At 38.7% G+C, this 64,212-nt stretch overlaps 1 protein-coding gene across 1 annotated transcript; it reads left to right on the top strand.

Moving 5' to 3' along the window:
• Window positions 1–5,792: 5,792 nt before the first annotated feature.
• Window positions 5,793–10,522, top strand: LOC104225575 (WRKY transcription factor 72A-like). The gene is made up of 5 exons (XM_009777408.2): window positions 5,793–5,999; window positions 6,652–6,729; window positions 8,114–8,650; window positions 8,782–8,895; window positions 9,441–10,522. The coding sequence occupies exons 1-5, from the start codon at window positions 5,874–5,876 to the stop codon at window positions 10,200–10,202; spliced, it is 1,617 nt and encodes a 538-aa protein (XP_009775710.1). The 5' UTR covers window positions 5,793–5,873; the 3' UTR covers window positions 10,203–10,522.
• Window positions 10,523–64,212: the final 53,690 nt, after the last annotated feature.

The raw sequence follows: 64,212 nt of genomic DNA, 5'->3' as shown, positions 1-64,212 counted from the left end.
CCTCCTTCTCCTGCTCCTCCAATTTTCTCCTCCACCATTGGACACCCTCCTCTATCCTAAATCACCTCTACCTCCATTTTCTCGTGCTTAATTTCCTTTTGTTTCATTCCTTTCCACCGTACCTTCACTTCAGTACATAATTTAACTTATACTAGCTAGTTGAAAAGAATTACAAAAGAAGAGAATTTATGCTGGATTTCTTGTTCAAGATTCAGTTTTTTAAATATCAATTATCAATTTGTTAGTTTCAGTGTATTATCAATTCGTGGGAATTGATTTTTAATTATCAACACAAAGGAATATATAGAGCAGTAAAAAGGACATAAGCAAGGGGGTCGCTGAAAAACGTAGATCCGTCCAAACTCGTGAAAAACAGTCCACGAACGCAAAAGCATATCTTCAGCCAGATCTCGATATATCTAAAGTCTCTACCTAAAGTCGACCGATTTTAATGGGGTCACCGACTTTGTAGATCTCACCAGTGTTTGAAGGCCTACCGGTGAGGGTTCTGTCGCGACAGAACAGTGACAGGGAGGGGGGGGGGTAAAGGGTGGATGTGGTTGAAAGGAAGGTTGCCGCCTATCCGGTCATCACCTCCGGAGGTGGTGATTGGTGGCGATGCAGCGGCAGAAATGGAGGGAGAGAGGAGCCGGCAGCTGCTATGTCAAAATGAGACAAGAGACGGTAAAGAAGGTTTCTTTAAATGTATTTTTTTTAATTACACGTGTTAAATTTTTATGGCAAAATTACATATGTCATTTTTTTTATTGGTCCATTTGACCGGTCATTGGCGAGTGCAACTCACGCATATGGTCTGTTGTACTCGGGTATTTACTTGACCTACTTAATAGCCACTTGAAGTGTTAAAATAAAAAATAGCTTGGTTGGGGTGTTCAGTTGATCGTTGAAGACAACTTAAAAGGGCGCTTCAGGTAAGATTTTAATCTATATATATAAATACAATGAAAAAGAAAAAATAAATTCTAAAACTAGAACATTTAATCAATGCCACAGAAAAAACTGTTTTGGAATATTATAAACATTTATCATTTAATCTATTATCATTCACAAGAAAATCAAAATAAGGTAGATGAGTTTAATAACTTAAACCATAAGAAATGTGAATATTACGAGAGGTAACCAGGAGAAAGGCCCCTGGAATAATTTTAATAAAATTAAAGGAATGACTACGCAAATATAATGGGAACCCAATCTAGGAAAGAAATTATGCTTAAACATTAATATAGCTTGGTAGTCAACTGTTTAATTTAAGCCACGAAAAATTGTTATAAACATAGATAGACATTGAAATCTAAAATAAAGAAAAACAACACGATGTAGTCACGCCGATTTTTATTTGAACGTGAAATTCAACTGCAAAGCAAAGTCGTGTCCAACTATTATTATTTAAATATGTTGAGGATATATAATAATTTTGACCTAGTACCACTCAAGTCCAAATTGTAAATATTTTACTACATAAAGCTCATTGACTTTTTGAGAGCTTGTATCTTGAATTGCTCGTATCTTCACATTTTTGGCTGGCACGAGGAATAAATAACTTGGAGTTTGAGAATTTGGTGATGATCATTGACTCTTTCTCACGACTCAATAATAGTATGACCTATTAAAGAAATGACAATTAGTTGTATTCATGTGCAAGATCTAAGGTGCTCTCTATTTTCCTTTTCATTAATTTTCTTTAAAAAATAGTTCCTCTTTTCAAAAAATATAATCGAAGTCCTTGGTCATTTTATGGGAGAAATTCAAAAATAGTCAAATTTACAAGTGGCCATTTAAAAATAGTTACAGTTTCAAAAGTAATCGAAATTTTGCCACTTTTCATGTAAATATAAATCTGAACGAAAACACTGTTTCAAAATCCGAAAAATACTTCAACATAATATACTGAAATTCCAGTATAATAGACTGGAACTCCAGTATAATATACTGGAACTCCAGTATAATATACTGGAGTTCCAACATAAGTATACCGTACTCCAGTATATTATACTGGAGAGTTCCAGTATAATACAGCGGTCCAGCATAATATGCTGGAAGTTCATACACGGGTGCTCCAATCTCCAGTATATTATGCTGGAACTTTCCGCGTGTTGGAGTTCCAGCATAATATGCTGGAAGTTCATACATAGGTGCACCGACGATCTTCAGTATATTATGCTGGAACTTTCCGTGATACAACAAAATAGTGGTTATTTTTCAATGACTTTGCAAACGCTGACTATTTTTCAATGACCAGTCCGAAAACTGGCTAGCCCGAGCTATTTTTACCATTTTATGTAATCTTTGAAAGCACAACTTTTAATATTTAATAACAGATATATTTACGAATGCTCGAAAGTAAAAAAAAAAAAAAAAAGATATTCTAATCTCCTGTGGCGTAAGAATTTAACTAATGACATTAGTGTGTGTGAGTATTTTAATGATAAATTACATGAATCCATCAGCTGGTAATTGTTTACCATTATCCGTTCCATTTGTTTTTCCCTATCGTTCGTCAAGGGGCTTCTATTCAAGCTATATCTTGTGTTAAGTGCGAACCCAGAAAAAGAAGTTTGTAAAAATATATTGGAAGCACAAAGTTAAGTTTAGAAAAAATAAGAAACGAAAAAATTGGTAAAAGTCAAATCCCATATGTTATGCTTGGAAAAAACAACAATAACAACATTGCCCAGTGTATTGACACATGTGAAATCTGAGGAGGGTAGTGTGTATGCAGATTTTATCCTTACCTTGTGCAGATAGAGAAACTGTTTCCAAGAGACCTCGCCTCAAGCAAGCATAGTCACAGCAAATTAAAATATAGACATAGCCATAAGTTATGCTTGGATAGAAGAAAATAATGTATGATTGGCCTAAAGGCATATTTTGACATTAAACGAAAAAAAAGCAATAGTAGAATGAGATAAGGTACCGTCTATACCACATATTTATTATTTATGATGACTTGCAATCAGTTAAAATAAAAGCAAAAGTTAAAGATAATATTTCAGAGCAAGATAAGAAAATGAAATCCCAGTTATTTAAGCAAGCGCTTAAACTAATTAGATGCTAACAGAAACCATTGACCTTTTTCTATTGATATATAATATAGCACACCTTAGCTAACATAACAAAGACGTTAGCAAAAGAGGTCGTAGGTCTGTTTTGATTTTGTTTTGTTTATGGTCTAAATCCATCATAATATAATGTCCTATGGCACGGTACAAGTAATTGAACAATTTGTTTCTCTATTATTTCGCTCGTATTTTAAGTTGCTTGTATATATGACTGGTTGGAAACCAAGTCTTAAATTTCATTAATATTTAAGAAAAGGGAACTGATATAATATCTGCATGACAAAACGGCTGATATATATATCGTCTTTACAATAATAAAATATTGTCATTGACCTTATGGTAATTAATTAATGCTACTTGTTGCTTACATGTTTGGCATAACCAACTCTTCCCATATTTTCTCCGGGCCCCACAATTCCCCCACATATCTAAATAATTTTCAGATTTCAGGTAATTCTATCCATAATTTTCGATTTCAGGTGATTCTATCCACGAAGGCATTAGGATTTGGATAAATGAGAAGAAATCACTTAGTGTATTTTTTGCCTCCATTGAAATTTAAACTTGAGACTTCATGGTTCTCATCCACTCCGATCCATTAACCGAGGCCACACCTTGGATGCTTTTGTGTATTATATAGATTTTACTTTAGATTAAAGTTCACTTATAATAATAGGAATATTTTCATAGCAAGTAGGATATATACAATGTTGGTGTATAGTAAATGCTACTAAAAATGCATAAATTGGTAGTAAATGACAAGAGTAAAGATCGCAGCAGCATACTCGTGCCTTTCTTCCTCATATCTTTTGAAATTTCACTCATTGACATTTATAAAATTCACACACCTCAGTAGACATTTGAAACGCTAAGATTGCATATTGACCTTCTCGTAGTAGATCCATAATAAAACAATACTTTACGTCTGTTTATGAGACTATATTATGAAAATATGATCATGCTTAATCGATTGTAGTAAAACATAAAAATGACTCAAATTATGCATAGAGAAAAATTTAGTAAGAAAATGGCTTCCATGCTTTAGCTGGACAAATATGTAAGGGGTATTAAGACCAAATATAAAATTCAATAGTCTTTCCTGCCGTTATACTGGGCATTTAAAATTTGATTAATTCTACTCCTTTTTCGCATATTATAATGCTTTTGAGAAGTATTAATAAAATCATGATCATGCACTAACAGAATTATAATATTAAAGTTGGATTGTTAACCTGCACGTCTGAAGCAAGCAAGTAAATAAATTACCTCAACTCAAGTCAGACTTGATGATCAATATATAATTAAGTACACACGCTACATCATATCTCTCTCTTCTATGTTTAAAAAGTTTTAGGGATATCATCTTGATTGCTTGAGAATATTTTGTGTTCGTCCATTCTTAATTCAAGAAGCTTAATTAACTTGTAAATTGTCGTGTGGTGGAATAGATAGGATTCCTGTGCCATTAATTATATATCTCAAATTCGAGTCTAGCGAATGGAGAAACCCCTCGTAAGGATGCTTATCTCCTTAATGGGTCCCATGCAACACAAATCTAGATTAATCGGCCAATTATTTTCGGACCAGATGATTGTAAAAAATGAAATGGTTAGCTGGTGCAATAGGTTTTAGATTTCCCAGTTCAAAGATATATCCAAAAGTGGACTCATCATTAATTACTGGCAATTGATCTAAAAAGGGCTACAATTAAACTTGTAAATTAAAAGAGAAATCCTAATAGCTAGCTAATTAGCTGTTTCACTAGCAAGCAACGTGACCATGTTACTTCCCTTAACGTAGGAAGCTTCAACAACAGTTGTTGCAACTAGGGGTGTTCAAACCGAACCGGAAAACCGCACCAAACCGAAAATCAAATCAAATCGATTAAAAAATCCGATTAGGTTTGGTTTGACTTGGTTTGGTATTGAGTAAAAAAAATCCAAACCAAACCGACTTATAAATATATAAATTTTATTTATATTTTTAAGACTTTATAGTGAATTTTCTTTAGAAAATGTAGAAATATTTGGTATCCTCTCATGTATTAACCTTGAAAGCGTAAATTAACGGAAAATTATTGTTAGACGACTAAGAAAATAACTATCATGTGTTACTAAAAAAATTCTCCCATTAGAATATTTAAATAGATTATATGTTTGTCAATTTTTTTTTCATATTTACTAAACATATATTCATTTATCAAAGCTTTATCTATAATTTTAACAAAGTAAGATTGAAATAATATTCATGTAACAAAAAAACCCGAAAAACCCGACAAAACCGAATCAATCCAAACCGATATAGTTGGTTTGGTTTGGTTTTGATAAAAACCGAACCAACCCGGTTCATGTACACCCCTAGTTGCAACTAGTTAGGTCGGAGGAAATTAAAAGACAACAATACTATCTATAAAACTCAGACATGGTGTGGAGTCTGGAGACCGAACCTTGCGGAGTAAAACCCTCTTTTCTGACATTTTACATAACCTATTTAAAAGACTTCAGCGTTGAATTTGATTTCTTCTTCAAGCATTTTTTTAAAATATGGATTTTAAAAATTAATTAAGAAAAAATAGCTAATTAATTAAATATCAGTATATTCCTAAGTTGTGTGCAACTGGGCCATTGACATTTTTGTTTGTGGTGCTATCACTTTGAACTTTTATTAGTTTAGACAAGTCAAATACTGTTGGCTCTTCCTTATAAAACAGACCTTTGCTTTTCAGAAATATATAGCTAAAGGTGAAAATTCACAGAGAAAGAAAGACAGAATAGAGGAGATAAGGTCTATGACATGGAAGCTACTTTCAGAAAATCTATTAATGGAGATTTAGTCAAAGAGGAGAAGAGGTATAACAAATTAGCTGATCAATCCAATTCTGATAAGGAAGGTTTTTTTGAAAACAGTAATGTTCTTAAGGTAAACTTTACCTTGCTCTAGTGCTTCATATATCAACTCTTTTTTCTTTTATTTAAAGCTTTCTGTCGTCCAAATATACACTATACTATGAAATAAATTTTATTAGGTTCCATATGAGAGATGCATGAGATAATGAATATATTTATGCGAAGTTATATTACAGTACTCTCTTTTGAATCCAACTTTTTAAAATGTCTGCATGGTTCTAAAATTGTGTTGAAAAAAAAAAAGAAAATTTCTGGGACATCTATATATAGAATTTTAAATCTATATCCTGTGTGAGAAAAGGAAGTGAGCTCCAAACTGCAGCAGGTACAGTCTTGCTTGTTGATTTTAATACAATTCAATTCCAATCTAGGAGAACCGTCTTTACAATTATGGTTAATATATTAATTTTTCCTCCTCTCCTTCAACTGATAACTTGGCGAGGCCATTTTCTTAAGTCAAAAGATTATCTATAAATAATCAAATACAAAGGATGATTTTTAAAAAACATGAACGATGATGGAAATTATATTATTAACTGAGCTTAACCTATTTCAGCTATTACTCTATTAATTAGATCATTTGTGAGAATATATTGAGTATGTTGTTGTTGTTGTACTCCATTTAGATCTCACGTGATGATATATTGATATGTAATATGCTACAGGTCGGGAAGGAAAGAGAAGTCCATGAGGACAATAATTCGAAGTCTCCTCAGCAAAAGGATATCGACAGTGACAAGGAGGTATAATTGATATATCCTGAATCTTGTCCATTCCTAATTGAGTTTCCGATTCAGTTCATAATATTTGAATTATGCATGTGATTAGTTTCTATATCACTGCACTAACTTGCAATATGTTAATACTTCATAATTATGAATAGTTTGGAGGAAAAAGAGTACATATATAAACAAAATTATGTTATATCCCCAGCGAAATCTCCTTAAACTTTATGCATAATTACTAAGCTCCCGTTTGACCATAGATTTTGGCCTTTTTTCAAAAAAAAAAAAATTTGTTTGTTAATGTAATATAATCAGTTTTTGAAGGAAAAAAAATTGAAATCTTTTTTCAAGTTTCCAAAAACTAGTTTAGGGCATTTTCTGGGTGAAAATTATTTTTCCACTCACAAAATTTCGGCTTTCTTTCAAATAAAATACATATTTAAACGCAACTTCAACTTTCAAAAATTACTTTTCAATACAACTTCAAAAATTCTTATTTCAAGTTTCAAACGCTAGCTAAGCTATCTTCATATAACTTGGAAATATAGCTGAAAAGGTTGATGCCTTCCGCATCAAGATGATAGTATATGAAAATACAGAAAAGAAAAGAGACATGCAAGATAAAAGTCCGTTTGAATTGGCTTAAAAAAAAGAAGTTTTTGAGCATAAATAACTTTTAAGCCAAAAAAACAATAAGTTAGGGTTATTCAGTTTCTTGCTTTTAGCTTGTTTTAAGTATTTTTATACTTATTTTAAATATTTTTTACTTTGTCAAACACTAAAAAAACTAAAAAGGCTTAAATACTAATTTGATTAGCTTAAAAGCGAATCCAAACACCCTCAAACCAATCAACTTGTTTCTGAAATGTTTTGGCAGGAAAAAGTCATATAGTAACTGGCAGAGTTGTTCAAACATTAATTTTTCAGTCTTTAATTTCCAAACCTTTGACCACAGCAATTAAAGTAGGGTATAGTCATCCTTACTGGTCAGAACCGACCTGGTTGACTTATGGATAACCAATTTTTGGCTATATATATTTTTCTAAGAATAAACCACACATGATAAAATTTAAGGAGTTTATTTTATCATTATATATATTCTAGGTCTTCTTCTTGCCGGTGTTCTTGGGCAAGACTAAAGATCACAAAAAGATAATCATCTGTACCTCATGGGTAGCTCTGGTCATTCCAACTATATATCCATTATAATTTAGTGATTCATCTGATTCTTTTTTTATTTTTTATTTTTTATTTTTGGTGCGTGTCTGATTTTGTATAGTACCTCAAGGGTATAGTTGCAATCGAGTAAAGTACGTAGTTCTGGTCCTTCCAACTATATATCCATTTTTAATTTAGTGATTCAACTGATTTCTTTTTTTTGGATGTGTGTCTGATTTTGTAGGACGATCAGCTACAATCAGTGAAAGCTGATATGAAAGAGGTAATGGAAGAAAATCAGAGGCTGAAGATGCACTTGGATCGAATTATGAAGGATTATCGTAACCTTCAGCTGCAATTTCACGACATTGTTCAAAGAGATGCTGAAAAAACCAATATTAATATTATTAATACTCGGCATAATGAATGTAACGAAGCTAAATTTGTCTCCCTTAGCTTAGGAAGAACTTCAACCGACATTAAAAAGGAAGAGTTATCCAAAATCTTGAGCAAAGATAATGCAAAGGAAGAAGACAATAAAGGAGGCCTAACCCTAGGATTGGATTGCAGGATTGATTTGTCTGTAAAAACAACACCGACAGAATTTTCAACTGCAAATATCAGTGAAGAGAATAGCTCAGAGGAAGTTAAGGACGAAAAAGGAGAAACATGGCCACCCCATAAAATTCTCAAGACAATGAGAAATGGAGAAGATGATACACAACTAAACCCTTCTAAAAGAGCAAAGGTTTCTGTTAGAGTCAGATGTGATGCCCCGACGGTAAGAATGAAATATTAGTATTTAATTTCATGAAGCTAGTTTGTGGAATAGTTTTTTAGTGACAAATTATTATAACGAAGTGAACACTGCAACGAATTAATTTTTTCATATTCATTAATCATAAATATTAGATGAATGATGGATGCCAATGGAGGAAATATGGACAAAAAATTGCAAAAGGAAACCCATGTCCTCGAGCTTACTACCGTTGCACAGTAGCACCCTCCTGCCCAGTGAGAAAGCAGGTAATATTAATGTTTATCACGTTAAATCTCAAAAATATGATATCCTTGTATACTTCGGATCGTTTGGTACACGGACTAAATTGTTTCGGAGTTATTATCATGGGATTATAATCCTTAAACTAGTTTATCTCACATGAAAAATGGGATAAAATGTACCAAGTTTATGTTTGGTTGACAGTATAAATTTATCCCGGGATAAATTTATACCGTCAACCAAATATAGTAGTAATAAATTTAGTACCACCCTTTATTCCACCTTATTCAGGTACCAAAGGATCCTTTCTGGTTGTGTATTACTTCCTCGTCCCATTTTACGTGAAGATATACAATTTAGGGAGTTAAACAATTTTTTCTTTGATTACAATTTTCTCAAACTTTTTTTTAAAAAATTTGGAACAATTAGCTATGTTGACTTGTAATACTTAATTATAATGTAGTTTTAAATATATAAATTTTATTTTTAGAAAATTTATAGGATTCTATACTTGAATACCAATCAAAAATATAATGTTTTCACCCTTGTACTCTATGCAATTGGATTACAGGTTCAAAGATGCATTGAGGATATGTCAATCTTGATCACTACATATGAAGGAACACACAATCATCCACTTTCTCTTTCAGCAACATCTATGGCTTTCACAACTTCAGCAGCTGCTTCCATGCTATTATCTGCTTCATCGTCCACCTCTGAATCAGGCCCCAATCTACCAGCAACTGACACCACCAATATCAATGGACTCAACTTGTATCTCTCCAATAGCTCAAACCCAAAACCATTTTACCTTCAAAATACATCCATCTCTTCTTCATCCTCGCCCCCTACAATCACTCTTGATTTAACCTCAAGCTCGTCCACTTCCTTATTGCCCAACCATAACAGAATGAGTAGTAATTATCTCCCCAGATATAATTCTTCTACAAATATTCTCAACTTTGGTTCCTTGGACTCTAATCCTCTTCTTCCCGTGTCTTGGAGTAATGGGGCCTATCCCAAGAACCAAGAAATTAGTTCTCTCAGCTTTGCAAAACAGCCACAAGAAAATATTTTCCAATCTTATCTACAAAATAATATTAGTGCAAAACCTACACAAACTTTATTAACACAAGGTACAATTGCAGCTGCAACAAAAGCAATAACATCCGATCCAAATTTTCAATCTGCATTGGCTGTAGCTCTTACATCTATCATTGGCTCAAGCGGCGGAAATCATGCAGGTGGTATTGAAGAAAAATCTGGCCAAATTTTGAAGGTTACCGAACCATTTCCAGTTCTTTTCAGCTTCCCATCTACCTCAAAGAAATAATATATCCAATTAATTGCTCTTCAAATTGTTCCGAATAAATCAACTTCGACGGCAAATAGACAGCCTGATAGTAACTTTCGCTTGCTGAAGTAAGAAACTAGTTGCGGCATTAATTAATCAGGTGTAATAGTATTTCTCTATGATTTGGAGGTACGATGTCCAAAGTGTAGATATAAATTTTAGTTTCATAATTGACAATTCGCTTACTGAAGTCATTACTTTAGCCTTTACATTTTTGTTGTTAAGTGTTAGTTAAAAGTGATTTATCATTTCTTGTACGAATTCAGATTCCTGTTGATATATAGATTGATTGACTTGTACCTATGTGTCATATTTATTTTATAATTGGAAATTTTTGTCAATAAGAAATGAGAACTGCACATCTCTTTCTCCTTTTTTAAACTAGTGGCTTTCAATAAGGTATTAAAAGAATACTAATGAAAGCGTGTACGCTAAAATTAATAACTTAAGATGAAGTAAGAAAAATCTCTGGGACACTACAAATTAAAGCAAGAGAAGACCGTTAGGTGACAATAGGAGGCTGGATTTTAAAAGGGTTTCGCGTTAATAAAATAATGCTTTGGCAACTTAATGGGTAGTATAACCCAGGGCCGCAAATTGATCATCAGAACTAGTATAAGACATTGAAATGTTACTCTATTCGTTTAATTGTAATAGTTGGAATTTCAAGTGCGTCGTAACTGCAGTCCGAAGTCGGGGCATTTGTATCTATACCCATTTTTTGGGTCACGTTTTAACTTGTGTCCGCTTTGTAAAAAAATTTGCAAGTGTACCCACTTTTTCGCGTAACTTCAGCATACAAGGCTGAAGAAGCAAATGCAATCACGCAAAACTTCAGCATTCTAGTCGACGGGCCTGAAGTAGCAAGTATGCTGAACCAAGTGTGCTGAAGTTTTTGTTTGTAATAGCTGAAGTTTTGTTCTCTATTTGCTGAAGTTTTTTTGTAATTGCTGAACTTAAGTATAGTAGCTGAAGTTTTGTTCTCTATTTGCTGAAGTTTTTATTTGTAATTGCACTAAATAAGCTGAAGTTTTTTTGTTCCGGATTCATTAGTTTTGTCATTAAACTTTTTCATAAACTTCAACAGAAGATGCTGAAGTTATTTAGTAATTTTAGCACTAAATAAGCTGAAGTTTTTTTGTTCTGGATAAGCTTTTTCAAAAACTTCAGCAGAAGATGCTGAAGTTATTTAGTTCATTTGTAAAAACTTCAGCACTAAAAGCTGAAGTTTTTTTGTCCTGGATTCATTAGTTTTGTCATAAAACTTTTTCAAAAACTTCAGCAGAAGATGCTGAAGTTATCTAGTTTATTTGTAAAAACTTCAGCACTATATAAGCTGAAGTTTTAGAAAAAGCTTTCTAACATACTAGATAAATAATCAGATTGTCAACAATATCTAAATCATAATTTTTGAATTATCATTGTATACTAACTTATGTACGTGGAAATATTCACAAATTATTGTCTACTAACTTACGTAATTATTTATAATTTATTTTTAAATAATCTAATAAACATATTTATGGCAATCATCCCATGAACTGAACTTTCATAGCAGCACCAACATCAGCAGAATAAAGAAGAAGAAGAAGAAGAAGAAGAAGAAGAAGAAAGGGGGCTGAAATTATTTAAAAAGTGAGTATAATTTAAAACTTTTTTAAAAAATGAGTATAGGTTAAATGGGGGGACCAAATAGGGCACCACGTACAATTTTTACTCTGAAGCCTCAATCTTTATTTAAATCAAACAAATATATCAGGCGTAAAAATCGGAATCTTTACACAAATAGTCGTTCATATTTATTGTTTACTTTTTCTAGTCATATACATAGCTTATACATTGATTATATATATATATATATATATATATATATATATATATATATATATTATACTTTTACCGACAATTTTAAGTTGGGTGAACGGCTATTTGAATTAATTACGCTTTTCTTATTTTTTGCTTCCAATTTTTGTCCATATGAGGAAGGTTATTAGCTAATTGGTCGAAATGGCCTTGCGATAGCTACTTGTTATGGTATTGTCGGACTATGAGCCTACATCCATCTTATTTAAATGGTTTAGAGCTACTTGATTACAAATAGTTTTAGGATAAGCTAATCATGTGCTAATCATGTGCTACTCATACAAGTCCTTTATAACGATGTGACTAAATGACTTCATTTCTTGTTCATTAACCGTCCTTTATTATTATTAGTTGGTTTTTCTAAATGTATATTAGACAACAATATTCCCTTTAGTTCGACAATTCAGTCTTGATGTGATCTTTAGCGGTCCCCATTTCTTAGTGTACAATTTGTGGTGATCTGATATGGCTTTTAGACAATTCTAGTGGCAAACTTGCAGAACCAATGAAAATATATTATGATTAAATTTTCTAGCAAAAGACAGTGGTGAAGCTAAGAATTTATTTAGGGGTATTTAAATTTGAAAAAAGTAAAAAATTTCCGATAAAGAGTATTCAATATGTGTTATATACCTCTAAAATGTCGAAACTAGGTTCGTCCATTGTTTGACCAATCGAGGTTGAAACATGGCAGGTCAAGGCTTGAGCTCAGATTATATTGAACCAAGGCCCAAAATTAGATTATTGAGCTCGTGACCCAAAGACCGAACAAGATCGAGACCGAGCAAGATCGAGACCGAGTAAGATCGAGACCGAGCAAGATCGAGGGAAACTTACTGAGCCAAACAACGAAAAGCCGAAATATCCGCAATCGGTCTAGGATCACGGCGAAAATCTCGGCGCATATCAAGAAGAAGCCAGTTAATTAGCACATTATGAGATTTTTACCTTGTATAGAATTATACCAAAAGTAGAATACCCCAACTATATAAAAGAGGGTTCTGATCATTTGTAGAACATTTTGTAACACGTAAAAAGAAGCAATATACTGATCATTTCTAGTTCTTATCATCTTGTTGTTCAGTTCTAATACTAGTTGAGACATTTCGTGGCTCAAGGATGATCAAACTCAGAGGCTAAGGCTGTTCAATTTTGTGGTTTGCATTTATTTTATTATCGTTAATTTTAATATTAATATGTCTTCTTAATATGTATCAAGTTATATCACGTATCCTTAAAACTGCGTACAAATTCAATTATCCAATTTTAAGGGTAAACACTTTGGCGCCCACCGTAGGATTGAGCCTGAGTCGTCACAGGAAGTTGTTCACAGGGTCGAATCGGTTTCAAGGAAATCGAATGAGAAAGAATCGGAGACCAATCCTGTAATCATGAAGATGCTCGAAGAGCTAACAAAACGAATTGAGTCGGGGGAAAAGAAGATCGAGGCAAACGACAAGAAGGTGGAAACTTACAACTCTAGGGTCGATCAAATCCCAGAGGTACCGCCAATATTGAAGGGACTGGACTCCAAAAAGTTCGTGCAAAAACCTTTCCCCTGAGCGCTGCTCCAAAGCCGATCCCAAAAAAGTTTCGCATGCCCGAGATTCCTAAGTACAATGGGACAACCGATCCAAACGAGCATGTCACCTCTTACTCTTACACATGTGATATCAAAGGGAATGATCTAGAGGATGGCGAGCTCGAATCTGTCCTGCTAAAGAAATTCGGAGAGACCTTGTTAAAGGGAGATATATATGGTACCATATTTTACTACCTAATTCTATTGGCTTATTTGCTATGCTTGCAGATTCTTTCGTAAAGGCACACGTCAGGGCCATCAAGTCGAAACTAGGAAATCGGACTTTTCAATGTAAGACAGAAGGACAATAAAATGCTTAGAGAATTTGTGTCTTGATTCCAAATGGAACGGATGGACCTACCACCGGTCGCTGATGATTGGGTTGTTCAAGCTTTCACCGAAGGACTCAATGTTCGAAGCTCGGTGGCTTCGCAGTAGTTAAAGCGGAATCTGATAGAGTACCCTGATGTTACTTGGGCCGATGTGCATTAGGGCTGTTCATTCGGATCGGATATCCGAAATTCGAACCGATCAATTCAATTTCGAATTTCGGATTATGTTTATTAAAATTTTGAGTTTCAGATCGGAATGGTTTATTTTAATCCGATCCGAAATCCAAAATTATTAGGCAATGTATAAATACTACACTTTAATTTCGGATAGTCAGTACTTCCTTTACATCTTCCTCCAGGTTATTGCCTTTACAATTGCTAGATTTAGCTATATTGGCACCATAGTACTCTCATAATTGCATAAACATGAATTTTTCTTAATATTTTACCTCTTTTACAAAGAAAATATACATTTTAGTTTGCAACTTTGAGGCATAATAATATGATCGAAAATCCGATCCAATCCAAACTTTAAAATCCGATCCGATATGATTCGGATCGGATTCGGATCGGATTCGGATTGCATTTTCTAGAATTCGAAATACGAAATCCGAATTCAAAATGTACTAAATCCGATCCGATCCGTGCACAACCCTAATGTGCATAACCGGTACCAATTGAAGATCAGGGTCGAAGAAGATCAACTTGGGTCTCCTTCCGGATCCGTTTATCCTATTAGACCCATCAATATAATCAAGAACGATATTGACCGAGAACCGAGGTCGAACAGAGAAAGATACCAGCGTATAATGGAGATCGTAGGAACAACGGATCTGGGAAAAATTCTACACGAAATGAAAGGAGAAGTGATCGGAGCCAGAGCTCTCGAGGGCTCATGAGCAAGAACGATTTCGATAGACCTATTAGACCTAAAGAAGCACCACGATTATCAAACTACAACTTTAATGTTGATGCAGCTGCCATCAGATCGACTATCGGACGCATCAAAGATACTAAGTGGCCTCGGCCTTTACAAAACGATCCAGCCCAAATGGATCCCAGCAGATATGCAAATGCCATGGCACACTTGGCCACAGAACGGAGGATTATCGACAATTGAGAGAAGAAGTAGCATGGTTATTCAACAACGGACATCTTTGGGAATTTTTGAGCGACCGAGCCAAGAATCATTTCAGAAATAGGGATTCCAATAAACAACGAGCAAGATGAACCCCAACACATCATTCATATGATCATTAGAGAGGTCGATGTTCCTCAAGGTCCGATGTTAAAATGCCAAAGTATCAATCATAAGGGAAAAACATACCCGAGATTACATACCAAAAGGAACTTTATCTTTCAATGACGAGGATGTAGAAGGTATCATGCAGCCCCATAAAATTGCACTGGTAATTTTTGTACTCATGAATAAAACTCGAGTTAAGCGTGTGTTAATTGATCCAGGTAGCTCGGCCAACATCATTCGATCGAGGGTCATAAAATAACTCGGCCTACAGGACCAAATTGTGCATGCGGCCCGAGTGCTAAACGGATTTAACATGGCTTGTGAAACTACTAAGGGAAAAATAACGTTACCGGTAAACGTAGCTGGTACCACCCAGGAGACCAAGTTTTATGTGATTGAAGGGGACATGCGGTACCATGCTCTATTTGGGAGTCCATGGATCCACAACATGAGAGTTGTGCCCTCGACCCTTCACCAGGTATTAAAATTTCTAACACCAGAAGGGGTAGAAACGGTTTATGGGGAGCAACCCACCGCAAAAGAGATATTTGTCGTCGATAAAGTAATTTCGATATGAACACTCTCATCGACAAAGGACTCAGGTTCGAAAGCAAAACAAGAAGCCAAATAGCAATCACTGATGCCAGCCTCGACGCAACCGGACAAGCAAGGGATAACGAAGACAACGATTACAGGGTTCCTCGATCCTTTATAGCTCCCGATGATTCGGACGATACCAAAGCAATGGTCGAAGAGCTGGAGCAGGTCATGCTGATCGAACATATTCCCGATTAAAAGGTATACCTAGGCACAGAGTTAACTCCTGACCTCAGGAAAAATCTCATTCAATTTATTATAGCTAACATGGATTGTTTTGCTTGGTCCCATCTCGATATGACAAGGATCCTACTGGATCGCAGATCACTATTCACGAGCTGAGCCTGGACCCAAAATTCCACCCGGTGAAGTAGAAAAGGAGACCTCAATCCGAGATCAAACATGCCTTCATCAAGGATGAGGAAACTAAACTCCTTAAAATAGGGTCCATCCGGGAGGTCAAATACCCGGAATGGTTAGCAAATGTAGTAGTTCCTAAAAAAGAGAACAAACTAAGAATGTGTGTGGATTATAAAGATTTAAATAAGGCATGCTCAAATACTCTTTCCCTTTGCCTAACATCATCACATGATCAATGCCACTGCCGGCCATGAGGTCCTCAGTTTTCTCAGTGTTTACTCCAGGTACAACCAAATACGGATAAACCTGGATGATCAAGAAAAGACCTCTTTCATCACTAAGTATGGCACATACTGCTTTAACATAATACCATTTGGATTAAAAAAATGTCGGTGCCACTTATCAACGCCTAGTAAACCGAATGTTCGAAGAACAAATAGGAAAATCGATGAAAGTTTACATTGACGATATGTTAGTTAAGTCCCTGCGAGCAAAGGACCATTTAAAGCATTTCCAGAAAACCTTCAGTATATTAAAGAAGTACAACATGAAGCTGAATCCAGAAAAGTGCGCGTTTGGAGTCGGATCAGGTAAATTTCTCGAGTTCATGGTGTCTAACCGAGGAATCGAGATCAACCCCAACAAGATCAAAGCTATCGAGGATATCACGGTAGTGGATAATGTCAAGGTCGTACAAAGGCTAACTAGGCGCATTACCGCCTTGGGGCAATTCATCTTGAGGTCTTCTGCTAAAAGCCATCGATTTTTCTAGTTACTGAAGAAGAAAAACAACTTCACATGGACCCCGGAATGCCAACGGGCCTTAGAAGAACTTAAGCGATATTTATCGAGCCCGCCACTGCTTCACACGTCGAGGGAAGACGAATGACTATACTTCTATTTAGCGGTATTGAAAATAGAGCTAATGGAGTCCTATTCCAGGAAGAACAAGGTACGTAGTTTCCAATTTATTATGTTAGCAGGACCTTAGGTGAAGCCGAAACTAGATATCCTCACTTAGAAAGATTGACACTCGCTTTGCTAAGCGCCTTTAAAAAACTAAAACCATATTTTCAGTACCATCCTATATATGTTGTCACAACCTACCCATTAAAAAATATAATGTATAAACCCTAACTCTCTGAACGATTGGCCAAATGGTAGAATTAGCGGGTACAATATCAAATATCAGCCCCGAACAACCATTAAATCTCAAATTTTGGCAGATTTCGTGGCCGACTTTACGCCGGCCCTAATACCTGAAGTCAAAAGAGAGTTGTTGGTAAACTCGGGAACATCTTCGAGATTTTGGACCCTCTTTACAGACGGTGCCTCGAACGTAAAGGGGTCCGAACTCGGCATCGTACCGAAGCCACCCACAGGCAATATAGTTAGACAATCTATTAGAACTGTAAAATTGACTAACAATGAGGCCAAATATGAGGCCACGATTTCAGGTCTCGAAATATCCAAAAGCTTGGGGACGAGGTGATCGAAGCTAAGTGTGACTCCCTCCTTGTAGTGAATCAAGTTAAGGAACGTTCGAAGTCAGAGAAGAATGAATGCAAAGGTACCTAGACAAGTTACAAGTAACATTGCATCGGTTCAAAGAACGGACCTTGCAACACGTACCTCGAGATCAAAATAGTAAGATAGATATCCTTGCAATCTTAGGGTCGTCGGTCGAAGATGACGAGCTCAACTCGAGGGGCAGTCGTATACCTCATGAGGTCAGTAATAGAAGAAGGTCACGCCAAAATAAACTCCACAAGCTTAACTTGGGATTGGAGAAATAAATACATAGAGTATTTGAAGACCGAAAAACTTCCCTCAGATCTAAAGGAATCGAGGGCCCTACGCACAAAGGCTGCCCAATTCAGCTTGTCCGAGGACAGAACTTTGTTCAGAATAATGTTCGATGGCCCACTAGCAATATTCTTGGGACCGGAGATACCGAATATGTTTTAAGGGAAGTTCATGAAGGCACCTGCGGAAATCATTCAGGCGCTAAATCATTGGGTCAAAAGGTGAAAGAGCTGGCTATTACTAAATCGACATGGAAAAGGATGCGAAAGAGTTCGTACAATAATGTGACAAATGCCAAAGATATGCTCCGATGATTTACCAACCCAGGGAACAATTACATTCAGTCTTATCGCCATGGCCATTGATATTGTCCAAGTCACACCTCTATTCGAAGTTATGAAACAGTCAATGCAATAGTAATACCCAATTGAGAGTCGGGGTCAAATTCCACAGGGAGCTATATGAACGCGATTTAGGAGTATATATTGTAGTGAATGAGCTTAAACTATCTTAGATTGAACTTCCACAAAATTGGTTGTGTCTAGGTCTAATTTAAACTAAGATTGCAAGATAAACAATTGAAACTAAGAAATTGTATTTTTGTTGTTGTTTTCAAATAATGTAAAAGGCTTAGGGCTATGACCTTCACCTAGGTGTTTGCCTAACGGGTTGTAAAGTTTAAAGCTTGTTTTGTTGGTTGGGATGTATTATATCTATCAAATCAAGCACTCACTCAAAACCTCTCGATAAGAGGGTGATTTTGCCCAATTTGGCTTTCTCAAGTCCAAATGGGTATTGAACCAAACAATTGATAAAATGCTCAAGTTGGATTTTACTATCTCTAGGTTCAACCCTTTAATTGGGACTATCAATCTCTTGATTTCATCCCAAATTCTTGTTAGCTAAGTTTTCCTGGACTAAATCTCTCTTTCTCAAGTAGATACCAAGTCAAAGGCATGAACTAATATTGCAACTATTAATTCTACAATTAAAAGCCAGAACAAGGCTAAATAATAAACACAAAATCATAAACAAGCCATAAATTAAATACCCATTAGGTTTACACACTAAGATTGGGTCACAACCCTAGTTAAAAATCTAGCTACTCATAATGGGTATAAAAGAAAACAAGGAAGAAAAGATGATAAAACTCATATTGAAAGATTAAAAGATAAAAATACAATGTTAAATCACCAAAGTAAACTAAAGTTGCCTAAAGCGGTAAGAAAAAGTGGCTACAAGAGTTTCAATATTCAAAACTTGACCTAATTTCGTCAAACTAGTCCATGTGTTGTTCGCACTTTGCCTCAGACTTGACAGGAGTGGAATCTGTGGCTGCACAATTCTAGAATGCGACCGCATGTCTCATGTTCTGCGGTTCGCACAAATCTTGGTACCGCTGCACAGGGCTCTTACGCGGACCGCACATTTCTGAGTGCGACTGCATAGCTGACTTCTGCGGCCGCACAATAATTGTGCGGTCCGCATTCTCCTTTGAACTTGAAATGAGACTTCTCTGAAGTTTAGCTCTGGCATAGCTTGTGCGGTCTCCACATTGCACTGGTCTTCTGATAGACTTCCCTTCACATTCTGCGGCCGCAAATGGAAAATCTGCGGTCCGCACTTTAAGTCTTTGTGCCTGATTGTTGTCCTTGAGTTCATATCACTCCTTTTTGAGTTGGATTTTTATCTTTATGGCTTATTTTCTAATACTCATGCAATTAAATATATTTCATCAGTTTTCGGGAATACAACTAAACACTTTGGACTAAAACGAAAGCTAAAAGGCGCTAATAAGTAGTCAAAGTCCCCACTTATCAACTCCCCCAAACTTAAGCTTTTGCTTTTCCTCAAGCAAATAAAGTAATTTTCACCTCCACAAGTTAAGATCTATTCTAGCTAATCTAAGGTGCATCAATCACACATCAATTGGGACCAACAATTATCCACAATACTTATGAATTATCAACAAGACAATGATTTGAGTTATTAAGCACAAATAATTCTAATGTGACACTGGAGCATCAAGAGTTGACTTTATTCATCAAGGAAGCTCGCTCTTTCATGCAGGTCATTGTGGATCCCAAACTCCTCCTCCTCTACTCTCTGTTAGCATATCTCACTTTAGAACGAAGCACTCAATTCAAAGATTTGTGAAAAGTTTGCTCATCTCTCTCAAAAGAATGTCACAAGTACGACTCTAAGTACCATATGCTTGTCTCTCATGTAAATCACCACTAATGTAAGTTCACTCAGCTTGAAATCACGTAGGGCTTTTTTGGAATGTAATGAAGCCATTTGGACTAAGGTAGAAAATATTGAAATAGAACGGGTTCATCTTTCCTTAAACACTCCATTTTCTCTTTTTTTGGCTCATGTTTTGCCGACTCTTTGAGGCATTTTCTTTTTCCTTAGGGGAACTAGAGAGACTTAACATAATTCTTTCTTGGTCATGATATTCATTTTCTCTTTCTTTTTTTTTTCTCCGTGCTTTGCATCATTGCCTTTTTTTGAATCCCTTCAACCCTTCAACTTATTCACTTTCTTTTTGCATTTTTCTTTTGTTCTTTCTTTCTTTTTCTTTGCCTTCCCTTTTTTCATTTCTTTTCTCTTTTCACTACAAGAAATCTGTCCTTTAGTGGCGATATTTAGTAGCGACTATATTTATTACTACAAATGGTATATTTATTGTGGCGACTTAATATGTCGCTACAATATATAAACTTTTAGCGGTGACTTTTGTAGGTCGCCTCTAATATGTGCCACTAAATCCTAAATTATTAGTTCCCACTATGACCATAAATTTGGCTCCAAATGTTTAGTAGCGACTAATAGAGAGTCGCCTCTGAAGGTGTTTTGTGGCGACTGGGTCGCCTCTAATTGTATAAATATCTGAGATATAAAAATAAAAAACTAAATTAAAGGACCTAAAAATACTTAAGTCCTAAAAAAGCTCTATACAAAAGAAGACCAAAGCTCCATTTTCTTCTTCCCTCTTCTCGAACTCTCTCTGCAAAAGCTCCATTACTTCTTCAAGTTTCTCAAATTTTAATCTTTCACTTTTGTTTAATCACAAGATGTGAACCTAATTTATGAAACCCAAAAGCCCTAACACCATTTTTATTCTAAGATTGTATTCAAATCAGGTAATGTTCTCAAACCCTAAATCCTTTTGGGTGTTAAATACAGTTAGCGAGAATGACTATTTCATCAATTTTACCTCTAATTTCTTTAACCCATTTGAAATCTACGGGAGTAGAAAGTAATTTTTCCAACAATATCATTGTGTAAAGCCCTTCTCGGTGTTGACGATCTCTTTAAATGGGTAAGTTTTTTTTTTGAAATTATGAACTTTTTGGTGATTGCATGTTTGGTATTCCTTTCAAAATGCTGAAATGAGATGTTTTGTAGTATGGGTCTGTTATTTTTCCTGATTGTTTCCGAAAAAATCTAATATGTATCATACATATTCACTCAGAGGCGGACCCAGGATTTGAAGATGACGGGGGCACTATTCGTGGAGAACTTTACCAATAGTTGTTAGGTCCTGCCGAATGCCGACAAACTTTCGGTAATAATTGACATATATAAGTGAGTTAGGAGGTGAAGTTGGGTATGGAGTTTGGGAAAAGGGAAGAGAGAAGTGATTTAGAGCTTTTAAGGCTGGGGTTTAATCAAAACACAAAACATTTGAAAAAATAATTAAAAAAAAAATGGCTTGGGGGGAGAGGGGTTGAATCCTAAGTTAAAAAGGCAAGATTCTACCTAAATAAAAAGTCTAGGATACAATTAATATTTAAGCTGAAAAAGAAAATTATTTGAGGAAGGTGAGGGAGTCCAGATTCGAACCTAGGACATCCTGCACGGAAGCAAAGGTAAGTAGCACTTTTGACCAATGCCCCCAACATGCTTTTTGTGTTTTAGGGTGCCTCATTAAATATAAAGCCATTTCTCAAGGTATATATCTACATATAATACATATATATACAGAATTTATTCCGATGTTTACGGGGTCCCGTGATCCTTCTACCATATATGTAGGTACTCCTCTGTCTTCACCCAATAATATTTTAGGTAGTGAAATCAGTGAATATTCTTTTGAGCTATACATTAAGAAATATATCATAAGCGGAAAGCATTAGGATTTATTTTTAAGATGTTACTTCATTTATTTTGTTCATCATCCCTTCTCTATTTGTACATCATCTTTGTGATATACATCTGTTTTCATTTTTTGAGCTTCTTTATATCTCTACCAAGTGCTAAATTAGTTCTTGATATTTTCTGCTAATTGATTTAATAGATAATATAATTGGTCAATTTATAGTGTTAAATTGAAAATAACTTAGACAAACTAAATAGATAAATGGAGTCAATTAAGTTCTAGTTCATCTATTTATCGCAGCCAATGTATTTTGATGATATCCCCTTAGATAACTTAATTTTGCATTTGAAAGTTATATTTTCTTAACTTTTTGGTCGGCTGAAATTTTCATAATCTTGAAATGAATTGTTTCTTAGTCTAATTAGTTCATAAATGTATCTAGGTTCTAGCCTTGTCATTCCTTATGTAAAATATTTCATGACTTTATCATTCCTTTATCTTTAGAGATATACTGGAAAAGAACTCTTGTTTGTGTTATATAATTTTATTTGTTGACAGATGCAACTATTGGTTTAAAGTTAATTGCGACACTCTTTGTACCATGTTTTTGATATTATATTTTGCTATGACATATATCATCGGTAAGTGTTGACTTTGACCCATGGAGAACTCTTTGTAAAGAGAAATTTTTTCTTACTTTAGGGAAGCAAGATGAGTTATAGTAACATCTGGTCATGTTCTTGTAGCTGTATTGGTTTTTGTGGTTCTTGAGATTTATTAACTAATTGATTGATTGATTGTTATTCTAAAATTAGGAATGGATAAAAGTTGGTTGAATATTAGGAATAGAATCGACCAAAGATATAGAGATAGAGTAGACAACTTACTTAATTGGGTTCAGTCAACCAACATTGAGCACTATGATTCGGTGTCCTTGTAAAGGGTGTATGAATACCGTGTTCAAGCTAAGGGTTGGTGTAAGAGGAGATTTATTGAAGAAGGGTTTCTGTAATTCTTATAAAGTATGGGACTTGCATGGAGAAGTGTTAGTTAGAGTTTAAACTTCTAATACTGCAGTTAGTGATGAGCGGAAGATGATAGCATTGAAGAGGATAATATTACTGAAATGATTCACGATGCTTGTGGATATACAAATGTGGAGGATAATAATAATAATTCATAGGACAATGAAGAGCCAAATGTACATGCAACAAAGTTCTACAAACTGTTAGAAGATGCTGAGACAGAACTTTATCCTGGTTGTAAAAAAGTCTCAAAGTTGTCTTTTGTTGTTAAACTACTTCACTTGAAGTGTCTTAACCATTGGAGCAACAAATCGATGGATGCATTATTGAGCTTCTTTAAATAAGTTATTCCCGAGGGGTCATTTGTGCCTAATTCTTTCTATGAAGCAAAGAAAGTTCTTTGTGACCTCGGCTTGGAGTACATCAAAATAGATGCATGTCGGAATGATTGTATTTTATATTGGCGTGATTATGCCAATGTCCAAGTATGTCCTAAGTGTGGTAAGTCTAGATGGAAGTCCGAAGAACACGAAGGCAAGAAAGTAGCTCATAAAATCTTGCGGCATTTTCTAATCAAACCAAGGCTTCAAAGATTGTACATGGCAAGAAAAATAGCTAAAAAGATGAGGTGGCACAAGGAGGGAAATGTTGATGATGGTGTCTTGCGACATCCATCTGACTCAATAACATGGAAATCCTTTGATGCACGACATCCCAACTTTTCAGCTGAATTAAGAAATGTTCGATTAGGTTTGGCGAGTGACGGGTTCCAACCTTTTGGGAACATGAGTTCTAATCATAGCATTTGGCCAGTCGTACTAGCTACGTATAACTTGCTACCATGGGATTGCATGAAAAATCCATATTTCATGATGAAGCTTCTTATTCCAGGTCCCAAGTGTCCAGACAATGATATCGATGTATATTTACAACCAATGATTGAAGAGTTGAAAGAATTATGGGACGGGGTGGAGACTTATGATGCACACTCAAAATCTAATTTTCTGATGCGTGTGGCTATCATGTGGACGATCAATGACTTTCTTGCTTATGGAAATCTTTCAGGATGGTCAACCAAAAGCAAGCTTGCATGCCCTTGTTGCCATAAAGATACGCAATCGACTTCTTTGCGTAGTAAGTTGTATTATATGGGTCATCGTCGCTTCCTTCCCATGGACCATCCATGGCGGAGAAGTAGGACGTTATTTGATGGTCATGTAAAATCTTGAACAATAAAGCAATAAATCTTTGATATTTTTTTGAGTATATTCAATTAAAAAGAAAAAGTAGCCACACTCACAAGGAATCCTGACTCATATTCTTGGCCTTTGGAGTAAGTTGAAGAACCCAAAAAGGCCTAGCTTCTAAATTTAAAGCATAGTAGTAGAAAATTAAGTTGGTACTATACAAGGTTGACTTAAAGAGAAACAAATGAGGCAAGAAGTTGTTGTTATAGTCAAGACAAAGAAAACAAGAAAATACCTAGAAATAGAAGGAAACAAGGACAAACTTGTTTGTCATTTGCCACTTATATATCATGACAGTAAAGAAAGAGAAAAAGGAAAGAAGTCTCAACTTTCAATTTTTGAGTTATTCCCTGTTATTAAGTTACACTACTTAATATATATTTAGAAAACTATGTGAGAGCCCAAATAACATTTTGTTGGAGGTTTAGGCTTTGGAAGAGGCTTCTGTCGAGGCAATCTCGTATTTGGTTGAGGCAACTTGAATAGAGGACCATCATGACTTTCTGTTGAAGGTAAGTTGAATAGCGCATCTGCAATAGCTTGAACTAACTTGGTTCCCTCCTGTAAATACTCTTTCACAAGTTCCTCCCTGGAAATAGGTGGAGAATAAAAGTTGTGACGTGGGTATGAAGCCATGAGATTTCCTAAGTCCATATCGTATGATTCTTGAACAGCCGCCTCTATTTTTTTTTTGTGTGTTTGTCTTATGAAAGGCATTATACATTATTCAATATGATCATTATAATTGTGAAGATGATTCATTTGACATACATGGCATAGACTTCTTGTTGAGGTTAATATTTTTAGGAAATCTGGATAGCTGACTCTATTATGAATAAAGTCCTACAAATAAAACCATATTGCAACTTCTAGCTTTCCTTTGACATAGATTGAAAATTCTAATAAATTCTTATAATTTTTATAGTAGTTGGATATAACAAATCTCATTATGTTCTTTATATATGTTACTTTTGTCTATCAGGGACAAGGCACTTAAACAGTGGTATCGTTCAAGGATGGTGTCGGGCAAAGAGTCGTTACAAGGTACTTAATATTTTATCGTTCTTGGGATTTGTATATGCATAAAATTACAATGCACAATGAAGTGTCGGGTAGTATATATGTAATTGACTTTTTAGTAATGATAATATCTATAATATTCGACTTGAGAAATTCTTTTGGTTTTTGTCAAGCATTATTGGTTTCTTTAATATTGATAGTCAATTGATATGAATATCTCTATATGAAATTTTAGAGAATTAGGTTCCTACTGGCATGAAAATGCATATAATTTTGGTCGTTATAATTGCTGAGAAAATAACTTTTAGTGGCGACATAGTTTTGTCAAAAAATTAGTAACTGTTGCCATATATAAATTGCCACAGAAGGTCAATTCTTTTGCAGTGACTAAGGTCGCTACAAAAAATATTGTGTCTTTCATGGTTAAAACTATTGTGACCACTTTAGTCGCTACTAAATGACATTTATAGTGGCGACATAATCTTGCCACTGAACATAAATATTTTTTGTGGCAATTTTAGTTGCTACTAAATAAAATTTATAGTGGCGACATAATCTTGCCACTGAACATAAATATATTTTGTGGCGACCATACTCGCTGCTAAGGGTGAATATATAGTGGCGACCCATCTAATATTTGTTCTTATGGAATAGTTTTTTGTAGCGTTTTTTCCAACCTTTTGTGGCAACTCTGTCGCCACAAAATATATTCTTTTAGTGGCGACTACAAATGTCGCCACAAATAACCTTCAGTTACGGTTTTCCTTGTGGCAATACAAAAATCGCCGCTAATACCTTTTAGCAGCGACTCCTAGGGAGTTTGTGGCGACTTTCGTCGCCACAATAAGGGTGATTTCTTGTAGTGTTTTGTGCCTTGATACCACTTTCAAACTCCTTGCCTCTCCTCCAAACTTATGTTTTAGCCAATTGTTTCTCAAAAGTGTTAAGGAAAGCTCGATGCCAAAAGAGGGTCACTACAAAATTGGTAAAGGCTTGTAACATGGTTATCAAATGAGAAAGGTCTTAGGCTCAAATGGGTTGACTAGGGATAGTAACATTGGTGGGACATGAAAAATTTCAGCAGGTCAAAAAGAGCCTACAATCACTTCTCAAGCCAAGTAAAACTTAAAATTTCTCCTAGAAACACATTCGGGGCAAGTTCTAGACCATTCGCACAGGTACTTGGACTTGCAAAAAAATATCTCACCTCTAACACAACTGGATTGTTAAAGAGGATAGAGTTGAAGGCCCACAACAACCATATTCAAGGTTGAAAATCACTAATGCTTCAACTGAACCACTCGATGATTGCTTAAGTTATCACAAGAGTCAAAAGGTCACCAACTAGAGTTATTTCATTTCAAGAACTTGTTTTTAATCATAAGCATGTATTAAGTGTGTTAGTACTAAATGAAGCATGCTTGACTCTTCTAGTTTTACTCAACTAGGTCCTCTTATTCATTATTACTGTTATTCTTACCTAAACATCAAAAGAGGGACTCAATCTCTTAAGAAGGTTGTCACGCCATCCACCATTGGGAAGAGTCACCTGGTTCATACAAAAACCATCTTTGGAAAGAACCGTGGCAATAAGAAAACCAAAGCCTTATTGATCACTTAAACATGAAGAGAAACTACTAAATTAAAAAGAAGGTATTAAAATAAATAAGAAGCTATTAGACTAAACATTGACTACTAAGAAAATAAAATAAAGAAGCTATAAAGTAAACTACTGAAAGCATAAATGAATATACAAATGAGAGAGGAATAAAGAAAATATATACATCAATAGAGAGAGAGAAAGAAAGAGAGAGAGAGAGAGAGAGAGAGAGAGAGAGAGAAGAATATGTACATAATGAAAAGAAAAAAGAGAATGTTATCAGTTATTACAAGCCAACATCAACTGTCATCAAATCAAATAAACTCCACCCCCCCCCCAAATAAGAATAAACATTGTCCCCAATGCTTAATAAAATAAAAATAAGGAAGGGAAAGAGTATAGAGAACTCCCTATGTGGTCTCCATGTCCATATCAGCATCACCTCCCTCAGGCTCCTCCAACTGGATCTCATCATCCTCTGCTTGGAGAGTAGTTGGGTTGGTGAACATCTGTAGCACCGCCTTAGCAGTGTGGGCAGCAAGGTCTGGCTCCTTAGACTGAGCAGCTGATTCCACTGATATTGATGGTACTGTTGGGTCTGCTGGTGCAATTGGAGCTGTCTCCATCAGCAAGTCAAATGGAAGATCCCCAGCGGCTGCTATCTTGGTCACCTCCCGTCTCAACCTGCCAACTGATTTCTTCGAAGCCTAAGATTTCCTCATCTTCTTCACCTTCTTCCCAAGATCCTCAATTGCTGCTCCATGTGCCAACAAGGTGTCTATGATGGTCTTCTGGTTCTCCAAAATCTTCTTCAAAGTGTCCTCCACTGTCGGAGGAATTCGGGGAGTTGGGGTAGATGTTTGGGCTGCAATAACACTGGATAGGTCGGATAGTTTTGTAGTAGCTATCTGCATCCAGTTTTTGAGACTCGCTAGTGTCTGGGAGACTCATAGCACAGAAAGTGGATGAGCTGGCACAAGCACTGTCTTCAGAGAAGAAGTGGATGGAAATGATGTTGACGGCCTGGAAGAAATGGCAGTTGTACTACTAGAAGGCCCGACTGTAGTGGTAGGAATGTCAGCTGAATCTGTGGCTACCACCGAAGGCTCATCAGACTGGCCCACAGTAGTAGTCGGTTGATCCTTGTTCTTTGGGTCCCTCGGGTCTTTCAAAGAGTACCATGTGAAGGACTTCTTTGCCCGAACCTTTGTGTCAGAGCTCTTGGACTCTACCCCCGCATCCGTAAGATACTCCGTGATAGTATTGGGATATAGGTAGGAGTTGTCACCCTACCTACCAACCAGAGACATGTTGACCGACATGGTGGCACCCACATTGATTGGGTACCCCGCCATAATGAAGCCACTAGAATTGCCTCGGGATTGGTAGATTGTTTTTGTTTTGTCTTGGATCTATTCAACTGCACACAAAGGTCTGCTACCCTTTTACTTCAAAGTTGAGGTGTTCCGCTGAATAGGAACCCCTGATTGATCCATGGTGTGGTGGTCCAAGAGCTGCCAAGATCTCAGCTAGCCATGGGCGAGCTGCATCACCCAGTGCAAATTTCTCCAAATATTGCACCGGTTCCATATCCTCGAGCTCCAAATATGTGTTCAATGAGGTCTGATCAAATCTGACTTTCAAGTTCCATACTTTAGTCACCTTAGTCCCCTTCTTGATATGTGCTACATTGGCGTAGAATTCCTGGACTAAGTGCTACTTGGCATCCACCACACTCTGAGTGAACCATGTCCCACCCTTTTCTCTCCCGGAATTATCTTGCCACATTTTGGTTGTATCTATCCAAATCTTTCAAAACAAACTGACGCTCAAGTGTGAGCGATCTCTAAGGCTACTACTCTCGGAACCTGTTGAATGTAGTCAGGCTCACAAATATGTCTTCCCACACTTCCTTCTTCTTCGACCTCTCCAGGCCGGCAACTCTGGTATCACCCCTCGACCGTCATTCGGAATATCATCACCATGATCAACTATAACTGGTGCATCGGGGGCACGAGTAGATGAGGGCTTTAAACCCTGACTGTCATCTTTCGAACCCTCAAAAGTGCTTGTTAAGGTGGAAGGCTCATCTCATAGCTGAAACCTCCCCGGAAGCTGCCTTAGCTAAGACTGTGCATCATGCTACTCTTGCACTGAATTACCCTCTGATGCTTCCCTAGATGGGACATACAAACTAGACTCAGTAGGTTCTGGGGCTCTCCCGGTTGTCGCCTTCTTGGCTATAACTCTTTGCATGGAGAGTGGTATGGTACTTTTGCCTCGGCCTCGTGAAGATTCACCCCTCCTTTTGGATGTATCACCTTGTTCCCGAGATCTAAACATTGTCCACAAGACATAGCAACAGGAATCAGTTAGAGTTCAAATTTAGAGTATCAGAACTAGCAGATAAAACAGTATGCAGGATGGGGAAGTGCGGCCGCAGATGGGTTTGTGCGGACCGCACAATTTTGAAGTGCGTCCGTAATGGTGATTCTGCGGTCCATACAATTTCAAGTGCAGCCGCACAATTGAAATGTGGACCGCACAATTTTGAGTGCAACCACATTATTTCTAGTTCAAAATACAACTCTCTGATAACAGAGAAAGCCATGATCTGCGACCGCACACATTTTTCTGCAGCCGCAGTTCAATTTTTGTGGATCACACAATCTCAACTGTGTTTTGTATAATCAATTCACACCAAATGCCCGAAACTAGCAATTTGCAGACCGCACAATTTCTTGTACGGCAGCACAATTCATAATCAATCGGCAGTAAACTTAGGGTTTCTAACTTTAAGCATAAATTGGACATGGTAATACCAATTAAACATGATAAAAAGTGTACCCATCCCCCATATAACAAATAGGAAGTTACCCAACACCAATTACATCTCATCTTATGATGAATTTGACATTAGGTCTAAAAATAACTAAACTAATTATAAATAAAATTCAGAAAATTGAAAAATTTCAAAGATGAATTGAACATACTAGTATGTAGTGATGCTAATAAAGAATCAAAGATGAAGAATTGAGTTCCAGATGCTTGAATTATTTAAGTGCACTATTTTTGCCTTTGTGTTTAATCTCAGAGTTTGTAAAGTTTCAACAGTAGTGAGGAGGCCACTATTTATACTTAACGGGTTAGGCAAGGGTTTAAGAGTTGAGTGCGGCCGCACAATTTCATGTGCGGTCCACACTCCTTTACCTGGTACACATTTTCATTTTGATGATCTGCGGTTCGCATATTTTTTAGTGTGGTCGCAGATTTTGGTGCGGATCGCACATTTCCTTGTGCATCCACACTTTGGCTATTTTTCTGACACGCAAATTTCAGAGAGTGTGCACTTTTTGACATCCAACTGTGCGGCCTCAGATCTCTTTCTGTTGTGGCACTCAAAATTGTGCGGTTTGCACAATAAATGTATGGTTTGCACTTTTTCCATACTTAGCTAGTTTTTCTGAGCACAGTCCCTGCAAAGCACACTCATTCCTGCAACACACTTCAAAACCAGTTAGCACAAGAAGTGCCTGATTAACATCATCACTTGAAATGAAGAACCGCCACGACGTGGCCATCATCAACTTTTCCCAGATAGTGCTTCACCCGATGACCATTGACTCTATACACCTCATCATTTTTATTTTTCAATTCCAATACACCAAAGGGTGTCACGCTCACAACCTCAAACGGTTCACTCCATTTAGACTTCAACTTTTCCGGAAACATCCGTAACCGAGAATTGAACAACAACACAAGATCACCTTCTTTAAAATCCTTGTTTCCAATGTACTTGTCATGGAGGTACTTCATCTTCTCCTTGTATAAGGACAAACTTGTATATGCATGGTACCAGAACTCATCTAGCTCATTTAATTATGCCATCCTTAAGTTGGCGACGACATCCCACTCAAGATTCAACTTCTTTAATGCCCACATGGCTTTGTGCTCAAGTTCCACCGGAAGATAACAAGCTTTCCCGAATACCAACCGGTATGGAGACATTCCAAATCGGTGTTTTGTAAGCCGTCCTATAACCCCATAAAGCATCATCAAGTTTCTTTGACCAACCCGTCCGGTTGACATTCACTATTTTGGATAAAATACTCTTTATCTCCTAGTTGGAGACTTCCACTTGACCACTTTCTTGAGGATGACAGTGGGTTGTGACTTTATGAGTGACACCATACTTAGATAGTAAGGTATCGAAAGGTTTGTTTCAAAAATGCGATCCCCCATCACTTATGATAGCCCTTGGAGTACCAAATCTTGTAAAGATGTTCTTCTTAAAAAATGCCACAACACTTCTCGCTTTATTGTTGGCAAAGAAACAGCCTCAACCCATTTGGATACATAATCAACCGTGACCAAAATGTAGGTATTTCCACAGGAACTCACAAAAGGACCCATGAAGTCAATACCCCACACATCGAAAATGTCAATCTCCTATATAGCGGTGAGGGGAATTTCATTTTTCTTTGAGGTTACAGCAGCCCTTTGACATTCATCACAACGCTTGACAAGATTTTGCATCCTTGTAGAGAGTGGGCCAATAGAAACTGCAACGTAACACTTTGGCTATCGTTCTTGCCCCACCGTGGTGACCACCATAAGGCGAAGAATGACAAGCCCCAAGAATTTCAACTTGTTCCTCCTCCGGTACACATCTTCTAATCACTACATCCTTACAAATCTGGAAAAGGTGTTGCTCATCACAATAGTAGTCTTGACAATCCCGTTTGCGCTTCTTTCTTTGGTTTGAAGAGAACTCAATCGAAATGATACCACTCATAAGATAGTTTGCTAGATTCGCGAACCAAGGCACCTCTTTCATTGAATTAGCCAAGATTTGCTCATTCGGGAAGGAGTCATTGATTTCAAGGTCATTATGCGGCCTCCCCTCCTCCTCCAAACGAAACAAGTGGTCTGCCACTTGGTTTTTACTCACTTTCCGATCTTGGATATCATTATCAAACTCTTTCAACAAAAGTACCCATCTCATCAAACGGGCTTTGGAATCTTTTTTTCTCATGAGATAACAAAGTGCCGCATGATCTGTATGAACAATCACTTTTACACCCATCAAGTACGGGCAAAACTTCTCAATAGCAAACACAATGGAAAGAATCTCTTTCTCTGTAACGGTGTAGTTGACTTGGGCATTATTCATAGCCTTGATTTCATAATATACCGGATGAAAGATCTTGTTGATGTGTTTCCCCAAAATAGCCCCTACAGCTATATCACTTGCATCGCACATAAGCTCAAAAGGAACACTCCAATTTGGAGCGGTGATGATGGGAGTAGTAGTCAACTTGAGCTTTATCAACTCAAAGGCTCTCATGCAATCATCATTGAAATGGAACTTGGCATCTTTCTCCAAAAGCTTGCACGACGGGTTTACCACTTTAGAGAAATACTTGATGAAATGCCGGTAAAATCCTGCGTGGCCTAAGATTAGAAACTCTGCACGCCTTTGATTGAAGTTGGAGGTGGAAGTTTAGAAATCACCTCAATCTTTGCCTTGTCGACTTCAATGCCATTATTTGAGATTTTGTGGCCAAGGATAATACCTTCCTCAACCATGAAATGACACTTCTCTCAATTGAGCACCAAGTTTATTTCTTCACATCTTGCCAACACTTTGTCCATGTTTGCTAGACAATCATCAAAAGAATCCCCGACCACCGAAAAGTCATCCATGAAGATTTCAAGGAAATCTTCCACTATATCTGTGAAGATACCCATCATACATCTTTGAAAAGTCGGCATTGTATTGCATAACCCAAATGGCATCCACGAGAATGCGAAAGTACCATAAGGAAATGTGAAAGTAGTTTTCTTTTGATCCTCCGGAGCAATAAGAATTTGATTGTAGCTGGAATACCCATCAAGGAAACAATAGAAAGCACGACCGGTCAATCTATCAAGCATTTGATATAGGAAAGGAAGTGGGAAATGATCCTTCCTTGTGACTTTATTGAGCTTGAGATAGTTCATACATACTCTCTACCCGGTCACCGTTCTTGTATGAATCAACTCATTCTTGTCATTGGTGACCACTGTCATGACCCCTTTCTTTGGGACACATTGAACCAGAGAAATCCATGAACTATCGAAAATGGGGTACACAACCCCAGCATCCAACCACTTGATGACCTCCTTTTTGAAAACCTCTTGCATGGGTTTATTGAGTCTCCTTTGATGTTCAATAGATGGTTTGGAACCTTCCTCCAAGTTTATCTTATGCATGCAAAATGCGGGGCTTATCACCCGAATATCCGCCAATGTCCATCAATAGCATTCTTCCTCTTTTGTAGCACCGCTAATGTGGAATCTACCTGCATATTAGTCAAACAAGAGGAATGAATAACCGATAAAGTAGAAGAAAGGCCAAGAAATGCATACCGAATATGTGGAGGTATTGGCTTCAACTCCAAGATGGGAGGCTCCTCAATTGAAGGCTTTGTTGGAGGAGTGGTTCTATTCTCAAGATCCAAGGACAATTTATGGGGCTCATAGGTGTACGACCCTATTCCTTGCAAAGCGTTCACACATTCCACGTAACCCCCCATTTCTTCATCATCACAATTAAGCAAGACGTCCTTCAAAGTATCATCAACATTCATCGCGGGACTTGTTTCATCAATAATCACATCGGTCACCAAGTCCACGAAAGAGCACACCTCATTGCTATTGGGTTGCCTCGTAGACTTACACACATGGAAAAACACTTTCTCATCACCAACCCGGAAGGTAAGTTCTTCGGCTTCAACATCAACTATAGCCTTCCCCGTAGCAAGGAAAGGTTTCCCAAGAAAAATCGGCACCTCATAGTCAACCTTACAATCAAGAATAACAAAATCCCCACGGAGAATGAAACACGAACCAATACATCATCAATCATACCCAATGGTCTCTTCATGGTACGATCCACCATTTGTAATCTCATAGATGTGGGTCTTGGTTTCCAATTCCCAAAGTCTTGAAAACCGAATAGGGCATCAAATTGATACTTACCCCAAGATCACAAAGAGTTTTAGCAAAGTCGGCACTTCTAATGGTATAAGGGTTTGTGAAAGCACCGGGATCTTCCAATTTATGAGCCATTGAATGCACAATTGCACTCACTTGATGAGTCATCTTTATAGTTTCACAATTCATCTACCTCTTCTTTGTCACCAAGTCCTTCATGAACTTTGCATAACCGGACATTTGCTCCAAAGCCTCAACCAATGGCACATTGATAGATAGAATCTTCATCATGTCAATAAACTTTTTGAATTGATTCTCACCATTTTTTTTTGGCAAGCCTTTGAGGATATGGAGGAGAAGGCCTAGGAATTGGTGCCTTAGCTTTTGGCACTACCTGTCACACCTCCATTTTACACAACACCCCCGAGAAGGGAGTATATAAGGGAGTTTTTTCCAATTAAAGTGACAATCGAAATGGGATTCATTTATTTAAAAATTCAGAGTCGCCACTTGGGAATATTTTATGGTGTCCCAAGTCACCGGTTCAAATCCCGAATCGAGGAAAAGATTGACTTTGTTTTACAGTCCGCGAACACAGAAATCCGAGTAAGGAATTCCGTTAACCCAGGAGAAGGTGTTAGGCATTCCCGAGTTACGTGGTTCTAGTACGGTCGCTCAACTGTTATAATTAGCTTATTATCTGATTTTAGTACATGTTTAAACCTATGCGCAAATTTTAAACTCTTTACCGCTTTTATTATTATTATTTTTAACAAGAATTGCAACGTCGTAAAAATACATCTCGAACCACGTCACATCAATGCACCCGTGGTTATCGACACATTTCAACTCCGTCGAGATTCGTATTTGGGTCACATAAATGTGCACCCAAGTTTAAGAAAGTAAATTATTAAAAAGCGCGCCTAAAGTGACTAGCGCGTTATTAACTTTGGAAAGGGCCGTAAAACTTACTAAACGACCCATCCCGAATTCTAAATGTTTTTAATATATATGCATTTATGAGGGCCCCACGGCTTGTGAGTTTTATTTAGCGAGGCTCGTCTCATTTATTTTAAAAGGATAATCCTAAAATGACTACGTTTTTTCTATTTTTGTTCGTCTCAAAAATGAAAGAAGAAAAAGTCCTAATTAAATTACATGCTTGGCAAGTTCGGGCCTCTTATTAATTATTAAATTACAAAAGATGCTAACAGAAAATTGCACTTGAACTCATAAAAACGGAAAATTGTTTCGTGCCTTATTCTATAAGCGAATATCGCTACAATTGAAATTATATAAAAAAAAACATACGAGATTGCAAGTTTGGTTCTAGTGACTCGTAACGCCAACTACTGAAGTTACCAATGTCTGCTCTAAAATAATGAACTCAAAGGCATATTAATTTTGACAATTGAAACCTACTCTACTGATATTTAACTATTGCATTTACTAAGGAGGCATGGACTTACTGATTTCAATCTAACAACTTGCTTAAATTGTTCCTAATTTTTAACTTCGAACAGAAAAATGCTATCATACAAACAAAACCAACTACATCTATAAATACCACCTAATAGTTCATTATAACTATAACTTCAATTAATCCAAATCAACTAAAAATAGTCCACCTATACAAAGCAGCAGAAATTTACATAACAGTAGTATACAAAATGTTCTAACTACAATCAGTAAAAAAAGAAAAAGCTGAATCAAACTTCAGACTTCCTTTTTTTATATATTCATGCTTCCACATATTTCCGCTTACAATAGCCAATATTACAGTCGTGTACCTGGTATTGGAAACAAAAGAAGAGGAAGATGAGAAACAGCAGATGCAGTAGCAACGCAGCAACAACAACAAACAGCAACAACCCAATAACAGATTAAAACCAGCAAAATCCCAACAATACCAAACTGAACCAGAGAACTCCCAGAAACAAGCAGAGGGCAGAAATCAACTCAGAAATGCAATGAAACAGTACTTTCTGATTCTCTATTCTTTAACTATCAAAGAAGAACACTTTCAAGAAACTCTACTCTTTTAACTGATTTTCAGCAATCAAAGAAGACTAGGCTTCCTTACTCTCAATATTGAATTCTTAGTATTGAAATGCAGCCTATTTTCACTCTCTAACTAATTGAAATTTTTTGTTAAAATCCAGCCACTTTTTTCTTTCAAACTAAAACTGACTCATCCACCTTAAAAGCCAGCCTATTTTTATATATTTCTAATTCTGAATTCTTGATCCCTCCCCCATCAACCAAAATCTGCATATTTCCACTTAAAACCCACTAAGGAATGTTTTTCCTTATTTTCCTCCCCAATTCCCTCTTGTTCCCCATTAACTTATTAATTTAAAGACATTTAATACCCCACTAACAAGACACTATCATTAAAATATTATCCTAACTGTTCCATTCCCAAATCACTCCTAAAACCCCTTAATACTACTGCCCTAATACAATCTATTCTTCTGCATTAAAACCTTTAACTCTAAAATCTGCTCAAGCTAACAATTATCTAAAACTAACTCTGATTAACAGCTATAACCAATCCTCCTGACAACTGAATGACTAAGGTTGAATTCCAATTGAAACAAATGAACTGAATTTAAATCAAAACCAAACTAACACAACACAGAACTCAACAGAATCATTAAAGCTGAAGCTGAAACTGAATCAAAATCACATGAATGCACGGTTTAAACTAACATAATTCTAAGTCAAACCTATACAAGAATGCAGGATCATTTTCAGTATATTGACAATGCCCTGAAGCTAATTGCCTAAAGATCAGTACATACAACATTCTATATCAAACCATTTGACGAAAACTACTAATAAAACTGAATTAATCGATGATAACTAATTAACTGATTGCCTATAACAACTGACAACAAACAATCAGAAATAGATAATCAGGCAATTCAAGCGGCATTGACAAGAACATGGATTTATAATAAGACTTAACTAATCGACGAAACTATTCGAATCGATTATACAACCTATAATATATACTCAGCAACGAACAGAAGCAAATTTGACCAAATAAAAAGGTCCGAGTGAGAAGAACAGAACAATTGACAAAAATGAAAAAATTAATATAACAATTCTAAACAAATAAACAAACATTTAAAACATCAAAAATAAAAAAAAAAGGAAAGAAAGAAAAATACCTTAAATGGAACAAAGAACAGACGGACTTGAATTGACTCGGACTTGAACTTTTTGAGGTCAAACGGACCTTAATCGAGTGTTCTCAACTGAGAACACTTCGACTAAGGTCAGTTAAACACCAAAATTCCCTTCAATTTCGGACAGAAACCAGTTTTGGTTTTCTAGGGTTCTTACATTTCGATTTGGGGTTCGAGTGTTTCTAGCCAGATTCGACCCAAACCAAAGGCGGTTTGGGCACGAGGGAGGTCAGGGGGTGCCAGGGTATGAATTTGGGCTTGGTTGGGGTAGGTTCGAGTTCTGCTCGAATCTCCAAATGGAGATTCGAGAAGTTCCAGGTTGATTCGAGGCAAGTGGTTCATGGATTTGGATCAGGGGTGTTTAGGTGCTCTAGGGGTGTTAGTTTGGTGACCGGCGGCGTTGTTGCCGCCGGGTTTCAGACGAAGGTGTGAGAGGGCGGCAGGGTTTGGGCTAGGGTGAGGCTCCGCCTCTAAGAGAGACGATGAACAGGGGGGTCTGGTTTGGGTGGGCTGGGTAGAGATTAAGGTTATATAGGGAGGGGGTGGTTTAATCTTGGCCGTTGGATCAAGCACGATCAACGGCCTGGATTAATTCACTCAAAGGAAACAGTGACGTTTGGTCATGCATCGAGACTAGGTCGACCCGGGTTGAAATGGACCGGGTTATGGGGGAAGGTTGGGACCATTAGATCACTGGGAACGGACGACTCGGATCAATTTGCCTAAAACGGCGTCGTTTCAAATAATACTGGGTTGAACTGAGCCGTCTGATGGAAACAAATCAACGGCTTAGATCTGAGGCACCGAAACGGCGTCGTTTGGATTTTCTGAGAGACCGGGCTTATTGGACTGGATCGTTTAATATGATTTGGGCCTGGTTTTGCATTGAAATTGGCCCAGTTCCGATTTGGTCCAATTTTCACTCCTTTCTTTTTTTTCATTTTCTTTTAATTCTAAAAACCAAAATTCCTAAATTAAATTGTAAAACCAAGATTATTTTTAAAAATATATTAATTAACCCTTAACAATAATTAACACACAAGATCAAATATTGATTAAAATAAAATCACACAATTAAACAATAAAAATGACAAAGCTACCAAAATTCATATTTTTGTGATTTTCATTCTTTTAAAAATAGGATATGGTTTAATTAATTCAAAAATGCACAATTAAATCCTAAATATACATGCAACATGTATTTTGGTATTTTTCAATTAATTAAAACAAGATAAACATTCACAGACAAAAATAATTATCCAAAATGTTACGCAAAAATTCTCAAAATTGTACCCAAAGGCAATTTGTTTTATTTTTTGATTTCTTTTGGAGTAGTTTTCGTGAAGCAAAAATCACGTGCTCACAGCTGCCCCTCTTTGTCCGAAAACACAAAGAGTTTTCGTGCAAAGATAAAGTGAGCGGATACGAGCGATTTTTGCCCGTTGGAATAATCCGTGTGAAGCATTTTTGAAAAGATTTAACCGAACCTTTGCTTCAAAGGTTTTCTACATATCCCTGGCTAAAAGGGAATCAGGTTAATGTAGTTCGGGAAGTTTTGGTAGTTGGGACTACCATGGGACTGCATTTTTGCTGTTACTGCTGCTGCATGATGTTGCTACTGCTTTTCGATCTCCTTATTACACCACGCCAAAAGAAAACAAGAAGCTAGACTAAAGTAGGGATTACAACATCTTATCTATCTTCAAACTTGCTCTTGTAGTCTTCCTTCTGATTTCTGCAGCGGAATTTATGCTGAGGATATTTTGTTGTAACCCTCCGCTTTACTGACTTCTGACTTGAAATTGAGTGTAGTCCTCTGTTCTACAGGCGGGCTCCTGACTTCGAACTTGAAATTTATTCCTTTGTTCTACAGCCGGGCTCCTGACTTGTTTTGAAATGTACTCCTCTATTCTACAGGCGGGCTCCTGACTTCTTCAACTTAAAATATAACAACCTCCGTTCTAACAGGCGGGCTCCTGACTTCTTCAACTTAAAATATAACAACCTACGTTCTAACAGGGGGGCTCCTGACTCCTTTAACTTAAAATATAACAACCTCCATTCTACAGGCGGGCTCCTGACTTCATCAACTTCAAATATAACAACCTCCATTCTAACAGGCGGGCTCGTGACTTCTTCAACTTAAAACATAACAACCTCTGTTCTACAGGCGGGCTTCTGACTCCAGCAACTTCTTAAAATGTACCACCTTCGTTCTCCAGGCGGGCTCCTGACTTCAATAAACCTTAAAATATAACACCTCCATTCTCTAGGCGGGCTCCTGACTTCAACAGCTTCTTAACATTATAACACCTCCATTCTCCAGGCGGGTTCCTGACTTCCACTTCAACTTGAAATGTAATACCTCCATTCTCCAGGCGGGCTCCTGACTTCAACTACGACTTGAAAATATAACACCTCCATTCTCCAGGCGGGCTCCTGACTTCAACTATTTCTTAAAAATGAGTTCTATCGTCGTGGTTCCTTCCTGCCTCTTGAACTATTTTCCTTCTAACTTGAATCATCTCCTTTCAGAACTGCTTCCCTCAAATCTGGTGTTTCATTCCTCTGAAAACTGCTGGGGATAACACCGGTGTTTTATTCAAAAATATGTTATTTTCCTCCTTCAAAGACTACTTCCCTTAAGTTGGTGCTTTCCTTCCACTAGAACTACTTCCCTTAAGACTTGTGTCATCTTCCTTCCGAAGTTTCTTCCATTAAAACTTGTTTGGCCTTCTTCCGAAAACTGCTGGGGATACCATTTTCCCCCAAACTTGTGTTATCTTGCTTCTTCCCCAAGTGGGTACCGGACTTCCAGAAAATTTTTCAAAATGAAATAAAATTTTCTGCCCCAATTTGACAATCTTTCTTGTATCATGATGTCTTTTCATCATCTATAACATTTCCTATCCTTGCTTTAAATCAAAGAAAAATTTTGTTAGTTTAAAACGTGGTGAATGGTCGTGCCACTCCTGCTGGGGATGGTTTTCTCTTTCTCTTTTCCCAGCTTTGTGTTCCATTACATCACCAAAGCTTGCTGGGGATGAGATTATTTGTTGGGGATGATATTCCTGCTGGCGATCATATTCCTGCTGGGGCTGGTTTTCCCCTCTTCTTTCCCCGCTCCGTGTTGTTCGACCCTCTTGGAACTTGGTCGATAATCTGCCAGGGATGCTCTTGTTTCTTGACGATTCTTTATTCACCAATTGTCGCTTCCCACTTTTCTTCATACTCTCCCCGAAACCCTAGACCAATCCATCATTTTGTTTTGCAACGAACGTCTTTCTCATTCCATTGCATTACCTTTGGCCCGTCCTATCCACATTGTGTTTTTGCACCATCGTGGCAACTGGTAATAAGCTCTGAAAATCCTTTTCAAAAACAAACTGCTGGGGAGATAAAGTCTTTTAAAAATAAAAAATGATGAATTCAAGAAAAATAAGAGAAGAATAGTTTTCTGAAAAATGTTGGGGAGAAGAAAAAGAAAAGAGCTTATCTGAATGGTACAACCGATCCCAATGATCACGTCGTGAATTTTGGATTAGCCAACCCAGTCTATTTATATCAATCAATCTTTCTGATGGCCTTACTTCGTCGGGGATACGTAGGCGCCCAATTCTTTTGTCGACTCAACATCTTTGCACTGCTTGATGTCGCGACGGATCCTTTCCGTCAATCTTATCTTGTTTGCCTCTTTTGACCCTTCGTCGCCTTATAGTGCCCTTCGAGGGGTTTTCAATAATAAGACTCTCTCATTTCCCTCAACTCTCGTCGCCTTATGGTGCTTGTAAAGGTTTTCACCGATAAGACTCTCTCGTTTTATTTCTCTCAACTTCCTTCGCCTTATGGTGCCTGTGGAGATTTTCACTGATAAGACTCTCTCATTTTATTTTATTTTTTCAGCTGGGGATTGGAGTGTTACCGATATGACTCTCTCTGCTGGGGATTCTTTCAGCTATCAATTCATTTCCAGCTTATGATCCTCTTCTCTGCTGGGGATCAGAGTATTATTCCCGACTTCCATTTGCATGACTTGGCACTTCTCGGATACTGATCGGGAGGTCTTTTTTGGACATCAATATGGTTTTTTGTGTATGGCTAAAAGAAAAGGGGTATCAAAAGGTCCAAAATAATTTTGATGGGTAAAACATTACAACTCTTGGAATCAAATTTCCTTCCCAAAATTACAAACACAACTTCTGCCCCAGTTTTTTGCTTGGGGATTTTTATTTTTTGTTACACTATGACCGAGCCGTGAGGCGCCTACATATCCTTTTTGAGGAATCAGGTCAAACAAAGTTCCCATTTCCTTTGTTTTTCTTGTGACTTTTCTTTTGTCTTTATTATCATTATTTTTCTCTTCTCTTTTTTCTTTCATTTTCATTACTGATTCCAAAAGAGGGGTATGAAAGAATAAATAAGGCCCAAAAGGGGAAGCAAAGGTTGAAGTATTTGGATGGAAGAACAAATTGCCTCCGTCATTTCATTCTCCAATACCATGCCCAATGCAAACAAACGACAATTACCATTAGAAGAAATCATACATAATATCTCTTAACTGTGTCAGAATTGATAGACATGTCGACACATTTCCCTTCGATATCTGTTAAATATAAAGCGACATTGAACAATACTCTGGTTACAAAAAATGGCCCTTGCCAATTCGGGGCGAACTTGCCCTTTGCCTCAGCCTGATGTGGGAGGATGTGTTTCAGCACTTGCTGGCCCACTTCAAACTTCCGGGGACGCACATTTTTATTATATGCTCTCGCCATTCTCTTTTGATATAACTGGCCATGACACACAGCTGCCAATCTCTTTTCATCAATCAAGTTCAACTGCTCCAAACGGGTTCTGACCCACTCGTCATCATCAATCTCAGCCTCAGCGACAATCCGAAGGGATGGAATTTCAACTTCTGCCGGTATCACTATTTCAGTTCCGTATACCAACAAATACGGAGTTGCACCTATCGAAGTACGAACAGTAGTGCGATAACCCAACAATGCAAATGGTAATTTTTTATGCCATTGTCTGGACCCTTCTACCATCTTCCTCAGTATCTTCTTTATGTTCTTGTTGGCCGCCTCGACCGCTCCATTCGCCTTAGGATGATATGGTGTAGAATTACGGTATGTAATCTTGAACTGTTGACATACTTCTTTCATCAAAACGCTGTTAAGATTAGCACCATTGTTCGTGATGATCACTTTTGGGATCCCAAATCTATAGATGATATGGGAATGAACAAAATCTACCACTGCCTTCTTGGTTACCGACTTGAAAGTTTTAGCTTCAATCCACTTAGTGAAATAATCGATGGTCACCAGAATGAACCTATGACCGTTGGTAGCTGCCGGCTCAATAGGTCCAATGACATCCATGCCCCAGTCAACAAATGGCCATGGTGCTGACATTGTATGCAATTCTGTCGGTGGAGAATGAATCAGATCTCTGTGTATCTGACATTACTGGTATTTCCGCACAAAACTGATACAATCACGCTCTATAGTGAGCCAATAGTACCCTGCTCAAAGAATCTTCTTTGCCAATACATATCCGCTCATATGTGGCCCACAAACTCCAGCATGTACCTCTGTCATAACTGTCGTGGCTTGACTAGCATCTATATATCTCAGCAATCTCAAATCTGGTGTTCTTTTGTACAACACTCCTCCACTGAGGAAAAATCCATTTGCCAGTTGCTTAATAGCTCTCTTTTGATCTCCGGTGGCCTGCTCCGGGTATATCCCCATCCTGAGGTATTCCTTGACATCATAGAACCATGGTTCGCCATCTAGTTCTTCCTCTAACATGTTGCAATAAGCATGCTGATCACGAACCTGAATATGCAACGGGTCAACATGAATTTTGTCTGGGTGGTGCAACATTGATGCTAAGGTGGCCAAAGCATCGACAATCTCATTATGAATTCTTGGGATGTGTCTAAACTCCACTGATCGAAATCGCTTGCTCAGATCGTGCAAACATTGTCGATATGGTACGAGCTTCAAATCCCTTGTTTCCCATTCACCCTGAATCTGATGCACCAGGAGGTCCGAGTCTCCCAAGACCAAGACATCCTGGACATCCATGTCTGCAGCTAGCCGTAGACCCAAAATGCATGCCTCATACTCAGCCATGTTGTTGGTACAATAGAAACACAGCTGAGCCGTAACAGGATAATGATATCCTGTTTCAGAAATAAGTACCGCTCCTATTCCAACTCCCTTCGCATTTGCGGCTCCATCAAAAAAAAAGATTCCATCCTGGTTCCTTGGTCATTTCCAACTCATCTATATGCATCACTTCTTCATCAGGAAAATACGTCCTCAAGGGCTCGTATTCTTCATCAATAGGATTCACAGCCAAATGATTAGCCAACGCTTGGGACTTCATGGCCGTCCTTGTCACATAGACGATGTCGAATTCTGTGAGTAATATCTGCCATTTCGCCAATCTCCCTGTGGGCATAGGCTTCTGGAAAATATACTTCAGTGGATCCAAGCGTGAAATGAGATAAGTAGTATATGATGACAGATAATGCTTCAATTTCTGGGCCACCCAAGTTAGGGCGCAACATGTCTTCTCGAGTTGAGTGTACTTAACCTCATAGCCTGTAAACTTCTTGCTGAGATAATAGATGGCTTGCTCCTTCCTTCCTGTAATGTCGTGTTGCCCCAGTACACAACCAAATGAATTCTCCAGGACCGTTAGATAGAGAATCAATGGTCTTCCTGGTTCAGGTGGGACCAACACAGGTGGGTTTGATAGATACCCCTTGATTTGGTCGAAGGCTTCCTGACATTCTACCGTCCATTCTACCGCAGCATCTTTTTTCAGTAGCCGAAAAATAGGTTCACAAGTCGCCGTGAGTTGAGAGATGAACCTGCTGATATAATTCAACCTTCCCAACAGACTCATTACTTCTGTTTTGTTCTTCGGCGGTGGCAATTCCTGGATGGATTTGATTTTTGACGGGTCCAACTCAATGCCTCGCCGACAAATGATGAATCCCAACAACTTTCCAGATGGAAAACCAAATGCACATTTGGTCGGGTTGAGCTTAATGTCGTACCTTCGAAGTCTTTGGAAAAACTTCCTTAGGTCTGCCACGTGGTCTTCCTGACGCTTGGATTTTATGATCACATCATCTACGTACACCTCAATCTCTTTGTGTATCATGTCATGAAACACCGTAGTCATTGCTCTCATATACATTTCCCCAGCGTTCTTCAAGCCAAAAGGCATTACCCGGTAGCAATAAATCCCCCACGGCGTAATAAATGCCGTCTTTTCCGCATCTTCTTCATCCATCAGAATCTGATGATACCCAGCATAGCAATCTACAAAAGATTTGATCTCACGTCCGGCACAATTATCGATTAAGATATGGATGTTGGATAATGGAAAGTTGTCCTTGGGGCTTTCCCTGTTCAAATTGCGGTAATCGACACACACTCTAATCTTCCCATCTTTCTTCGGCACTGGCACCACATTAGCCAACCAATCAGGATATCGAGTGACCCGAATAACCTTTGCCTACAACTGCTTGGTTACTTCTTCTTTAATCTTCACACTCATATCTATCTTGAACTTCCTCAATTTTTGCTTGACGGGAGGGCACGCCAGGTCAGTGGGTAATTTGTGAACCACCAGATTGGTGTTTAAGCCCGGCATGTCATCGTACAACCATGCAAAAACATCTTTGAATTCAATGAGTGCTTTGATTAGTTCCTCTCTGATGTTCGGCTCAATGTGGATGCTTATTTTGGTTTCCCTGACATCGTCTACATCCCCTATATTGAAAGCTTCAGTGTCGTTCAAATTGGGCTTGGGTTTCTCTTCGAACTGGCTTAATTCTCTGTTTATCTCTTCAAAGGATTCTTCCTCATCTTATTCCGATTCATCATCATAATCGACCTCTTGTACAATTAGTTCGAAATTAGATTGATTTTTTAGACTAGGTTGAAGATCCGTTGTGCATGTCATGTCATTAGAACCAGTATAAAGAGAATTGTTCAGAAAGAGAAAAGAAGAAAACAAAATTAAAACAAAATAAAGAGAGAAAATTTTCACTTTATTAAAATGCGGGATAACAGAGACTTTTGTCAAATACAAAAATAAAACATAACTAGATTATAACTCTGGAATAATCCAGAAAACAAGAAAGAAAATCTAGAGCCTACTACCAAGACTCCCTCCGGGTAGGAAGAGGAGTAACTGTCCAATTATTGATATTGGCCCAAAGCCCTACAAACTGTATATCTGCCCTACTGGAACCTTCTCCAGCTTCTATCACGTTGACGTCGGTGAACAGCCTTTCAAAACCCTGATTCAAATCTCCATCTGACCCAATCAGAGGTCCGAGAATTTTGGGGACTGGCAACCTTCTGATACCTACTCTGACAAAGGATCTAGAAAGACGTGGAACTGGCTTGGGAAGAACCCAAACTTTCTTCTTCAACTTTCGGGCCCACCTTACATCTGTTTCCGTAGGCTTGAATCTAGCCCAAAAGTGTCCAGGTTCTCGGGCAAAGAAACTAATTGGACCATACCTTGCAGATCAACCCCTAAACCTTTTCCTGGTACAAACCCGCTATTTAGCATTTCCGAGGCTACCATGAAAGTCGCAGCTGCGATCCTGGGAAGTGGAAGGTCCTCGCCTTTAGAAATTGTATCCACTGAAACCGCATCGAAAACCTGGTACACCCATGGACCTTTGTCGTCATCAGTTTCTATGAATGGCACAATGGCATCACTTATAGTGCCTATACCTTCATCCCCGTGCACCACTATCTCCTTCCTGTCCCATTCAAATTTCACCATCTGGTGCAATGTAGAAGGCACTACTTTGGCGGCATGGATCCAGGGTCGCCCCAATAGAAGATTGTATGATATTACCACGTCTACCACTTGGAATTCCATGGTGAATTCCACTGGACCAATGGTCAATCCCAGTATGATATCACCCACCATGTCGGTACCACCTCCATCGAAACCTCGGACGCAGACGTTGTTCCTATGAATCCGGTCATGATCAACTTTCAGCTTGTTCAGAGTAGTCAAAGTACAGATGTTGGCGCTTGATCCATTGTCAATCAATACTCGGGTAACCACCGAGTCTTCGCATTTCACGGTCAAGTATAGGGCTTTGTTGTGTTCTGTACCCTCTGCTGGCAATTCATCATCAGAAAACGTCACTCGGTTTACCTCGAAGATTTTGTGCACTATCCTCTCCAAGTGATTTACAGAGATTTTATCCGGAACATTGGCCTCGTTCAGGATTTTCATCAGTGCCTGGCAATGATCGCTGGAATGGATCAGCAGTGATAATAACGAAATCTGCGCTGGGGTCTTTCTTTCTTAACTGCTCCACAATAGAGTAGTCTTGTGCCTTCATTTTCTTCAAAAACTCCTCAGCCTCTTTCTCCGTCACTGGCTTCTTTACCACCGCTGGGTTGGACCTTCTAACTCTACGGGAGCAAAACACCTTCCCGAACGAGTTAAGCCCTGGGCCTCACATACTTCTTCCACAACCTCCTTCCCTTTATACATTACCATCGCTTTACTGTAGCTCTATGGCACGACTTTCTTGCTGGTTATCGGCATCTACATTACTGGCCTGATGACAACTGGCCCTATGCATGCTGGCTTGCTTGGTACCCCTCGCACCGTTACTTTGACTGGCTCTGGATTCTTTGCAACAACAGGCGAACTCTTCCCCATCACCACTACTGGCTTGATGTCTACCTTTTCTGACTGTACCACCTCTTCTCCACCTGTCGACTTTTCTTTTGGACTGGCACAGATCATCATCACCGTCTGTGAGGGTTTCTTTAGCTCCCCTCCTTCGTGCACAAGCTCGATCATGTGGGTTTCGTGGTGTGCTGACAACGGGTTCTGATTGATGTTGCGTGCCTCCGGTGTTTGAACCTCGATCTTGTTGGTGTCAATAAGATCTTGCACTGCACGTTTCAACTTCCAGCACTTCTCGGTATCATGTCCGGGAGCACCCGAACAATACTCACAGCTTACCGAATGGTCCATATTTTGGGGAAGGGGATTCGCCAATCTAGGCTCAACAGGACTCAACAAACCTAACGGCCTTAATTTGTGGAACAAAGCAGTATAGGTTTCTCCCAACTCAGTGAATGTTCTTTGTCTCTGCACCCTTTCATTTCTAAAAGCCTGATTCCCCCGGAAACCTGGTCCTGTGGGATTCCTGTAGGCCCTTGGTGGTGGATATGTGTTTTGTGGAGGTGGATATGTATTTTGTGGAGGTGGCACGCGCCACTGTGGGCGAGCCAGAGGCTGGGCATATGTCTGGGCTTGATGGACAGAGAAATGTGGTTCTTGTGGTGGGTAGTAGGACTGTGGGGGGTAATTTGGAGTGTGTGGGTAATTTGGATGATGGGGTCTGGCTTGGTAGCGGGGGAAAGGACCTCTCAATCTGGACCAATTACATGCTTCTATTGTTGCGACCTCTTCTCTTTTCTTCTTCCCGAGCGCACCTCCCGTGCCGCTCTGAATGGCCTGAGTTGTTGCTTTGATTGTCGAATAGCTCAGGATTTTGTTGGACTTAAGTCCCTCTTCAATAATACCGCCCATTTTCACCACCTCGTTGAAATATTTGCCAACTTACATCACCAAGTGACCAAAGTAAGTTGGCTCTAGAGTCTGCAGAAAGTAGTCCACCATTTCCCCCTTTCTCATCGGAGGATCAACTCTTGCTTCCTGTTCTCTCCACCGGAACCCAAATTCCCTGAAGCTCTCTCCAGGCTTTTTATCAAGTTTCAATAGTGTGAGACGGTCAGGGACGATCTCAAGGTTATACCGGAAGTGACCTGCAAATGCTTGTGCTAGATCGTCCCAGGTATACCACCTACTAGGATCCTGCCTCGTGTACCATTCCAGTGCGGACTCGCTTAAACTTTGAACAAAATAAGCTATCAGCAGCTCATCCTTTCCACCTGCCCCTCTCATCTTACTACAGAAACCTCGTAGATGTGCCATGGGATCACCATGTCCCTCATATAGATCAAACTTTGGCATCTTAAAACCTGCCGGCAATTGAACATCGGGGAAGGGACATAGATCTTTGCAGGCCACACTAACTTGACTGCCCAATCCATGCATATTCCTGAAGGACTGCTCCAGGCTTTTCACTTTGCGAAGCACTTCATCCTGCTCCGGATTCTTAGTCGGCCTCTCAATTTCCGCCGGGAGCTCAAGGTGAGGGGTGTAAGTGTATGGCTCGGGTGCTTTGAAGGTGAGTTCGGGAGGATAGTATTGGTTGTCGTGCACCTGAAACACTGGTTCATTAGATGATTTTTGCAATGTGGCAGGTGGAGGTGCCACGAAAACAAGAACAGTTGGTAGAAGAGGGTTCTGTTTGGGTGGCGGAGTTTGGGGATTATAGGAAGTTTCCCCCTGATAGTATTGGGCAATGGGGAAGCTCGTTGATGGACCAATGGGAGGGTGTTCCGGAGTTCGAGTCGGTGAGAGGGTAGGAGTAGGGGGAGGGATTGGTGATGTTTGTCCCCTAGCCCAGGCTAGGTGCATCCCAGCTATCTCTTGTCTCAACCTGTCTACTTCCTCCTTCATCATTTGTATCTCCGTCTTTTCCTCCTCAACACTTTTGTCCGAACCAGACATGCTTTTCGGAATGGACCCTTTAGATCTTGTGTGGTAATGGTAATCTGCCAGAACGTTCTAACGAGCTAACTATTTCGAAATCTCTGGTAAACAACAAACTTTTTAGCGTTAGAGTTTAACAAATATTGCAATTGCACGTTGGGGATACAATGTTCCTAAGCAATTTAACCATTTCTATCATATCTTTGTTTTAACTACATGCGTCATTCCGGCTTCTTTTAAGTGCCTCCAAACTTTCCTTTTTTTTTTCTTCTCCCTTTCCTTTTTTAGTGGTGGTCGAATCTTATGTGGATTGCCTACGTATCATGTCCCCGCATGAATCAGACTGTGCGTCGTTCTGACTCATAAATGCGAAAGCAAATTTTGGGAATCTTCCATTTTCCATACTGAAACAATATAATACAAACTAAACATTTTTTGGAAAGGAGAACAAACCTGAAGTAAAACCAAGTACGGACTAAAAAAAACTACTGACATATTTTGATGCAAAAGAGAACATACAGACAGACAACAAACTCTAAAAACAAGAACACTGACTCGAACTATGAATGCATTAAAGCTCCAAAAGTTGGTGCCCGCGAGGCATCGTTCGGCCTTGGCATGGACTTAGGTGCGAGATCCCTTTCAAGTTGCCCCAGTTCGTACATTGTCCGCTTGACAAAAATCATTACCGCTGACAAAAAGGTAATGTGGGTCATGTATTCACACATTCGGCATCTCCTAATGATGGCATGGGCAATAGTTCAAATCTTGTTCCTGGTTCGACCTTTTTCTATGAGCAGGCGCCTTATCTGGTCACTACGGCCCCCCAAAACCTGAGAATCCTAGAGATGCTGCCTTTGCAGCTGCCGTATTTCATCTTCCATTCAAGCCAGTAAATCGTAATAGTGTCCACTTTCGATTTCATAAGCTTCAGCTTGCTTAGCTGCCTTGTCCTTAAGGGTGGTCTTTAGTTTGACAATGGTTTTTTCATATTCCTTTTTCATCTGCTGCAAGTACTGTGTGCGCACTTTTGTTCTTTTTGCCCATTGTGCCCGGAGCTGTGCTACGGCACCCTCGGATTTCTTCAGTTCATCCCGGCGCTCAATGATTTCCTTCTTTAGTCCGTTAATCAATCTTTCATCCGACCGACTCCTTTGCTGGTTGTCAGCATCTATCCTCATTTGTCGGATCTGAGCCTTGAGAGCCTCATTTTCTTGGGCTAATTTGTTCTTCTCTCCTTCATCGGCAACAACTTGCACCTTGTTCTCAAATTTCAGATCCTTAATCTGTTATTTCAGCTTGCCTACTTCGGCCCGGTATTTGCACTCTTTGGCTAACCAGTCCCACGGTTCTTGTGATGCCTCAACGAACTCTTGAATGTGAGGTTTTTTGGTTGGCCATTCTGGTTCGTCTCTTATAATGCCTTTCTTTCTGTACCAGGCGAGATAAGCCAGTGAGACTTCGCCTTTGGATAAGTCGCGCACTCGAGTGTTTACCGTCAAATAATGGCATTCATTCCATATATAACGGACGGTTTCTTCATGAAATTGGTCGTTGGTGCTTACCTCGACTGTATAAACACTGAGATCTTCATCTGGATGTACCACCTGACACCTTCCTAACTATCTCATCACCCGGTAGGGCGCATAAGGTTGAATACCTCGGAGTCCCATTAAGAGGAAGTAAGGCCCTGTGGTGTGCATATACACAATTTCTTCAATATGAAGCCAACCCAATGTCCACCCTATTTGTGTTGCAGTGATGGCACGAAGGCAAGATACCCAGTCTTCAGACCCTTCTGGCAATTTGAGCCCTGAAACCCTTGTGTTATATCCTTCAATGCAGCCTTCGTTTGTAAATCTATAGGTCATATACTGAGGATGATGACACAAGTGCTCGATCATCCACATCTGCAATTACAAATTGCATCCTTCAAAAAAATCTGCCCCGGCTTTACAGGCTGTGAGAGCTCGGTATATCTCAGACACTATCATAGGGGAAAGCGTGCTTTTATTGTTGGTAATCAGGACTTTGACGACTCCAGCCACCTTCAAATCAATATTTCTGTCTTTCCGAGGAAACACCACAATGCCCAAGAACGTTACCATGAAGGCGAACCGCCTATGTTCATCCCATTTTGTCCGATTCCCTCTGCTGCAAACCCCGCTTTCCAGATCGTCGAACCCTCCTATATGCCCATACCTCTGGTATATGAACTGCAGAGTAGAAAAACCCCTATCCAACTTAGAGTACGGGACTCTCTTGCTTATCTTCAGTAGATCCATGAACTTATGCAAATTGACGACCCTTGGAGCAATCAGATATTTGTGTCTTAGGCCCTCAGTAATGTCCATATAACCTGCTACCTCTTCTAAGGTTGGGGTGAGTTCAAAATCTGAGAAGTGGAATACGCTGTGGGTCGGGTCCCAAAATGTAACCAAAGCCTTTATGATGTCACATCTGGGTTTGACGTTCAACAAACTAGTGAGACCTCCCAGATGTAGTTTGACCTTATCTCGCTCTGACATTTCCAAATCCTCCTACCACAATCGCAACTCCAAAGAGATCTTGCTCCTAGCTGTTACCGGCAAACTTGGACCTGTGTTCATTCTGCATGTTTGTTTGGGGTGACTAAGACTCATTGGACTCAAAGAAAGAATAAACTAAAATTGACACACATTTAAATAAAACTCCGGTCTTGTCAATACGGCCTTTCAGCACTTCGAAGAAGATTTAAAGGCTGTGTTTTACCAACCGGACAAAAACCTTGAAAATGACCAACAGTGGTTGTTCTCGCAAAAACAGCCTTCCGGCGTCTTTTCAGGGACATTCGGCTATTTTTTACAAGAATGGAATCACCCGACTTATTTATGATGAAAGAATTGAAATTTTGACATTTTTGGCTATTTTTGCAAAAAGGGAGGTTGGACCCGATGAGGGTTGCCTACGTATCTCACATCCGGTGAGAATCAAACCAGCGTAGTTCGGACAACGAAAATAACCTATTTCTGAAAACAAGACTTATTTAAATAAATTACACTAAAAACATTTTTTTTCATTTTCTCAAAATTTTGGCAGAGTTTGCTATTTGGGTAATTATCTCTCTACACTGCTATTTTTTTTCCCGATATTCCAGTATTTTCATAAGCCGGTCAGCATGCAAGTCTGCAGCAAATAAATGCGTAAAACAAACAGGATGCAGCAGGATGATTTTTTTCATTTCAGGTCGCTTGTCCTAGACGGACCCAACCCCTGTGTTGAGTCCCCTAAGTCAAGTGCACATGATGCAAATAAGCGTTCCTACTAGGGATCCGGCATGAGGTTTTGTTATACTAGGTTTATCCTAGGTGTATTTATTCTAAACCTGGCTTACCCGAGCGGACAACTCGAGCCGAAGATGGGAATTGCGTACCGGTAACCAAAAGATCATACGGTTTTGCAACTCCTCCGAATCCTTGTTCTATTTTGGGATATGACACTAACAGAAAGAAGTCACGACCAGCATGCACTCCTCAAGATAGAGAAGAGAGGGATTTCGTAGCAGTTTATATATACAGTTCAGATATTATCAAAACGGTAAAAATAACATTTAGCACATTAGGACAAAACATGTAATAAAATAAGATAATAAATAAAGCCAAATATAACAATTCATCTAAGCTCGAATTCTGAACCCTGAACCAGAGATTCTGGGTTATCTCCCCAGCAGAGTCGCCAGAGCTGTCACGCCTCCATTTTACACTACACCCTCGAGAATGGAGTATATAAGGGAGTTTTTTCCAATTAAAGTGACAATCGAAACGGGATTCATTTATTTAGAAATTCAGAGTCGCTACTTGGGAATATTTTATGGTTTCCCAAGTCACCGGTTCAAATCCCGAATCGAGGAAAAGATTGACTCTGTTTTACAGTCCGCGAACACAGAAATCTGAGTAAGGAATTCTGTTAACCCGGGAGAAGGTGTTAGGCATTCCCGAGTTCCGTGGTTCTAGCACGGTCGCTCAACTATTATAATTGGCCTATTATTTGATTTTAGTACATGTTTAAACCTATGTGCAAATTTTAAACTCTTTACCGCTATTATTATTATTATTATTATTTTTAACAAGAATTGCGACGTCGTAAAAATACATCTCGAACCACGTCACATCAATGCACCCGTGGTTATCGACACATTTCGACTCCGTCGAGATTTGGATTTGGGTCACATAAATGTGCACCCAAGTTTAAGAAAGTAAATTATTAAAAAGCGCGCCTAAAGTGACTAGCGCGTTATTATCTTTGGAAAGGGCCGTAAAACTTACTAAACAACCCATCCCGAATTCTAAATGTTTTTAATATATATGCATTTATGAGGGCCCCACAGCTTGTGTGTTTTATTTAGCGAGGCTCGTCTCGTTTATTTTAAAAGGATAATCCTAAAATGCCTACGTTTTTTCTATTTTTGTTCGTCTCAAAAATGAAAGAAGAAAAAGTCCTAATTAAATTACATGCTTGGCAAGTTCGGGCCTCTTATTAATTATTAGATTACAAAAGATGCTAACAGAAAATTGCACTTGAACTCATAAAAACGGAAAAGTGTTTCGTGCCTTATTCTATAAGCGAATATCGCTACAATTGAAATTATATAAAAAAAACATACGAGATTGCAAGTTTGGTTCTAGTGACTCGTACCGCCAACTACTGAAGTTACCAATGTCTGCTCTAAAATAATGAACTCAAAGGCATATTAATTTTGACAATTGAAACCTACTCTACTGATATTTAACTATTGCATTTACTAAGGAGACATGGACTTACTGATTTCAATCTAACAGCATGCTTAAATTGTTCCTAATTTTTAACTTCGAACAGAAAAATGCTATCATACAAACAAAACTAACTACAGCTATAAATACCACCTAATAGTTCATTATAACTATAACTTCAATTAATCCAAATCAACTGTTTGCAGTCCAGCTATACAAAGCAGCAGAAATTTACATAACAGTAGTATACAAAATGTTCTAACTACAATCAGTAAAAAAAGAAAAAGCTGAATCAAACTTCAGACTTCCATTTTTTATATATTCATGCTTCCACATATTTCAGCTTACAATAGCCATTGTTATAGTCGTGTACCTGGTATTGGACACAAAAGATGAGGAAGATGAGAAACAGCAGATGCAGTAGCAACGCAACAACAGCAACAAACAGCAACAACCCAATAACAGATTAAAACCAACAAAATCCCAACAATACCAAACTGAACCAGAGAACTCCCAGAAACAAGTAGAGGGCAGAAATCAACTCAGAAATGCAATGAAACAGTACTTTCTGATTCTCTATTCTTTAACTCTCAAAGAAGAACACTTTCAAGAAACTCTACTCTTTCAACTGATTTTCAGCAATCAAAGACGACTAGGCTTCCTTACTCTCAATATTGAATTCTTAGTATTGAAATCCAGCCTATTTTCACTCTCTAACTAACCGAAATTTTTTGTTAAAATCTAGCCACTTTTTTGTTTCAAACTAAAACTGACTCCTCCACCTTAAAAGCCAGCCTATTTTTATATATTTCTAATTCTGAATTCTTGATCCCTCCCCCATCAACCAAAATCTGCATATTTCCACTTAAAACCCACTAAAGAATGTTTTTCCTTATTTTCCTCCCAATTCCCTCTTGTTCCTCATTAACTTATTAATTTAAAGACATTTAATACCCCACTAACAAGACACTATCATTAAAATATTATCCTAACTGTTCCATTCCCAAATCACCCCTAAAACCCCTTAATATTACTGCCCTAATACAATCTATTCTTCTGCATTAAAACCCTTAACTCTAAAATCTGCTCAAGCTAACAATTATCTAAAACTAACTCTGATTAACAGCTATAACCAATCCTCCTGACAACTGAATGACTAAGGTTGAATTCCAATTGAAACAAATGAATTGAATTTAAATCAAAACCAAACTAACACAACACAGAACTCAACAGAATCATTAAAGTTGAAGCTGAAACTGAATCAAAATCACATGAATGCAAGGTTTAAACTAACACAATTCTAAGTCAAACCTATACAAGAATGCAGGATCATTGTCAGTATATTGACAATGCCCTGAAGCTAATTGCCTAAAGATCAGTACATACAACATTCTATATCAAACCATTTGACGAAAACTACTAATAAAACTGAATTAATCGACGATAACTAATTAACCGATTGCATATAACAATTGACAACAAACAATCAGAAATAGATAATCAGGCAATTCAAGCGGCATTGACAAGAACATGGATTTATAATAAGACTTAACTAATCGACGAAACTATTCGAATCGATTATACATCCTATAATATATACTCAGAAACGAACAGAAGCAAATTTGACCAAATAAAAAGGTCTAAGTGAGAAGAACAGAACAATTGACAAAAATGAAAATATTAATATAACAATTCTAAACAAATAAACAGACATTTAAAACATCAAAAATAGAATAAAAGGAAAGAAAGAAAAATACCTTAAATGGAACAGAGAACAGACGGACTTGAATTGACTCGGACTTGAACTTTTTGAGGTCAAACGGACCTTAATCGAGTGTTCTCAACTGAGAACACTTCGACTAAGGTCAGTTAAACACCCAAATTCCCTTCGATTTCGGACAGAAACCAGTTTTGGTTTTCTAGGGTTCTTACGTTTCGATTTGGGGTTCGAGTGTTTCTAGCCAGATTCGACCTAAATCAAAGGCGGTTTGGGCACGAGGGAGGTCAGGGGGTGCCAGGATATGAATTTGGGCTTGGTTGGGGTAGGTTTGAGTTCTGCTCGCATCTCCAAATGGAGATTCGAGAAGTTCCAGGTTGATTCAAGGCAAGTGGTTCATGGATTTGGATCGGGGGTGTTTAGGTGCTCTAGGGGTGTTAGTTTGGTGACCGGCGGTGTTGTTGCCGCCGGGTTTCAGGCGAAGGTGTGAAAGGGCGGCTAGGGTTTGGGCTAGGGTGAGGCTCCGCCTCTAAGAGAGACGATGAACAGGAGGGTCTGGTTTGGGGGGGGGCTGGGTAGAGATTAAGGTTATATAGGGAGGGAGTGGTTTAAACTTGGCCGTTGGATCAAGCACGATCAACGGCCTGGATTAATTCACTCAAAGGAAACGGTGACGTTTGGTCATGCATCCAGACTGGGTCGACCCGGGTTGAAATGGACCGGGTTATGGGGGAAGGCTGGGACCGTTAGATCACTGGGAACGGACGACTCGGATCAACTTGCCTAAAATGACGTCGTTTCAAATAATGTTGGGTTGAACTGAGCCGTCTGATGGAAACAAATCAACGGCTTAGATCTGAGGCGCCGAAACGACGTCGTTTGGATTGTCTGAGAGACCAGGATTATTGGACTGGATCATTTGATATGATTTGGGCCTGGTTTTGCATTGAAATTGGCCCAGTTCCGATTTGGTCCAATTTTCACTCCTTTCTTATTTTTCATTTTCTTTTAATTCCTAAAAACCAAAATTCCTAAATTAAATTGTAAAACCAAGATTATTTTTAAAAAGATATTAATTAACCCTTAACAATAATTAACACACAAGATCAAATATTGATTAAAATAAAATCACATAATTAAACAATAAAAATGACAAAGCTACCAAAATTCATATTTTTGTGATTTTCATTCTTTTAAAAATAGGATATGGTTTAATTAATCCAAAAATGCACAATTAAATCCTAAATATACACGCAACATGTATTTTGGTATTTTTCAATTAATTAAAACAAGATAAACGTTCACATACAAAAATAATTATCCAAAATGTTACGCAAAAATTCTCAAAATTGTACCCGAAGGCAATTTGTTTTATTTTTCGATTTCTTTTGGAGTAGTTTTCGTGAAGCAAAAATCACGTGCTCACACTACCGGTTCTGGTATGTCAACAATGTGCTCCCTATATGGGGTCACTTCCCCATAAGTCTCCTCCACATTGTCATCAATATCGATCCTCACTTCATCATTTGCTTGCACCTCGTTGTTCTGGATCTCATCTTCTTGTACCGCTTGCTCATCATCCACAAGTTTATTTTGACTTGAGGTGGTTGAATCCCCACCTTTTCCACTCCTTGTAGTAACGGACATGGCATGTCCCGTGGTGTTCCTACCCTTTGGGGTCACCACAGTGTCAATGGTAGTGCCCCCTTAGGACGAGCGTTTAAAGCCTGCGAAATTTGCCGCAATTGGACTTCCAAATTGTGAATTGAAGTGTTGTGAGAGCCTAATTGGGCATCGGAGTCTGCATTCTTCTCCATCATTTGTTTGAACATGTTGTTAATTCGTCCCATCTTATTGTTGGAAGAGCTTGGACCATGGTAAGGATAAGGAGACAGGTTGATCGGTTGTTGATACGTCGGGGGCCTTTAAAAGCCCGACCCCTGATTGCCTTGGTTATTGTTCTTCCCTCCTTGGTTGTTGACTCTCCAATATCCTTGACTATTTCCACTCCAATTGCCTTGGTTATTTTGACCATTCCAATCTCCTTAATTGTTTTGATTGTTCCAATTCCCTTGGTTGTTACCACCATTCCAATTACTTTGGTTGCTAGAATTCCAATTCCCTTGATTTCCTTGAGGTCGCCATTGTTGTTGATTCGGGCCTTGAGAGTTGTTTCTTTGCCCTTGGAAGTTGTTCATATATTTTAATTCCTCCTCTTGGTCATAGTAAGATTCGTCTTGATCAAACCCATTATCATCTTGTACATAATTTTCCATACATTTTTGCACTTGAGGACCCTTTTGCCTTCTCTTGTTTACCATCATACTAACTCCCTCCATTGTATTGACTTGCTTAGGACCTTGTACTTATTGAAGTTGAGCCTTGCCTAGTTGATTCATTGTGGTGGTCAACTCGGCAATTGCTTGCCCATGATCATGCAATTCTTTATGCAAGTGAATCACATTTGGATCACCTTGAGGAACATTTGCTCTACTTTGCCATGCCGATGAAGTATCTGCCATTTCATCTAGAATCTCACAAGCTTTTGCATACGGTGTTGTCATGAAATTTCCACCGGCAAGTTGGTTGACCACGCATTGATTGGTAGTATTGATCCCCTATTGAAAGTTTGTTGAATCATAGCCTCTGTCATGTCATTGTTTGGGCAGTCTTTCACCATAGTTTGGTACCTATCCAATATCTCATGCAAAGGCTCATTGGGTTCTGTTTGAATGCTAGAATCTCGTCTCTAAGAGTAGCCATATGCCCAGGAGAAAAGAACTTGAAAATAAATTTCTCTGCCAATTCATCTCATGCATTGATAGAATTATTTGGCAATCTATCTTTCTAACCAATCCAAGGCCTTCCCCCATTGAGAGGAGGGAAATATCCTCAACCTAAAAGCATCCTCGGAGACGTGTGTCTGTTTACTCCCCAAACAAGTGTCTACAAACCCTTTCAATTGTTTGTACGCATTTTGATTTGGATCCCCGGTGAAGAATCCCATTGCTCTAGCAATGTGAGCATAACATTTGTAATTTGAAAGTTGCCCGCCCTAATACGAGGCAGGACTATGGCACTTGCATACCCTTCATTCGGCAACACCCGATGTGGAGCCACTCTTGGTGGAGGTGGGGGTGGAACATGAATGTTGTCTTAAGGCTGTTGTCCTCGTCTATTTGCTTGAGGTTCAATAGGAACCTCCTCAACTTGGTCATCTTCCACGTCCATGTCCCCCATAGGCATGTTCCTAAGAGGATCATTGTTGTTGAGAGTCATTGTTTCACTAAAAAGATTAGTAACACGGAAGAAAAAGAAGACAATTCACGCACAAAACCAAATATATAGCTAAATCCATTTTTAGATCCCTGGCAACATGCGCCAAAAATTGATATCGTCCAAGTCACACCTCTATTCGAGGTTATGAAACAGCTGATGCAATAGTAATACCCAACTGAAAGTCGGGGTCAAATTCTACATGGATCTATATGAATGGGATTTGGGATTATATATTGTGGTGAATGAAATTGAACTATCTTAGATTGCACTTTCACAAAATTGGTTATTTCTAGGTGTAATTTAAACGAAGATTGCAAGATAAATAATTGAAACTAAGAAATTGTGTTTTGTTGTTGTTTTCAAATAATATAAAAAGCATATGGCTAGGACCTTCACCTAGGTATTTACCTAAAGGTTGTAAACTTTAAATCTTGTTTTGTTGGTTGGGGTGTATTATAGCTATAAATACTCAAGTACCCACTCTATACCTCTCGGTAAGAGAGTGATTTTTCCCCAATTTGGTTTTCTCAAATTCAAATAGGTATTGAATCAAACAGTTGATAAAATGCTCAAGTCAGGTTTTACTATCTCTAGATTCAACCCTTTAATTGGGACTATTAATCTCTTGATTTCATCCCAAATTCTTGTTAGCCAAGTTTTTCTAGACTAAGTCTTTTTTTCTCAAGTAGAGACCAAGTTAAAGGCATGAAATGTTTGCAACTGTTAATTCTACAATTAAAAGCAAGAACAAGGCTAAATAATAAACGCCCAACCATAAACAAGACATATATTAAACACCCATTAGGTTTACACGCCAGGGTTGGGTCACAACCCTAGTTAAAAATCTAGCTACTCATAATGGGTATAGAAGAAAACAAGGAAGAAAAGATTACAAAACTCATATTAAAAGATTAAAAGATAAAAATCCAATGTTAAATCACCAAAGTAAACTAAAGTTGCCTAAAGCAGTAAGGAAAAGTGACTACAGGAGTTTCAATATTCAAAACTTGACCTAATTTTGTGAAACTAATCTATTTATACAAAGCTAGAAATTTCAAACAAAAATGCACTTTCAGAGGTTCTGCGGCCACACAATTCCATGTGTGGTCTTCACTTTGCTTCAGACTTGACAGGAGTGGAATCTGCGGCTGCAAAATTCTGGAATGCGACTGCATGTCTCATGTTCTACGGTCTGCATAAATCTTGGTGCGGCCGCACAGGGCTCTTACATGGACCACACATTTCTGAGTGCGGCCGCGTAGCTGACTTCTGCGGCCGCATAATAAATGTGCAGTCCGCATTCTCCTTTGAACTTGAAGTGAAACTTCTTAGAACTTTAGCTCTGGCATAGCTTCTGCGGCTGCACAATAATTGTGTGGTCCGCACATTGCACTGGTCTTCTGACAGACTTCCCTTCATTCATATTTTGCGACTGTAGATGGACATCTGCGGTCCGCACTTTAAGCCTTTGTGCCTGATTGTTGTCCTCGAGTTCAGATCGCTCCTTTTTGAGTTAGATTTCATCTTTGTGGCTCATTTTCCAATACTCCTACAATTAAACATATTTCATCAATTTTCAGGAATACAACTAAACACTTTTGGACTAAAACGAAAACTAAAAAGTGCTAATAAGTAGTCAAAATCCCCACTTATCAGCCATTCATGAAGTGGGGAATAGACATCGTCAGCCCTCTTCCATGGGCACCGGGTAAGGCTCAATTTATCTTATTTATGACTTACTATTTTTCTAAGTGGGTTGAAGCACAAGCATACGATAAGGTCAGGGAGAAGGAAATCATCGACTTCATTTGGGACCACATCATATGTCGGTTCGGGATGTCGTCTGAAATTATATGTGACAACGGGAAACAGTTTATCGGCAGCAAAGTGACCAAGTTTCTCGAAGATCATAAGATCAAAAGGATCGTATTGACACCTTATCACCCTAGTGGGAACGGACAAGCCAAATCGACCAACAAAACCATAATCCAAAACCTTAAGAAAAGGCTGACCAACGCCAAGGGAAAATGGAAAGAGCTCCTGCCCGAAGTTCTTTGGGCATATCACACAACTTTGAAGTCCAGTATTGGGGCTACCCCATTCTCATTGGTTTATGGCACCTAAGCTCTAATACCGGTCGAAGTCAGGGAGCCAAGTATCAGATTTTGATATGCAACAAAGGAATTAAATGACGAGGCCATGACTACAAGCCGGGAACTATTGGATGAAAGGAGTGAAACCGCCCTTGTTCGATTGGCTACCCAAAAACAACGGATCGAGAGGTAACAATCGAAGGGACAACCTTCGATACTTCAATATCGGGGACTTAGTACCAAGGAAGGTCACACTGAACACCCGAAATCCGAACGAAGGAAAACTAGGTCCGAACTGAGAGGGACCATACTAGATTCTCGAGGTCACCGAGAAAGAATCCTACAAGTTCAGAATGATGTATGCAGAACAACTACCGAACAAATGGAAGGTAACTCACATAAAACTATATTACTACTAAGGTACGATCCCATTTCATTTCCTTTTATTTTCAGACTAACACTTGCAGGTGGTCGCAATGGGCGGCACGAAGTCTTTAGGTTTGAAAGCACGCGTTGCACTCTTTTTCCCTTGAACCATTTTTTGTCCCAAATGGATTTTTCGACAAGGTTTTTAATGAGGAAATATTGGATCGTGCTACCTTAGAATCAAAGACCGATCATGAATCGTTGTTGAAGATCACGTTAACAGTATCCGAGGTTCCTCTATAATCAACCTCAAATACTAGGGGCGTTACCCCCGGATATCGACTTTTATAAGGAAGTTACTTCGTAATACAAGGGTCTCGATAGGTAGGATTTGTTTTAAGGGCCAAACGGTCAAATGAACCATGCACACATAGATTGCTCGAGCTAGCATACAACATGTACGCATGTATTAACTATTTTTCACAAGAATAAAGAGAAGTACTTTCCTTGCAATTATCTTATGTTTTAAAAGATTCCTCTTTACACCCCTTAAAGAATTTCATACTTCTGATCTCCTAAAGGTAATGAGCCCAAGGGCCGCTTCTAACCAAAGTTCGAATGGTCACTCCCTCACTCGAGGACTGCCGTCCTAAAACAAACTCGAACAGATCGAGTTATTAAAATATCGGGGGCATAAGACCTATTACGCAAACCCCAAATTTTAGAGGCCACAACCGTACCCACTTGGGGACTGTTATCTTAAGAAAGCCTGGTTAACTCGGGAAAGCAAGCCCACTGGGCAAACCTAAACTAAAAGGCTATGACCATATTGACACTGTTCGGAGACGTCCAAAACTCATAACAAAAACCAGGCCTTTGAAAAAGAATTTTTTTATATAACCGGTTCTAAAGGCTACCCTCGGCAAACTATGATATCGGCTACTTACTTTGGGGAAAAAGTTTCCGGTAATACCGAACCCCCAAGATGCCTTAAAACAAAGTAATGTAAAAGCAAGGTTTGTTGGAACTTTCGAACATAACCTAAGTTATTTTATGATAAGGCATCCCGACCTTCATGAATACAAGTAATAAAGTAAAGAAAAATATGAAAGTTGAAAGGGAATAAAAGACTCATGTATATTTATCCAACAATCTTTTTACAAAGGCCAGAATGGCCCAATACAAAAACCTACAACAGTCGAACCTGCCTCAAAAAGATGCAAAAAGGCAAAAATAAAAAAGCCTAAGTGGCCTGGTCCCCATCGGAGGCATCATCTTCATTCCGGGATCGTCCCCGTCTTTAGACTCGCTTAAGCTCTCGGAATCTTCCTCGGGAAAGGTCTAAGTGGACTGTCCCCGTCTTCTTCTGAGTTGGCACTCTCGAGTTCGGCTAGTACGTTGAAGTTCTGAGCATGAACTCCTTTAAGGGCTTCCCTTCGAGCTTGACATTTTGCATGCTCCACCATACTTTTAGCCTGCACTTGGATCTCATCGGCGTCAACCTTGAATTGGGCCACTTTGACGTCAGCTTCGGTCTTGGCCTTTACCACATCTGATTTGGCCTCCTCGAGTTCCTTGGCCATATTCTCTTTACCAGAAGTAGTCGAGTCCAACTGAGACCGGAGCTCCTCAATCTCCTTGGCCTACACCGAGGATTTCTCTTTTACAACCCGAAGCTGGGCCTCGATCGACTCCAGTTGTGCTTGGACGACTTCCTTTTTCGAGGCTAAAAGGTCCATATTTTTCTTGAACTTCTCAGCCTCAGCTTGTATCGTATCTACCTATGCCTGGAGTTGTCCGATCTGTTCAAGCCTCTGTCGGACCTGCAGGATCAGATCGTTAGCCACTATGTCCAACTCTTCACTATCATAAAGTATTCGAATTACATGCTCGGCCATCTCGGTGTGTTCCCTTCGAGCCGCTTCTAATTCGGCCTGAAGCTTCTCACTGAGAAGCTTGTAGGTGTCCCTCTTCTCAGTAAGTACTCGAACCTCAGCCTCATGTTGGTTTGACTCCTCCCGGTATCGGAGAAAAGTTTCATGGTGCAGTACCAAGACCTGCAAACATAAAGGAAGGTGTTATGATTGTTTTCGACTTTATGTTTAAAATACATAATGAGAAAGACACTCGAAGTTACCCAATTCAATACTTGTTGAGCTTCATTGAAAAGGCAAGGGATTCCCACCTTGTCCATCATAACCTGATCCTCTTCGGTCATCAAACACTAAAGATAGCTAGCGACCTCCACATGGGCAAAGAAAACATAGGCATCCTCTAGGATAGAGAAAACTATCGACCGCTTTTGGTCAGGGTCGACACTCGGAGCCGAGAACTGGTCAACTAACATTGAGCTCGAGAAAGACCCACTGGCTCCCAATTATGGTACCTTCTTTGGCACCGGCAAATCTCCAAGCCCAGTGACGTCCTCTGAAGCAGCAGACTATAACCCGTTTAAGAAGTTGTGGATATCTGCAGCCCCCTGAGGCCCCTCATAAGAACAACTTTCTAGCATGCCGGCCTCACGGATCATGGCATCTAAGAACAGGGGATACCCCCGGTAAGTTCGATCACCCCAAGCACATCTTTCGGGGCACTTTCCTCTACTCGAGGAGTATCAACCTCGATCTCCCTCTCGAACCCCCCAGATTGGTTTAGAGTGATCTCACCCCCTCTGGTTTGGAAGCTTCGGCTAAGAGTCCCCCATCGACCTCCCCATGTCAGGACGATTCGATTTCAGCATCCGCCGGTTCAAAGGGCCCTTGTATCACGACACATGCCCGCACGTGGGGAACCAACTTTGATTGCTCTTCTTCTTCTTTGGATTCGTCCGTTAGCCAGCGGATCGAATCCGAGGATAGAGCGTCAGTGCTTCCTTTGGGTTTGCGCGACCTCTTCTTCAATTTCTTCTTTTCCGAGTTCGGGGAACTCGGGGCCTTTTTTCTTTTCTTTTCATCACCTTGCCTCGGAGCAGGGGACTCGAAAGACACATCCTCATCACCAGATGGAGGCCTCATAGCAACATTTTTGGGGAGACCTACAAAAGAAAACAGAACTGATAAGAATTCGACATCACAAGGAGGAAATTAAACATTATTACATCAGAAGAGAAAACCTACCATGATTACGGGCCTCCCAGCGACCCTTTGACAATTCACGCCATGCATGCTTGGAATATGATCTCTGTTATACCA

This window comes from Nicotiana sylvestris, chromosome 3 (assembly GCF_000393655.2).
Source record: "Nicotiana sylvestris chromosome 3, ASM39365v2, whole genome shotgun sequence".
Lineage (NCBI taxonomy): Eukaryota > Viridiplantae > Streptophyta > Magnoliopsida > Solanales > Solanaceae > Nicotiana > Nicotiana sylvestris.
This window is presented reverse-complemented; position numbering and strand designations above follow the sequence as displayed.

Bases quoted from the DNA above. Each gene is read 5' to 3' on its own strand.
- LOC104225575 (XM_009777408.2), top strand. From the start codon at position 5,874: ATGGAAGCTACTTTCAGAAAATCTATTAATGGAGATTTAGTCAAAGAG. The intron at 6,000-6,651 runs GTAAACTTTACC...AATATGCTACAG, and splicing joins AAAACAGTAATGTTCTTAAG to GTCGGGAAGGAAAGAGAAGT. The intron at 8,896-9,440 runs GTAATATTAATG...ATTGGATTACAG, and splicing joins CCTGCCCAGTGAGAAAGCAG to GTTCAAAGATGCATTGAGGA.